Source organism: Lontra canadensis, unplaced genomic scaffold, assembly GCF_010015895.1.
Source record: "Lontra canadensis isolate GAN:19392208 unplaced genomic scaffold, GSC_riverotter_1.0 scaffold29, whole genome shotgun sequence".
Lineage (NCBI taxonomy): Eukaryota > Metazoa > Chordata > Mammalia > Carnivora > Mustelidae > Lontra > Lontra canadensis.
The window spans coordinates 3,648,992-3,717,898 of NW_022631023.1; the positions used below are offsets into that span (position 1 = coordinate 3,648,992).

Sequence of the window (68,907 nt, forward strand, 5' to 3'; positions counted from 1 at the left end):
CTTGGAGGGAAGCATCCGGCTAGTTAGGCTGAGGACTCTGGGGGCGCCTCCCGCTGGGGGCCCTCCGAGGAGGAGGAGGGCAGCAAGAAGGAAGTCTTGGCCCTCTGTCTTCTGCCCCAGAGCACATTTGTTCATGTCCTACCACATCGGGATTTACGTGGGCCATCCCTGGTGGAGATGACAGAGAAACCGAGGGCAGAGATCCCTGGTCCCAGCGAGGCACAGGGCTGCCAGAGCAGGGCTGAGAGAAGAAGTAGGTCACAGGGATAGGAGGTGGGGCCCAAGGCACCTGCCACAGGCGGGGACAGTACCTCGTCTCAGGTGTGGCCCCAACCTGGGACTCTAGAACCCGTTCGACCCCTCTGTGCGCCAGGCCATCACCAAACCCCTGAGCCGCATGTGGGGAAGCCCATTCTGGCATGTGCTGGCGGCGGGCCAGCCCGGGGTGCGGGCTTGAACAGAACTGGGTGGTGATCGGACGCAGTCAGGTCCCCGGAGGTAAAAAAGAGGAAGGAGAGCAAACACGGACTTCTTTCCTTTTAAAAGCTGGAGATATGAGTATATGAAATGGGAAACAAGTTAAGATTAAAAATTATCTGCAAGCAGTCTTATTTTGGACATCACTGTCATAGCACGGTCCCCTTATTCCTGGCCAGTGGCTGTGCGTCCCCCGCCACCCCGGGTAACAAGAGAGTAGTTAGCACAGTGTGGTCCCCTAGGACTCTAGGACTGTGTGTGTCAAGGGAGATGGGTCCCACGCACCCCTTTATCCATAAATGTGTCCTTACCTGAATTTTATTTTTCATGATAATCCGGACACTTTGGTTTACAGCTAAACCTCTTGCTGTAGTCCCTTCTTATAAGGGACCTTAGCAAAGTACACGAAATACAGACCAGAACGCTGGAAAACCCAAGGACGGATCCGAAACCAGTGGGAGCAAGCTGTTGAGATGGGCGCTTGTGCAACGTTTGTCTGAACACAGAGGCAGCTGGGAGCCGTGGGGGGTTGCCTAACCCCGTCACGTCTCGGGGTCATCCGAGAGCTGACCCGGCTGTGAGGGTGTCTGTGTGTGTGCGGGGGGAGTATTACACACGCATTTCATAACTTTTTTTTTTCCCCCAAAAAAACAGGAACATTCTTCAAATGAATCGTCTTTATATGGGACCTTATTAAAAGCTGAAGCTGCATCATGAACACAAAGTGGGGAACTCTTTCCAGCGTTTGTTAAAACAATCGATCAATTCCCTTATTTTAAAAAAAATTTGTGTTGGGGCTTCTGGGTGGCTCAGTTGGTCAGGCATCTGCCTTCGGCTCAGGTCATGATCTCAGGGTGGTGGGATTGAGCCTCGTGTCGGGCTCCTTGCTCAGTGGGGAGGCTGCTTCTCTTTCTCTTCCCAGCACATGTTCCCTCTCTCTCTCTCTCTATTGTTATCTCTGTCTCTCTCACAGATAAATAAATAAAATCTTAAAATAAAATACACCTGGGGTGCCTGGGTGGCTCAGTTGGTTAAGTGACTGCCTTTGGTTCAGGTCATGATCCTGGGGCCCCAGGATGGAGTCCGGTATCAGGCTCCCTGCTCAGCGGGGAGACGGCTTTTCCCTCTCCTCCCCGCTCCTGCTCTCTCTCGCTCTCAAATAAATAAAATCTTTAAAAAATATCTACCTAACATGATGTTGAGCACATTGAGCACATTGACCATTTTTTTAAAAAGACTTTATTTATTTATTTGACAGACAGAGATCACAAGGAGGCAGAGAGGCAGCAGAGAGAGAGGAGGAAGCAGGCTCCCTGCTGAGCAAAGAGCCCAATACAGGGCTCGATCCCAGGATCCTGGGATCACAACCCAAGCCGAAGGTGGAGGCTTTAACCCACTGAGCCACCCAGGCACCCTGAGCAAGCTGACCATTTTTTAAAGTGTCCAGTGGCATTTAGTACCTCCCAAGTGTCTGTGCAATCAGCACCATCTAATCCAGACGTTTTCTTCACCCCAGAAAGAAGCCCCTTCTCCCCCTGCCCCAGCCATTGGCTACCACCAGTCGCTTTCTGCCTCGGGGAATCTGCCAGTTCTGGATGTTTCCTGGAAGTAGAGTCTTAGGGTCTCCGGGCTAGGCTCAGAGCTGCAGGCTGGAGGAGAGGATGCCTCCCAGACTCCTGTGGGCCCCCCGTCGCCTGCCTGGATCCCACTTTCCTAGCTTCCCGGGACAAAGCTTGGTGAGTAGCGTGGACGGTCCAGCAAGTGGCCTTGAGCTCTGGAATGTTCCTCCAATGGCCTCCTGGACATCCTCCAAGGACCCTCATTTATTACATGCAGTAATGGCAGTCCAGCCCCTCACATCTCTCACTAGACTTCTCCTTACATCTTAGGAACCCACCAGCAGGAAGCATCTAGCACGCTTGGCTCCTCACATGGTGGGGGGTGGCTTTGCTGAAGAAATGGCCCCCTGGGTGACTCATCCCCCCCCATTGATGTCTGGACCTCCCAGAGGAGGACACCCTTATGGTGATATAGAGAGGGGGGAGGCACGTTCTGAGTCACATTGCCCCCAACCCTCAATGCCCCAGGGTCTGAGCACCCCACATGGTGGCTTCCAGCAGATGGGCGGTGGGGTGGGAGGATGGAGGCCCAGGGACTCAGCCCATGTGGAGCAGGACAGCCCCACCATCCGTTGGCCCCGCCCCACACGTCTCCCGCACTGACCACATCTCCAGCACCAACAGAACTTCAAGTCAACCACCTCTGTCCTGTTCCTTCAATTTTGCATGACTTCTTAGATCAAATTTATTTTTTATTTTTTTTATTTATTTTTTTTAATTTTTTTTAAAGATTTTATTTATTTATTTGACAGAGAGAGATCACAAGTAGACAGAGAGGCAGGCAGAGAGAGAGAGAGAGAGAGAGAGGAGGAAGCAGGCTCCCCGCTGAGCAGAGAGCCCGATGCGGGACTCGATCCCAGGACCCCGAGATCATGATCTGAGCCGAAGGCAGAGGCTTAACCCACTGAGCCACTCAGGCGCCCAGATCAAATTTATTTTAAGACAAAATAATTTTTTTCAAGACCATTTTCTCCCCAAATGCGGTGGATAAGCCCATCTGAGAGGTGGACTGCGGACAGGGAGCAAGGGCGACCAGAGTCTGCCCGCTGGGGGCCTCGGTGAGGCCTGACCTGGACCCCTCATTTCCCACTGCAGAGGAACCCTGATGTTTTGTAATGAGCAAGCATGGCTTTATCACTGGAGCAAATAATGCCAGCCGGCCCTTTCCAACAGCTCGGACTAACCAGCGAGTGATTCCCAAAGGTGCGGCGGAGGGAGACGCGGCCTTAAGGGACCGGAAGACCGTGGCTCAGCGGCTCCGCTGGTTGCTCGGCGGCTGCCTTTGCTTAAGGCGGCTGTTACAGCTCCCAGGGGCATCCTGAGTAGTCAGCGTGGGACACTCCTGGTGACCCTGGCTGAACTCGGGACTTCAGGCCTCTGCGGGTGCAGCCCTCTCCGCTTGCCACCACTGCACAGCGAAGGGCGGCGGAACCCAACGGTGGTGGTTGGGGGTGGGGAGCGGATTCCCTTTTCACGTTTTTGATTCCCTTTAAAGCTTCTTTGTTCTTTTTCACTTATTGGCTTGCCTAAACTCAGCTGTATCTGCTAACACTGTTTAAAAGCGAGATTTAACTGGGTAAATTTGAAGATCTAACTGGTTTTATTCATAGGTTTTTGCACTTGGATAGCACTTCCATCTAGCTTGGAGTTGTACACGTGAAGGGTTTTTAGAGGAAGAGCAGTGGGACAAGGAAGTTATTAGCAAAAGAAAGGATTGTTTCAGGCAGGGTCACCTTCCCTTAAGGGGAGGAGCAGGGATCTTATCCCCAGATTCCCTCCTCTTCCTTGGGCAGAGGGCCCCTGAGACAGGTTACCTCCTTTGTTCCCATCAGAACATTCTCGCTGGGTGGTTAGGACTGCATTTGTAGGGGAGGTTGGAACTGCAGTTAGGTTAGGGATGAAGTCCTGGCATGGGGATTTGGCTTATTGGCTGGGGGTTTTGTTTTCGCCTTTTTTTTTTTTTTTTAAGATTTTATTTATTTGAGAGCGAGAGAGAGAGACAGGCATGAGAGGAGAGGTCAGCGGGACAAGCAGACTCCTGCAAGGAGCCGGATGTGGGACCTGATCCTGGGACTCCAAGATCATGACCTGAGCGAAAGGCAGTTGCTGAACCCACTGAGCCACCCAAGCGCCCGGGGGCTTTCTTTTTGACAGGATTGTAGGTGGTCTCATCGGCCGACTTCCCCAGAGATTCTATAGCTTGGAATCTGTTCCACAAAGCAGTGAAGCCAAGGGGTGACAGCGACTGTCATTGCCCTGCAGGGGGGCTTCTGATACCCCCTTTTATATAAATGTTCACATGGACTTTCTGAGATCATGCAGAAGCAGATGTTCCTTTAAATGAAGACCAGCTTCCTTGAGATGCTCCTGAAACATGCATTTTCTAGTCCCTTTCGAAGGGGTCTGTTCAATGTGGGAGTCACATTTCCACCTGTTTGGTATTCATCCGCTGCCGTCTGGCTTTGAACGTCCCACACCTCGGTGACACAGACACCAAGCCTGCACTGCTCTGTCCTGCCCTAGAACAATGGGAAATCATTCCTGTCTTCTTTTTCCCATCCCTTTGGGGAAGCCTTGCACCACCGCTGTTTTTCAGCCAAGCCCAGCTGTCATTGGAAAGGCTGCTGGTGTGGCTCGTGTGCCGCTCCTAGACAGTTGCAAGGCTGTTCTTCCCCGATCTTACTGGACACAGAAGCATGAGTTAAAGCAATACCTGTATGGATCATCAGGAACACGTCCAGAAACGATCTTTATGTATTAAACAAACAGAAAAGGTAGGGCGGGAGCAGGACCCTTTCCTCCCCCTGAGGCCCGTCAGCCATTCCTTCCAACACTTGGGTATAGGCTGGGCTGTTTCCCTCCCGAGGGCTCTTGGCGTCATCTCTGTGGCCCTCTCAACCCAGGGGACATCAGACTGGGCTGGATGCGGAGGCAGAGCTGGGAAAGGGAGCCTGGAGCCACGATGGCAGCCCATCCCCCTCCCCACCTTGCTCCACTGGCTTCTTCCTCCCTCCCCTGCTCAGCCACGAGTGGGGGTGGCGGGGTTGGTGTGCAGAAGGAGCTGGAAGCTTCCGGGAAATAATACACCAAGAGAATGGGTGTGGTGACCCCAGGTGTTCACAGGTACAGGTACACCGCACACTGAGTAGTGGGTGGGGGGGTGATGACTCCATCGGAATCATTGAAAAAGTGAGACATCGCAGTAAATCTGTGTGAAGACTTGCTCTCAGACTCTGCAGGCTCATCGCGCAGACTAGCCAGCGGGGAGCGGGTAGCATCACTGGCGAACACCTGCGTTCCGGGGCTGTCTCCGCCCCCCCACCCAGGCCACGTTGTCCCTGTTGAGTTACTTATTAGTGGAATTACTGTAAGGGGCGGGACAGACAGAAGCTATTCCTGTTTTCCTCCCTTTAGCACTAGATCAGTGGTTCCCACACTTTTTAGTTTCCCAGGCCAGGAAAATTGTTCACTTTGTCTCCTTGGATTGCTCGGAGCGCCCCTGGAAGAGACAGGCGTCATCTGTAATAGGCATGTGAATGATTTCGCAGGGTGACAGGTGCTCCTGGGCTGTTTGGAAAACCCTTCAAGGGTGGTTTCCTTGAACTCTCCAAAGACGGGAGCTATCCCTCAAGATAGTTAGTGGTTCTATCCTGATGCCATGAGAGGCTTACACACACACACGCGCGCGCGCGTGCAAAGGGAAGTTCTAGGTTACATTTGAGGTGGGGAGGCTTCCTGAGTCCCCCATGAGGACAGGCGGGCCGGGCTGTGGCCCTCCCCTGGCTTGCGGGGCCTGGCGGACCAGCCATGAGCCCTTCGCTAGTGCCCTTCTTCTTCCGAAGTCAGCACCAGGAATAGGGACTTCAGTAGGACTGCAGGGTGAATCCAGCACATTCCAAGAAGCTAGGAGCAGCCCCCTTCGTGCGGCCCAGGAGGCTGAGCCCAGCTAGAAGGCTGCACGGTGGCTACTCTGAGTTGGGGCCTCTGGTGCGGGCAGGGCACAGCAACAAGGAGGGAGGGATCTGTCTCCGGTGCCTTCATCTCTCTCTTCCCAGCCTGCCCTCTTGCCAGGCCCCACGTCCACCGAGGAAGCACTAGGAACGGACGTCTATAGGGCAGATCTGACGCTCCGACAGCTCGATCCCACGTATCAGCGGACAAGTGCGGCGCCCGCACCCTCCTGAGTGAGGGAGAGTGTGCATCGTAGGCCGCTGCCTCTGTGGAAGGACATTTTCAAACACAGAAAAGAGAAAAGGGGAAGAGAAACACAAGGTCAAATATTTCATTCATCAGTTAGGTCCCAGCCTTGGGCATAAGCAAAATTGCCTTGTCACCTTGCTGTCGGGCCATCCCCGGGGAGGCTTAAGCGAGGCACCTGGCAGGGAGGGAGCCTGCCATCTGGGTCAGATTACTCCATCCGCCGGCCTGGGCACCGTGCTGCCTACCGGGCTGCCTCATCAGGCTGGCCCAGGGCAGGCTCTGCAGCGGGCGGCCACCCTCCCCCCACCCCATCTCTCCTCCTCCCCCTCTCGCATGACTCAGTGGGCCCATCCTGTTGACAGTTCACTCAGGGTGGGAGGTGGACAGCCCAGAAGGCCCTGCTCGTGGCCCCTGGGACCCTCCCTGGGGGGCATCTGCGGGATGGGGGCCTGATTTCCCCAGCCACTCCAGCAGGCCCCGGGACTGGACTCTGTGTCTTCGGCTGGGACAGAGCAGAAGGTCCACAGACGTCCCTCGGATGAACCCTAAATGAACTTCCTTCCCCTCTGGGTTTGAAAGAGGCCGTGTCTCCTGGACTTCAGAACACAAAAGGCAATGCATCTTCTTCGGACAGATCTTTGCCTGAGCGCTTGAGAAATGGGACCCCTTCCTCCCCAGCTTCTAACATTGTTCTCTTTAGAGTAGAATGTGTTTGCTTTATAAAAGGTGCTGGAAACAACACGGGTTTGGGGGCCGATTCCCTCTGGGCTCAAACCCAGGCTCTGCCACTTCCTCACTCGCGTGGCCTCGGACAAGTGACTCAGCCTCTCTGAAGTCAGCTTCCTCACTCTGAAAATGGGATGATGCCATCCTCTGCGTGTTGCCCTGAAAATGGAGCGAGGCCACCCAGCCAAGCGCCTCCTGCAGCATCCGTCTGCTGGCACACAGCCCGTCAGGTGCCCAGCCACACCCAGGCCATCCCAGGGACCCACCCCACAGGGATGCGTGCCGTGAGGCCCTTCATAGAGGGCTGGCTGTGAGCTGGGGGCATGGGGGCCTGGCTGCGGGCTCGGGGCCCGTCCTGCAGGCACAGGGGGCTGGCTGCAGACTGGCGCCCATCCTGTGCCAGTCACTCCTGCCAGGGGAGGCTGACGCGCGGTCTAGTCTGCAGACTCAGAAGCTGCTCTCCCAGCCTTTGCAAGCTGTGCTTTGGGAGTTCCTACAGATTTGCGGGACTGTTGCTTTCCTCCCCGCAAAGGCATCATGAACCACGTCTCAGCTTACGAATGGTCTGGTTGGAAGAATTTAAGGTCTCTAATGGGGCGGGGTGGGGGCGGTGGCTAGCTGGTGCAGGGCCTGGCTCTGGTCCCAGGTGACCTTCGGCAGGGTGCATGCGTGCCCCACAGCCACTCTGGGCACGACAGGAAACCAGCCCGAAGCTCTCCGAGTCTCCCGATTGTGGAAATGACTAGGGCCCTGTAAACGTAGCCAAGGAGACGGTCAGATGTCCTCACAGACCCCCACTGCCGAGGGCACGGAGCCAAATCTTAAAAGCATTTTGCAGAGAGGGAATTCTCGGAATGCCTTCCCTGGAGGGCCGCTGGGGGAAGCTGCACATTTGTAGTCCCAGGTCCTCCGACCAAGTCCAGGGTCGTCCGTCCCAGCCCTCCACGCCCAGGGCTGTCCGGGACCAGAGCCCAACGTGATAATTCGAACAATAATAATAACCACACATCATGAAAAAGGAGCTTCTCTACCAAGTCAGAGACAAACTACAAACTTTCGGAAACTCCTCCTCTCCTCTTCTACAAATTTAAGATAATTACTTGGAAATCAGTATTGAAGTATTTGTCCCGATTTTTGTTGTTGTTAACCCTTTTTAAAAATCCCTAAGAATTCCAGGCTTAACGATAATGATCAATGTCTAGTAGTAATGTGTTGGATAGGAAACATACATGACACTCGACATATGTATGAATTTTTAAAAACATGGCATCAGCGGTGCCTGGGTGGCTCAGTGAGTTAAAGCCTCTGCCTTCAGCCCAGGTCATGATCCCAGGATCCTGGGATTGAGCCCCGCATCCGCATCCGGCTCTCTGCTCAGCAGGGAGCCTGCTTCCTCCTCTCTCTGCCTGCCTCTCTGCCTCCTTGTGATCTCTGTCTGTCAAATAAATAAATAAAATCTTAAAAAAAAAAAAAAAGTGGCATCATCACAGCACGTCCTGGTTTGGTGGGGAAAGACGTCGAAATACTCCCAGCCTGGATGCAGAGATTGGGTGACTGGGCGGGATCGCCCAGCAAGCAGTGTTTGTCTGCATGAAAAGCATTTTGGGAATGATTTTTACATTAAAGAAAAAATGGAACCATGGAACCTTACTGCTGGGTCCTGTGCTCTCACACCCAGTTATTCTAGAACATTCTGAAGAAAAATTTGGGAACCCCGCTCTTACTGTTTCTTCCCTGCCACCGTGGGACTCACCTGGTCCAAGGTTCAGAGTGATGCCTTCTAGAGAATTCCAGGCAGTCGGCTGTCTCTGGTGGGTCTCTGGTGGGTTGATGTGAAGATGGTCTCGTACAGGGGGCAGGGTGAGAGCCCAGCTCGGGAACAAGGGCCAGGACCCATGCACTGAGACCTGAGCCCCCACTCCCCTCACCTGCTCACAGAAGCTGAATTCAAAGCAGCGTGTTTCCCTTTTAGGAGTGGTTAAAGCAGAGAGCAGCTGCCGTGAGTGTTGGAACTCACCGTGTCTTCGAAGGTTTGATGGTGAGGAGAGTCATTTCTGGGCAGCAGGGAGATGGGGTGGTGGAAGGAGCACCCTGGGAGCAAGGAGTGTCGCCAGCTGGGGCCGTGAATGACCGGGTCCTCCACGCAAGGTATGAACGGGCCTGGGCACAGGGGGCAGTGGCTGGGAGCAGAGTCAGAAGGAGCCTGGTCTTTTCCTAGATTGTAAATGTCGAAGTTTCTATCACGTATGTGTTGGCCAACAGCATTTTCCTACAAGCCCGTGCCATTCCTCATTACCCCTCAATTTGCTTCCACCCAGAAGGAATGCAGAATCTCTGTGTTTACATTCCCCTTGCAGAAACTTCCAGCAGCGTGACGAATTCCAAACCAGGGCTGGTTGCTAGTTTACAGTTTGCTACGAGCCTCCGAATGAGCCTGTGGGTGAGCGTGCCTGGGAGACACGGCGGTGGAGTGAGACAGGTTCCACCGGTCACACGGGGCGGGCTCTCTGGTAACCGCCAACACGTGTCACCTTGCCTGCCCGGGGAGCCACAGAGCCCCAGGTATCTAGTTATCCCTGTTATTCTGGCACGGGGGCCCGCAGCACTTGAATTATTCAGCTGCATGGATTTGGCGACAGATCAGAAAATAATGATTTGTTTCTTGCAAATGAGAAGAGATTTCTGCAAGAAGGAAAGCATGGCCCACCCCCCAACCCCCGCCATTGAACTAGTGTCAAGTGACCAGGTAGCTCACAGGATCGCTCTGCTTCCACTTTCTGATATGGGACTTGCCAAGTAAGGTCTCGTCCCCCACCCCTACCCCAGCTCACCTGGGCACTCTCTGCCAGCTTCCTGTTCTGTTTCCCACAAGGGCTCTCAGACTAGCTGCCTCCCAGTCCCTTCCTCTTTTTCAAAGAAAGTCAGGCCCCTTGGGTGTAAACTCCTTTGTCCTTCTGCTGCTCCCTGCCCGCAACTTCAAACTCGCCTTCCTCCCTCTCTCCTGGCCTCCCACCGCTAAGCAAGAAATATCGCCTTTTCCTCCCTGCCGTGCACCAGGCCTGGTTTAAACTGTTTTCTTGCACCCTTGGGATCACCTTCTAGCTGGTTTGTCCACCCCCTCCCCCTTCCTTCCAACCTGGTTTCCACCTGCTGCTGGAAGTGATATTTGTAAAATTCTTTTTTTTTTCACTCTGTGCTTAAGAGAGCTTGTTCCTTCTCCTTTTCCATGGCACAATCCACTATCCATCCTCTGGAGGCCTCAGTTGCAGCTTCTGCCCACCTCCCGACTACCTTCAACTCTCATACCCACTTGCCCTCTCTGCCTCAGGGCCTTTGCACACACACACACACACAAACGTGCACGCGTGTATATATTTTCATATACCCTTGTACTGACCTCCCCCCTTCTGGGAGGTGCCTCCCTCCTGTCTTTAGCATCTGTGGTTCTCTTTGCTCTACTCTTCCCAGGGCCTTTGCATAGTAAGTGTCCAAAATGGCACCATCCTGTGAACCAGATCTAGGTTCCTAATCCCTGATCTGCCAAAGCAGCCTGTCTCCTTAGCAAACTCCCCTCTGGACCAGTTTCCAAGGTTTTTCTTCCCCAGCATAGTGGCGGGGAGGGGCTGAGGTGGAACCGGGGAGGACCCTTCATGTGGCCACTCCAAGGCCAGCATCCCCACTGATGTTATCAAGGAGGCTGGTGCCCCCGGAATGCTGTGGGAGAGAAGGCTAAGCGCTGGGGTGCAGCCAAGCCAACTGAAGGTCAAATCCGTCTCCTAACAGCTGCAGAAAATACATGAGAATCACTATTTTGTGATTTAGGCCTTTCATCCGGCCTTGGAGAATCTTGGGCTAGTGTTTTGTGGGATTTCCTACTAATAGGAGTTGAGTCTGCAAGGTGAGGGGCGCAGAAGTCATGCCTCGCAGGCACACACACACACGTGCACAAAATTCTTAACAAATAACACATCCCTGCAGAGTTGGGGCGTTTTTCCTAAGACCCTCCTTGGGCAGGAGCACGCAGCCCCCGAGGCGAGGCTCCAGGACCTCCAGACTTCAGGGTGCAAGTTGTGGATTTCTAGGGACTTTCCAAGTACGTTAAAGCCAAACAGTGTCTCGTTGTTGGGCAGATGGTGACCCTAGAAATCATCCTTCCACGCGCACAGGCGCGCACTAAAGCCAAGCCAGCCGGCCGCACCGCAGGCCTGGGGTCCAGCTACCTGGAAAGCCCCGCTGGGGGAAGCCGGTCTCCACGCCTCCGTCCCCGCCACGGCCGGCGACAGTCGCCAGAGGGCCGAGCGGCGCGCGCACGTGGCGGGGCGGGGACCCGCAGGCGCGCGAGGCCGCGGGGCCTTTAAGGGGCCGGAGGGGCGGGGGGGCGGGCCTGGGGGGGGACGCGTCCGGGAGGGCCCGGGCGCTGGGGCGGTGTTGGCCCCGCAGGCCCCGCCCCCGCCCCAGGCCCCGCCCCCGCCCCGCCCCGCCCCGGCCCGAGCCTCCTCCGGCCACTGCTGGGCCGCTGGCGGGACGCCTGGGGCGGCGCGCGGAGGAGGAAGCGCGCCGGCCGCGGCCCGGGACCTGCCCAGACGCGCTAGTCGGGATCGGCGAGCGCAGCGTCCCCATTTTCCAGGCGTGCGGGGCCGGGGCGCAGTCCCGGGCCGCGGCCGTCGTGCGCCGGCCGGCATTTCCCCTCCAGCTCGCCCCGCGCGGCCGCCCGGCCTCCGGGCCCGCGCCGCCAGCCGCCGACCCAGATCCGCCGCGCCCCCCTCCACGCCCCCCGCGAGCCCGGCCGGCCGCGCGCTCATGCCCTGAGCTCGCCGCCCGCGGGCTCTGCGCCCCCGGCCGGGGGGCTGCCCTGGCAAGTTGGGGCGAGGCGCGCCGGGTATGCGCCATCACCATGTCCCGCCTGAGCTCGTGGCTCGGGGAGGTCCAGTGGCTGGTCTTGGTGTCGCTCTTCGTCGTGGCCCTGGGCACGGTGGGCCTGTACCTGGCACAGTGGGCGCTGGCCAGGGCGCGACCCCGGCCCCCGCGGCGGGCTGCCGAGCCTGGAGAGGGCCCGCGCCCCGAGTCCGACGCGCTGCTCGCCTGGATCCTGACGCTGAACAGCTGGAGGAGCCAGTGGCAGGCCGCCTGGGTGACCGCCCTGAATGATGAGGCCAAACGGAAAGTGGTGAGTGTCTGAGGGCGGGTCGTAGCTGCGAGGCTGATGGCTCGGTGCCGGCACTTAGGGCCGAGCTGGTCCCCGGAGCCTCGCCACCGCCCCGGACCGGTGGAAGTGAGCCTTCCCCGCGGCAGAGCGTTCTTGAAAGTTGGGAGAAGGACCCGGGGGGGGGGCCGAGGACCCTTGATGGGGAATCAAGACAAAGCTTAGATGGTACTCACCGCCCATCAGGTGTGCCAGGCTTCGGTCCCCATGGCAGGGACACGTGGGACCTGGAGGGACTTGTCAGGGGGCCACTGCCCTTCCTGGAGTCCCAGGTGGGTTCCCGCACCCAGCTGAACACTTTCTCCTCCCGCACCTGATCGATGAATAACCGTGACCCAAATATGATTCCATCTACAGAAATGAATTTTTTCCAGAATGTTTCCAAAAGGTTTGCACCCCTTGGCTTATAGAGGTAGTGGCTTTCGTCGAGGGCCAAGCACCTGCCAGATGTTGTCTTGGGGACTTGCGGTGCGTAGATCTTCTCTTTGGACCCTCACGACTCCTGGGGCAGAGGTGTCATCCACATTTCACAGGTGGGGGGACTGAGGCCTAGACAGGTTAGCTGACCTGCCCAAGGTCACATGGCCTGAGGGTAGCAGAGCCCGCTCTGAACTCTGCTGCCTCCTGCCTCCAGGCTGGGGGGCTCACTGCCTCGCTCTGCTGCCGCAGTCTCTTGAGGTGGTTTCTTCCACGGTTCGTCCCTTGGTGACTTGTTTTTACTTTTAAGACCTCTTCATTTCATGACAAGCTCCGGGTGTCTGCAATATCTGGGCATTCCGGAGAGGGATGAAGGCCTGGTGTGTTTGGGGAAGTCCCCACCCGCCACCGCTCATCACCTTTGCCTTCGCGTGCCTCCACATGCCCGCGAGGCTCCGTGGAGAAGCCTGTGACCATTCGCTTTAAAAGTATGTCTGGAGGGGCGCCTGGGGGGCTCAGTGGGTTAAGACTCTGCCTTCGGCTCAGGTCATGGTCTCACGGTCCTGGGATCGAGCCCCACATCGGGCTCTCTGCTCGGCAGGGAGCCTGCTTTCTCCTCTCTCTCTGCCTGCTTCTTTGCCTACTTGTGATCTTTGTCTGTCAAATAAATAAATAAATTAAAAAAAAAAAAAAAAAAAGCACGTCTGGACCCCTGGCCCTCAGAAATACTCCGTAGCCAGCCTGCTGCTGGTCTTTGCGCCGTGGTCTTGACTCACATGGCCATGGACTGAAAAAAACAAAGTCTTTGAGTGTCAGTGAGTATAAACTCATCAGCTCAAAAGACCGTGTTCTGAACTATTGAAAAAATTCACTATACCTTTTGGGTGAAAAAAGCCTTCAGGGGCAGTTGACTGCCGTCCATCTTGATGCCTAGAGTCTGTGCCCAGCTGTCCAGAGCGGGACATGTCCCATTCAGGGAAACCGCCCCATCTCTCCCCCAAGCCCCTCTTTGAAGCCCCAGCCTGGGGCTCGAACTCACAACCCGGAGATCAAGCGTCGCATGCTCTACCCAGTGAGCCAGCCAGGTGCCCCGGAACCACCCCATCTCTAGGGGGGAGACCTAAAGCCAGGAGACCTCACACATGTGAGCAAACACAGATTTGTTTCCCCAGGAAGCTCCCTAGCTGACCTGGTGTCACGGGCCTGGGCTCTGTGGCTGAGTTTCCTTTGGGCTGGTGGTGTGAACAGGTGGGAGCCTCGTCCCAGTTCTCCGCGGGGTTGGAGCAAGGACAGGCGGAGGGATCTGTAGAAGCGTTCGCGGCCAGCTGTAGGGTAGTCCTGCTCTCATCGTGTTGCTTCGCGCCCCCGACATTTCTTGATCGGCTTCAGAAAACAGGATTGCCTTAGACAGCGTGCTTCCCGATGACCCATCCGCCTGGCAGGCTGAGGAAGAAAGGAGGAACGCTGTGCCCTGGAATTTGTCTTTGCTCAGTCAGGTAAAGCGGAGAACACACAAAAAAATGCTTTTTGCCCAAATCATCTGCCTCTTTGTGTGGGAGCAGGAGGGACTCTGTGTTCGGGGAGACGGAGATTGGCTCGTGTGCTCTCTCCTCTCCTTGCTGCTGACCCTGCCCTGCAGTCTCGGACGTCAGTTGTCCCAGACTCCGGCCTGGAAGGGGTAATAAGGGCCGCGCGTCACGCTGAAAATGTGCGGAATCTTCTCTCATGGTTTTGAGAGGACGCAGGCTGGTTGTGATTGTGTTGCCGGGGGGAGACTGGTTGTGTGTGTGTGTGTGTCTGTGTGTGCGTGAGGCGTCCGTCTTCCCTCCCCGATGCCCAGAAGTGTTGCCTGATTTGTAATCAAATGACAGGTTTTGCAGACAGATAGGATCTGGGTAGGTGACTCGGCATAGTCTGTCCTGTCTCGGGCCACCTCTGTCGCCACACTGGGTGAGGTGGCATGAGTGGGTGTCCCGGCCCCGGCCGCCAGCCCTGCGGGAGTTTCTCTTTGTCGTCCTCCAGCTCCATTCCCAATGACTCCCACTAATCCCCGATTAGGGTTGACCCTCCGGGCCTGCTCGCCTCTGGAGAGCAAAAGCTTAGTGGCTCTCGCCCGCCTGCCCCTGCCCTGCCCTGGGAGACGGGACCTCCTCCCAAATGAAGCCCTGCTCTGGCCTTGAATTTTAAGACTGGAAGGACCCCGAAACTCCTGTACAAACATCTGTTGTCACATTCCCCCGCAGATGGCAAGTTCAACTTTGAGACCCAAATGCTGCGTTCATTGAGACACAGCGGGAAGGGGTGAGATGGCGCCGTTGTTGAACCTGCCGTCCTAGCAACGGGGCTGGTGTCTCCCGGCATCTGACGGCTGATCAATAACGGGCGCTCTCCTTTGACCCTGGCTGACCATTGACCCTGGCAGTGTAGGCTGCCTGGGTCAGACGGGCCGCTGGGGCTCCAGCCCTCACTGCAGAAGCCTTTGTAAACTAGACAGGGTGGTGATGTGGGGAGGGACGAGGGGAAACCGTTGTTGCTGTGCCGGCCGGTCAGGCTGATGTCAGGTGTGCTGGGAGCCCAGGCGAGCTGCCCGGAGAGCTTCGAGAAAATCTGCACGCTCCCCCACTGCCCGCTCGGACACGGTAGGTTGGCAGAGCGTAGGCACCATGCAGTGGTCTTCACATGCTCCCCGAGTAGCTTCTCACCCGTGAGAAGTCCCTTGGTGCACACCTGTCCCTCAGCCAGCCACCAGTCAAGCAGGGTCCCTCCCACCCTGTGACATCTCTGCTCTGGTGTCATGGACACTGAATTCCCGTTCACCTGGTGGCCGGTTCAGACATAGAGAACGGAGCGCTCCCAGGGCTGCCCCAGTCACCAGCCTGGACGTACCCCCTTCCTTCGATGATCGTTGGTTACCCCAGCCATGGTGCCCCCCCCCCAACACCCACCTGGAAGGCTCTGGAAGCCAGGGTGCTTGTGGACAGGCAGCCCCTCTCGGGGCTGATGCTGCTGGGCCACCTGTGGGGAGCACTAGCCACAGGGCGAGGGCTGTGTCCTGTGGCTGGGGCTTCGGACCGTCTAGAAAAGGCCCGCCCAGCTCTGCAGAGGACCTCAGTTAGGAGGGTCACCAGAGCTATTTGTTGCTTTAGTCATTTGCCCGAGGATTTTTTCAGAGGAATGTTCTCAATGCAAATGACCAAGACCGTGGGACCATTTGTGGTCTTTGTAAAAAAAAAGACGCCGTGTCAACTTAAAACGTATTATTAATAGCTCTGACTTTTATATGAGCTTTGACATTTTCAAAAGTAAACATAGCGACAAGACTTCACAGTTTTCCTGTCTCACCACGAGCTCTGAGTGACGCTCACAAAGATCTGAGCTCCTTGAGCAGCATCAGGGGCCACGACACAGGAGGTCTGTTGGTAAGAGCATGAAGGTGACATTGGGTCAGGGCTGTGGACCTGCCCCACCCCCTAGCGGGTAGCCTGTCTGCTGCCCAAACATTCAGGGCTCTCTCCATGTGGGGCCTGCGCCTAGATCATTCCTTTCGTCCTGAGCACTTAATTAACCTTCCTCATTCTTTGACTTCTGTAAACCTTCTGGTCTCAGTGCAGAGGTCCCCCCGCCATCCTCCCATCCAAGAGGATGCTGTCTCCCAGCCCCTGGCCACCTGTCCTGGTCCCCGCACCTTGTGTCCTCATCAGCTCCTGGGATCGGGGGCCAGCCCAGAACCCCGTCTGTCCAGGCGCAGCCTCCTTGGTGCCCAGCGCAAGGCTGGCTTGGAGCCGGCGGTGGCCAGGGGCTGAATGACAGGCCCTGGCAGGAACTTGTCACCAGACGGGGAGGAATGGTGACGATGTGGATCACCCCGTCTGGACATAGGCCTTCCCTGCTTGGGAGCCGGCCAAGCCTGGGCATGACGAGCTGTTTAAGGGGCTTTGTTTTTCCCTTCTAAAGAATCAACAGTCAAGGAGGCTCTCTGATGACTTTGCACATTGCCCATACGAAAACCCGGGACTCGGCTCCATGCCCTCACCCATTCTCCCGAAGAGACAGGAATCGAGGGGAAGGAAGAGTGGGTGTAGTGTTAACGTCGACGAAAATGCAGCCAAAGCTAACTTCCATTCCCATCGGCCAGGTCGTGGGCTGCTGAGGAGGGAGGGGACTTCTCACACGCAGCTCGCAGCTCAGTAGAGCAGCGTTTCGGCTGGGAGGCACCTCCGTGTGACCTTGGGCGAGCCCTGACCTCTCTGTGCTTCATCTGCAGAAAGACGGTGCCTTTGGGATCAGTCTGGAAAACCGAATCTGCTGGGAGGGGGTTGAGGTCTGCGTGGGGGTATTAGCAAGTAGCCAGTAAAGGTGGGCTGTTTTCTTGTGAAGTCTCCCTTAAAAAAAAAAAAAAAAGAAGAAAGAAAAGAAAAAGCAACTTAAAAAAAACCCAACTTTTAATTTTTTTATTGCTTTTAGATACATAGAAAAGTTGCAAAAATAATTCAGAGTTTCCATACATTCCTCACCCAGGCTTACAGAACCGCAGCCAAGACATTAACGTCGGCACAATGTTACCGTACTTCCTAGTGCCGTGATATTAACAACGTGACAGTATAAGAAATTAACAGTTGGCACAAAGCCTTGAGACTGAAGGCCTGACTTGAAGCTCACCTGGTCTGCCAGTGTCCTTGTATCCTTCCCGGATCCCAGCAGGTCCCGCAGGCCCGGAGCTGTGGCTTCTCCGGGTCGTGCGAAAGTCCGTCGTAGTTTCCTAGTCTTTCCTTGTGTTTCACAACCTTGACAGCTTGGAAGAGGACTGATTGTGATTTTGCCAAACGTCCCTCAATTTGGTGTTTACACGGGGTTGGACTGTGGTTATACAAACCACGGAAATGATGTGCCCCTATTAACGTCCCGTAGCATGGGCTTCGTGACGTCAGAGTAGTCACGGCAGGGGCCTTGGCCTTGATCCCCCGGTGAGGATGGTGTCTGCTGGGTTTTCTTCCAGATACCTGTGTCTCTTCTTCTGTCCTCCCCTTGGTGGTGAACGGCTCTCCTGGGGAGCTCCTTTGAGACTGTTACAAATCCGCTACTTGTCAATCTTCTGCTGATTGATTTTGGCCCCATCGTGTATCTGGTCTGCTGGACGATGGCTCTGTTTCCTTCTCTCCCACATGGATTCCTTGCAATTCTCCTTCGAGAAAGAGCTACCACTTCTCTTCCCTGTCCTTGATGACTTGCGTCCGTGTGGACTCTCGGGGATTTATTTTATTCTGTGGTCTGTAATCTGACACCACGGCCACTTGCGTGGTTGGTGGAATTGCTCTTGTGTTGGCCGGTAGGGCCTTTCACGGTAACCTCTTGTGTTCTGCCTTCAAGATACACAAACAGACATCGACTTAGCACTTCCCTTCTTCATGATCCCACAAGATGTTTGTTCTAGACTCATCTCGTATTTTTCATTCTCTGCTCTTCCTGCCCGGGTTCAGCCACTTCGTGGGGCAGCGCTGATGCCTTTTACTGGAGAAGTGCTTGGAAGCCAAGGTCTGGGCATCCGATGTGCCTATTACTGTCAGGGTCTCATGGCTTCTAGACCCTTCTGGTGGACAGACGTAGGAGGTGTGGCTGTGTCTGCCAGCAGCTCACAGGCTCATTTCTGTTGTTCTGTCCCTTTCTGTCTGTCTGGAGGCTGATGCCTCATGTTCTGGTTCAGCAGCAGAATTCCGTCCACTTTCCTCTCCTCATTTGTATCCTCCCTCTCCAAGAGGCAGGCGTCTGGTCCTTCCTGTCTCTGACATACTGACTTATTTGGTCAGTTCTCTGAGACACATACAGCAGTTTCTGCCTTGCTAAGCTGCTCCCCTGTGAGACACAGGCTGACGGACCAGGGTACGCATTTATGCAGTCAGGATGTCGTCTTCCGGAGCTCCTCCGGTTAGATCTGTGTTTTCCCACCCTTCGGGGAGTGATGGCATCATGGGTAATGCGCTTAGTTTCATTTGTTTGTTTGTATTTCTTCGGGGTTCCTCCCACATCCTGATTTTTTTAATCCATTTTTTTTAATCCAATGATTTGGGATGCCGCGTTTGTTATCCACGATGTTTCTCTGTGCGGATCTGGCCCACTGGGTCGTCTGTGTCCACGCACCTGTTCTGCACAGGGGTGATCGGGGTTCTGCGGTCTTGGATGGGGGAGGGCTCATCCTCCTCTCCTCGTGCTTTTCTTTTCTTGGTGCTTTCCCAGCGACTGTGTGCGTAAAGTCCTGCTCTGGGCTAAAGTGAGGTGGCATCCGCACTTGGACAGAGTGTGACAGGTGTAGCAGCACAAGCTTGTGTCCCATCTGAGCCCTGGGTTTCCTGCAACCCAAGGACTAGGCCCTTTGGAAAGGACCCAGGGAACCTCTGGGTCTTTATTTTAATTTAAAAATTCATTTCCTCTGGGTACCCACTCCTTGATGTTCAGTGTCCCAGCAGAATCTTTTCTGGGTTTTAGCTTAGAAGGTGTCAGAAGGAGGAGTGTCGAGAGTGTATCCACCCATCCTAGGGTGGGTGGGGGGGTGGGGGTTGGTGCCAGGTGCTTGAGGTGTGCCCCACCCACAGCGGCTCCTCCAGGCAGCCCAGGCAGCTGAGAGCACCCCTGCCCGCCCCTGCCCAGCACGGCCTCCCACCCTTCCCCTCCCCGAGCCCGAGGCACGCCCCCGCCCCTGGCCGGCCACTCACGCTGCTCCAGCCGAGGTCAGTGTCTGTGCAGCAGGCCGGACGGTGACCTCATCCCTCTTGAGAAGTAGATTTAATTCCTCCCTGATGATTTTTAGGGGGTGAGATAGATGTTAAAGCTGGGCGCGGTTGGACGCGTCTAAGTGACAATGTTCTGGGTCTTTTCGGTTCACTCTGGGCCATCAGGAATTCTTAAGAAAAAGCCTCAGGGTAACTCCACGGCTTGCCAAAAGAGCTTTGGTGCCATTTCGTACGATTTTATTCTCCTGCCCTTGGTCGTGGCTTGTAGTTGCCGAGTGGACCCAGAAGACCTTGGGTGGTGGGTGCCCGGCAGCCATGAAGGTCTGTGAAGCCGGGGCTCAAGAACCCGCTCCTGGGGCACAGCCAGCAGCTGGTGGATCTTTAGGAGAGGTGGCCAGCCCTTGGGGGGGGTGCACCATGTGGAGCAGGGAGAGGTGACCCTAAAACCAGAGAGAGAGCTGGCTTTTCACGGAAGAAGCAGAGGACAGAGCCCTTGACCTTGCTGGGCTTGGCCAGATAGCGCGGTGGACCCGCAGAGCCACACCCAGCACCCTGCCCCTTGTAAACGTGAGCTTTCAGAACCTTCTCTGCGGTCTTTACGGACAGATCTCCGGTTTAGTCGTGTGTTCCTTGCTTCTGACCTGCTCTGGTAACTGATCCCAGCCCCGGGCGCCTTATGTCGTGTGCGGGTTCTCAGGTGCGGGGATGTCGTGCTATGTGAGCGCGGCTGCTGCTGGAGGCAGAGTTAACCGAAAGGGGTCAGATTCCCAGTTCCCAGGTTTCTAGAACTTTCTCCCTGGTATATAATCATGCTGGCGTGCCCTCACCATGCCTTTCCTTCTGTTCTAGGGCCCGCTGCTCCTGTCCTTCGAGGAGGACCCGCTCCAGCAGCCTCTGGAGCTCACAGTGCAGGGCGTCTCCAGTCTGGCCAGGTCCACCCAGGAGAAGGTGAGCTGGGCACGGTCGCCCCCGGGCCCTTCCCCACCGAGGAAGTGAATTTAAAGCTGAGCTGGGGGGAGCGGGGAGGTTATTCTGTTTTGGGATTATTGAAAACGTGGACACCTTAAAAACCTAAAAAAAAAAAAACAAACAAAAAACGAAAAACAAAATTAAGGGTGGTCTATAGCTGATGGATGGGTAAATAAAACGCGGCAGGTCCACACGCTGGGACGGCATTTGGCCTTGAGAAGGAAGAGAGGCCGGCACATGCCACGTACACGGGCCTTGAAGACACAGCGCGGAGTGGGAGAGGCCAGTCACGGAAGGCACGTCTTTGAGTGGCTTCATTTACGTGGCCTGTCCAGGGTGGCTATGTTGATAGAGACAGGAAGGAGATTCAGGGTCGCCGGGCCCTGGGGTGGGGGGGCTGCCGAGGGACTGCCCGTGGCGGGGTTGACTTTGGGGGGTGATGATAAGATTCTCAGAGTCGTGGATGATGGTTGTACAAGTCAGAAATGTGTTAACAACCATTGACTTGGGGGCGCTTGGGCGGCCCAGTCCATTAAGGGTCCAACTCTTGATTTCAGCTCAGGTCATGCTCTCAGGGTCCTGGGATCGAGTCCCGCTTTGGGCTCCATGCTCAGCAGGGAGTCTGCTTGAGTTTCTCTCTCTCTCCCTCTGCTCGCTCGCTCTCTCTCTCCCACAAATAAACATATAAATCTTAAAGAAAAAAACACTGAATTATACAGTTTAAATGGGCAAATTAAACGATACGTGAATTGTGTCCCCAGAAATGCATATATTTGTGTGTGTGTGTATATGAGACACTGGATGGTTTTTAAAGCTTTTATCTGAGAGAGAGAGAGCAAGAGAGGGAATGAGCAGTGGGGAGGGGCAGAGGGAGAGGGAGAAGTAGGTTCCCCACTAAGCTGGGAGCCTGATGCGGGGCTTGATCCCAGGACCCTGAGATCATGACCTGAGCCGAAGGCAGAGGCTTTAAGCCACTGAGCCCCCCAGGTGCCCCGAAACCTAGGTCCGAACCATCCAGATGCCATGTCGAGCTCATTTTGGAGTCTGTGGTTATTTACAGGCTGGGATTACTTATTAGACTGGTCAAATACCGTGAATAATTTATAAGATTTTTTTAATGGAAAGTATCTGTAAAAACCCCTAAGAAACTTCCTCGAAAATACAAGGCTTGCCCTTGTATCTGTCTCCGTTTTGCTGTGGGGTCCCTTGCTGCTAAAGAGCCCTTTAGCAGATGGGGGTGGGGGCAGGGAGGGAGGCACACCTGCTGGAGAAAGAAAGCACTCTGGCCCCGATCCCCGCCCCGATCCCCCCTCCCCCACGGATTCTGCTCCCTGTCCCCACTAGCATAGCGTTAACCAGCTCTGGTTCCTTCACTTGAACTACAGTTCAGGGCCCTGGAGGGACCAGAGCTTCTGTCTTCATCCCCCACGGATGGACAGGGGAGCTGCCCTCTCTTTCCCAGCAGAGCAGCGAGGCTGCCGTGAACTCGCCTGCTTACTGTCCCCGCCTCCTCAGGCACGAGCAGGGGAGTGGATCAGGGGCAGCCGTGGGCTGCGAGGCTGCAGGTGTGCCCGCTGCAGAGTGCCCAGCTGTCCCAGAATGGGTCAGCAGGGCACTGCTCCCCGCCCACTGGGCCCCAGCAGCCTAGGAGGGCTCTCCTTCCCCACCTCCTTGCCAATACTGGAGCCTTGTGCTGTGTTACTCCTGTAACAAGTGTGGGGACGTCTCTAGAAGGTATTGGGTTACGAGAGACCCTAGGCTGGTATAGCTCAGGATGCCGAGACCAGCAGGGCGCATTAGGGCTGGACGCGGCTGGGCCAGCAGGTGGCCCGGGGCTTCTACAATACTGGGGGGCCAAGGGCAGTTGGCACCCCACCCCCCGGCCTGGGAAGTGCCTCTGGGTGCAGCGAGCCCCCTCTCTCTTTTCGACTGATCAGGACCGAGTCCCGCTGTGGTGGGCACTTGGTGTTTGGTGTTTCTGACTCTGCCCTGGTTTCCGAGGCCCAGAGGTGTAGACGGGGGAGCTGACAGGTAGACGTAGGAAGGGGCTGTTTTTCAAGGTCTTGATATTTCGCGCTAGAAGAGCAACTTTACGTAGGGGCTGGTGAAATTGTGTTTACCTGAAGACAATTACAGAAGCGGTGCTCGCTCATGCAAAAGTTGAGCATGAGGCCGCCGTCCGCCCTGGCCCCCTGCACGGAGCGTCCTTCCTCCGCTCCCCCCGGAAGGGCCCGCTGCCCGCGGCCCATGGCGGATGCTCGAGCTCCTCATGTCCCACAGACAAATGGCACAGTGCATGTGGGGCATGTTTCGTTTTACCAGTTTCTTCATTGTTCTTGGCTTTTATGTTTCCTTGGCCAATGGGAAATGGGGGCTTGTCATTGCCTTGTCCTGGCTGTGGGTAGTGGTGTCCCCGTCGGGTGTCAGGCCCCTGCCCCCCGGCCAGGGGTGTGGGAGAGCAGGTCCCAGGGGGGTGGTGGTGGTGACGACTGCCCCTGTCACTTACCAGCCCGTGGCCTCCACACACCCATAGCTCCTGAGAAGTTGGGTGTAGGATGCCCCCAAGTCCGTGGGTCCCGCCACCACCTTCTCTACTCACGGCTGGGCGTCTTGGCTGAGCACGGCACGTGAAAGCGCTATTTTGTAAAGGGATCACCCCCGGGTGAATCAGAGTTTCTCTTGCAGTGTGTCCCCAGGTGGGGGGTGCCGGGTGTTAACGTCTGTGGGCATCAGAGGAGGGGGGCACACGCCACGGGATCTCTCTACTGTTGCTCTAGGACCTCGTGTTCTGGAACCGCTGCGTCGGGCAGGACGCTTCCAGCAACCAGGTCCTCCTCCTCTTAGGCTCTAACCACTGCCCTGCCCGGGTTTCAGGCGCGTTGAACCCTCTCTCTGCTCTGTCCTGTTGTGCTCTGCAGAGTGCTGGAGGGGGAAAATCTGTAATTGCACTCGGGGCCACCAGCAAAGGTTGTGAAGAAATACAGATGCGTGGTTTCGAGGACGTCCCCCTCCCTTCCTCGGCGTGCTCCGTACCATCAGCCTCTATCTTTCTCATGTCCCTGACTCAGCCCTGACAAGGGACGTGTGACTGGCACTTGAGCTAATGACGAGCCCCACCGTGGGGCTGGAGTACACAGTCCCGTCATCTAGATGGGAATGGGGATCCTGGTCCCCCTTTGTGCTCACCCTCCTCACTCGAGTTCAGTGTCGAGTCTCCCCGCGGGCCTGCCCTGCTCTCCGGGTGCCCTGAACTTGACCTTCTCCTGCCACCCTTGAAGACCGCCGTGTGCCTAGTCATGGTCTTGGCAGACATCTGATCGCCCAGCGACCCCCACCCCCACGTCCTGCCTGGAGAGCAAGGTCTTCGTCGCTTGGAGCAGCATGAGGTGGCAGAGCCCATGATGGGGGCCGGACGCACGGCCTGCCCAGCCGTAGCTCGGTCGGAGCACAGTGGCCTTGGTGCGCACTAACAGCAGCGGGGCGGGCTTCTCCTTCCAGTGCTCCTTCCCAACTCGCTGGACGCCCACTGGGGGTTCGCGAACTCCTATCTGTCCTGACACCGACCCCCCAGAGGCAGTGCAGGCCCCGCAGGCTGAGGGCACAGCCCCACACGACTGCCCCCCCTTCAGATGCCAGCCCCAAGGCTGGGCCCCCTGGTCTTCAGATCCACCGGCCGTAACGTGAGGGGGTTCCCGCCCCTCCTCAGGTTTGATAATTTGCTGGGACAACTCAAGGAACTCAGGAAAACAGCTTATTTCCTATTACTGGTTTGTGATACAGGAAACAAGTCAAGAATAGGCGGGTGGGAGGGAGGCCTCCGGTGGGGTGTGGGGGAGGGGCCCGGAGCTACGGGCACCTCCTTGCATAGACCATCCCAGGAGCTCTGCAAACACCATTGCTTGCTTGTTTGTTTTTTTTAAAGATTTTATTTATTTCTTTGACAGAGAGATCACAAGCAGGCAGAGAGGCGGGGGGTTGGGGGAAACAGGCTCCCAGCTGAGCAGAGAGCCCGATGTGGGGCTCGATCCCAGGACCCTGAGACCATGACCTGAGCCGAAGGCAAGAGGCTTAACCCAGGGAGCCACCCCAGTGCCCCTGCTTGGGGGGTTTTATGGAGCTTTCATGACCCAGGTTGGGTAAATGACTGGCTTTGGTGGTTGAACTCAATCTCCAGCCCCTCTCCCCTCCCTGGAGGCCAGGGGTGAGCCTGAGAGTTCCAACAGCCACCCCCCCGACATCATGGCTGGAGTTGGGGGTAACCAGACCCCATCCTGAAGCATACACAGCCCCCAACCACCAGTCATCTCCTTAGCACACAGAAAACCCTCTTATCCTTTGGGTGATCCACTGGTGCCAGGAGCCGTGAACCCAAAACTGGGGACGAAGCCCCATTACTGACCCCAAGCAGGTGTTGTGGGTCATGGGTTTTCCTGCGGGGAGTCCGTGCTTGTCCCACAGGACATCCTCTCGGGCATAGACTGGACTCATCCCTGTCACCTGGCCTCCATGTTGGGCACAGCTGGCCCAGGCGGGAGGCAGGACCCGGGAATTCCCAGCGCGACACTGCGCACTGAAGCAGTCACCTTTACGCTCCTCTCCAGGGGCTCCTCTGCCTTCTCTTCCAGTCGCAACCTGCTCTGAATGGATTCCTTCCTCCCAGACTGTAATTACCCTCTTACACAAGAGCAACGAGTTTCTACCCACGTTCTCTTTCTGCACGTCCCGGGAGAGGCTCGCTGCGGAACGTCTGACCCAGAAAAGGCAGGCCTCTGTCTCTGTGTCGCAGTTGGCCTGAGAGCGAGCCCTTGCTCCATAGGGCGTCCCAGGAGCCCGATCACGGCATGGCCGTGGGTTCAGAAACTGCACACTTGGTTGCATGGAGACGAGAGGTGTGCAAGGAGCACGTGGGGACTCACCCCGTCTGAATCAGGGTTTTGGGGGTTGTGCTGGGACCCCCGCTGAGAAGGCCGTGCATTTCCTTTAGGGAGCACGGTGTGTCTCCTTGGACGCGGCGTTGCTTCGGAAAGCTTGCCGGTGGAAACGGGTCCTGCCTGGCGCACTGGAGATGGGGAATGATGTTGGGTTTCTCAGGGGTGAGGCCAGGTGTCCTGGGGAAAGCGGTCATTATCTCCATCTGTAGTGCCTCTGCTAAGTAAAGAGAGGCTTCTCGTGGTATAACGATCACTTGCAGGTCACAGTTTTAAACACACGTAATAACCCACCCTGCACGGAGGAGGGCCCGGCTCGGAAGCCGGGGAGACACTGGCTGGATCTGGGCATGTCTGGGCATTACCCTCTCCCTCGGAGCCGGAGGCTGGGTGTCTGCTCAGCGTGTGTCCCTCCCTGGCACGGTTGTGGGGAGAACGAGGGCCAGCCCGGGCCTTGGCGAGCAGCCGTGCGAGCAGCCACGGGCTCTGTCTCTTCTCGTCCGTGTTCACCATACGAGCATCACGCCCAGCGTACAGACGGAGAGACTGAGGCGAACAGAGGCTAAGTCACTCGGCCGAGAGCTACTCAGCGGCAGAGGCTTGGGTCAGGCCAGTCAGCCTCGGGACACACGCTGGAGCCTGGGACACCACCGCCAGTGCTGTGACCTCTCTTCCTCATGTCCGTGTCCTTCCATCCTCTGTGCTCCCCACCCCACCCGACCACGGAATAGACAGCGGAGAAGAGGGACGCGCATGGGAGGCCTGAACCCACCTTTGCTTCTGGAAAACCACAGCAGCGAACAGAACTTGGACGATGGCGTGATATTTCTCCCAGAATCTGGTTCTGCTGTCCGTCGGGGCAGTGCACAGCTTGAGTTCTGTGTGTGACTGACGAAGGCTGGGACATGCTTGTGTGCTGAAATAGACTCTGAAAGCGGCTGGGGTCTCCCGTATCCTCCCACCCCAGACCTCAGCCGGCCCCCTTCGTCTGCAAGGGTCGCCTGATTCCAGGTCGCCTGCGTTTGTCTCTCTAGTTGCAAATGGGATGCGCGGTTGACATTTTTTTTCTTTGCATGACTTGAAATTCCAGGTGTCCCATTAGCCTGGTATTTATTAAAATGCTAACAGGTTGTGAAATTGTTTTGTACCGGGGTCTTTCCAAAGGCAGTGGGCGGTTTCTCATTGGAGGCCCTGCCCTCTGAGACCCAGCGTGGATGCCGGCCCGGGGCGGGAGCGATGCCTGTCCGGGTTGCTGGACTGAATTCCGGGCTGAGTCAGCCGTGGGGTGCAGCCTGACATCGCCCGGAGAAGACGGGTAAAGGACCCATAGACAAACTGGAGTTTTGTGTGTCGGGCTACGAAGCAGTAGCATTCGGGGGTGGGTGTGACAGAGTGACGGGGACCCCATGCCAGGAGCACTAACAGGCAGCCTGGAGAGGACCCCGTTCCCTCCTGCCTTCAGTTTAAAGGAAATGTCCCGTTATGTGTCTTTCTTACATAGGGTTGATGGAAGAGAATGCCATGTTCACAGACAGACCTTTGAGCCCAAAATGCCGGCAGTAAACCACATTCCCCGGTAGCCATCCCCCTTGGGAGAGCAGCATTACTGGAAACGCTTCCTGTTCATTTCAAGTGTCCTGACAAGAGGGGGGTTGGGGAATGTTGCCATGGAGGGATGTCGGAGCCCGTGTGGTCCATGGCGTGTACTGTAAAGCAGAGCATTGACCCAGCATTCCTCGGTTGGGCCGCACCGCAGTCTTTTTTCTAGTATTTTTCGTCTTTTCTGGGGCCAACAGGATTAATTTCATAGATGTTCGGATTGCATCTAGCCGTAATGCATTTTACCTTTGAAACTGAGTCTTGGGGTGCCTGGGTGGCTCATTCGGTTAAGCTTTGACTCTTGATTTTGGCTCAGGTCGTGATCTCAGGGTCATGAGATGGAGCCCTGCATTAGGCTCTGTGGTCATTACAGAGTCTGCTCAAGATTCTCTCTCCCACTGCCCCTCCCCCTGCCCACACTCTCTAAACAAATACGCAAACAAATAAAATATTTTCCTTTTTTTATTAATATACAATGTATTCTTTGCTTCAGGGGTGCAGGTCTGTGAATCATCAGCCACCCTATCCTTCCCCCCACCCCCCAGCAGTCCCCAGTTTGTTTCCTGAGATTAAGGGTCTCTTATGCTTTGTCTCCCTCCTGATTCCATCTTGTTTCATTTTTTCCCTCCCTGCCCCCCACGACCCCCACTCTGCCTCTCAACTTCTTCATATCAGGGACATCATATGATAATTGTCTTTCTCCGATTGAGTTATTTCGCTCAGCATAATACCCTCTAGTTCCATCCACATCATCGCAAATGGCAAGATTTCATTTCTTTTGATGGCTGCATAGTATTCCATTGTGTATATACACCACATCTTCTTTATCCGTTCATCTGTGGATGGACATCCAGGCTCTCTCCACAGTCTGGCTATTATGGATGTTGCTGCTATAAACATTCGGGTGCACGTGCCCCTTCGGATCACTACGTTTGTATCTTTAGGGTAAATACCCAGTAGTGGAATTCTTGGGTCATAGGGTAGCTCTATTTTCAACTTTTTGAGGAACCTCCACGCTGTTTTCCAGAGTGGCTGCACCAGCTTGCCTTCCCACCAACAGTGCAGGAGGCTCCCCTTTCTCTGCATCCTCGCCAGCATCTGTCGTTTCCTGACTTTTAGCCATTCTGACCGGTGTGAGGTGGGATCTCACTGTGGTTTTGACAAACAAATAAAATCTTTGAAAACAAGTTGCATCTCTGTTCGGGAGTAGAAAGGATCGTCTGTATCAGCTTGGTGCTGTCTTCAAGAACATTTACAGAGGCCAGTCTAGACGGCAGTGTTGGGAGCACAGATGACACCTTCCCTGTTGTTTCCGAGTTCTTCCCTCGGGCTGTTACAAAGCATGATCACAGGGAGAGAGACTTGGTGACCTCAACCCTTTCGATGCGTTTTCATGGCTGTGTTCCTAGTTCTTTTGGGGACAGAAGTAATTAAACTATTTCCAGGTCTCCAGAGGGTTCCAAGAGAAGGAGCGGAGTCAGCTGTCCCAGGAGCTGATTGAACAGGAACATGGAAGGAGTGCGGCGAGATTGGAGGACAGTCCAGGCCTTTCTCCGGCAAGCGTTAGCCAAACTCAGCACTGCCTAGGATGGAGGCTCGTTCTTTGGCCCCAAGTGTAAACAAAGGGCTACAGTTTCAAGATAAGACCTACTTGGGAGGGTGTGTGACGGCCCGAGCTTCCATCCTGAAGCGGGAGCGAGCACAGGAACGTGAACCACGGCCTGCTCTGTTCTATCTGCGCCGCTTACGATGACGGTGACGTGTGCTCGTCTTCGCATCCCCGTGACCCCTCCGTCCCGGCCTTTGGTCTTGATCCGCAGGAGTGGACCGGGTCTCCACCGTGGGGCCCCTCCATCCACGAAGCCCGTCCTCGGTAGATGCTCTTCTCTGTGGAGAGGAGGGCGGTGTCTCTGGGATGCACAGTTCAGCTTTCCATGGGCGCAATTTTGAAATGGTTTATGGGACTGAAGAGTTGTCTGTTTGCTTTGGAAAAAGTCTCTCCAGCGTGAAGCAGGTGGGCTCGTGGCTGGCTCTTTTCACGGGCGCTCCTTATGCTCCCAGATGTTGTCTTCCTGGCGTCCTGCTCTGGGCCCAGAGGTTCACATCTGTCTTGGAGAAGAGCTCAGTCCCACGGCAGATACTAGATCCCATTTCTACCTGACTTCGAAAATCTGGTACCAGTATCGGAGTCCCTCCGTGGGAAGCCAGAGCACTGAGGGTTGAAAAGCCCCATTTAAACAGCTCTGTGTGATGGGCATGCTCTGGGGAGCTACTGTGAAAACCTCAGGAGGGACCCTGAGAAACACTGGTGTCTGTGGGATGGGGTGGGGGGACTCTGGGTCACGAGCAGGGTCTGTCCCTTTGGAGGCCCGACCGGCTGGAAGGGTCTGCTGTGCATCGCCTCGGGGCCCCCACCTTCTGCGGCCCCAAGTGGGGTCCCCTGTGTGGTGGTATAAGCTTGTCCCTCGTTCGCCGGGGCCGAGAGAATTTAATCCCCCTTGTGGATAACACCTTAATGCAGCTAAAAGAAGATTACTTATTTTTAAAGCCTTTCCATTTTGTTCTTGTCCATTTGACAAATGAAGCATTAGTATTCCCAGGGTGGCAGGGCCAGCGGCCGGCCAGGACGAGGCTCGGTGCGGTCACTGTCCCTTAACGGGCTCCGAGCCACAGTGCTAGCCACGTTTCGCTGGGCTGAGCTGCAACGCTGGGGCAACCCCAGACAGCTGTTGTGGCCAACTCTACCCACTGAGTGCTGCGGGGAGACCGGGGAACGGTCCGTCTGTGCGGCCGGTTCTACAGAGGGGTCGGGAGCCCGGGGGGTGGGAAGACCGTCCAGCGGCTCTCGGTGACAGGACGTTGGGACCCATAAATGCTCTGTCTTTAGTGCTCCACTTCGTGCTTGATGGGACCTGAATAGGGGCTGCGGCCATCGGAGTCTTGCATCCTAGAAGTTTTAAAGCCTTTAAGTCTAAAGCCGCTTGTTTATTTATTTGTGCTTAATCATGGGCTCAGGCTGCTACGTATCTGGGGATGGGGTCGGGGGAAGCTTTGTGTGGAACCGGACACAACAGAAACCACCTCCTTCTTGCTCGAGAGCACGGATGGAGCCCTGGGATTTTATACATATTGTGAAAATTCGAATCAGCTTGTAGAGACAGAAGGTTCCAGAGACCTAACGGGAACCCAGCAGTCACCCTCTGGTGTTTTTCCCAGAGCTGTGCGAGGCCCGGGCCGTCGAGATGGGGACAGCAGACGCGCTCCGTGTCATGTCACTTGTGTTTGTAACTCATCTGGCACGAAAATACGTTCCTCCTAAGAGGACTATTTATAGAGCATTTATTTTTAAAAGAATAGACGACATTTCTTATACAAACATTTTTTTGTTCCAACCTTTTGTGAACTCGGGAGAGGCGGTAACATGATGAAGATATGTAAACTTGCGCACGTAGCTCGAGCTTCTGCACGACCTTGCCAGGCCAGCGGACACGAGTGCGGGGCGGTTTCTGCCAGGGCCGAGAGCAGGCGTTGCTCTCCCTTCTCAGTCTGTGCCATCGAGAGCCTTCGACGGGGTGGGGGGATGCTGGGGATGGATGCTGGGGATGGATGCAGGGGGGGATGCAGGGAGGGCCCAGCATCCGGCTCCAGTCTCCTTGGGAGGGGCAGAGGGGCCGGGCGGGGGGAGGCTCTGGACAGGGCCGTTGCGGGTGGGAAGGAAGGAGTTCGCTGGAGATGAGAAAGAAGAAGGGGGCAGATGTCCTAGCCTGAACTTGGGGAAACAGCAGGCCGGATAAAGGAACTATTTGGATAATCTTTCCACTTGGTATTTTATTTTAGATTCTGATAAATCCACCAGAGAATTAAAGAATTTTCTTTTCCCTCCCAAGTGACAGCCGGCATCGTTCCCTTGGGAAAGTGGGGGGTCCCTCCTGCCTTCCGCTCCTCCCTCCTGATGACTTGGCCCCGGCCTGGCACGCTGGCCACCTACCCGGCGCCCCCCACCGCGCCCCTCCCAGCCAGTGAGCACCTGGCACCTGGCTCCCTGTCGTCTCTGGGGGCCGCTCGCCTTCTGCGAGGGCAGGGGTGACCCCGCATTCTAGAAGGTCCTCTCCTGTAGAGGGGTCCGGGGGCAGAAACTTGATATTTCTGTTTGGTAACTGCTTTCTCTGAAATGCTTTGTGATTTTTATCGGGAATGTGGCCTGGTTTATTCCTGGTGTAATTACTTCTCTTTGTCTTATAGGTCCTTAAGCGGACTCACCTTATAATGCTATTTTTGTTAAGGCTGTATTATTTCCTCAGTGTTTAATATTTTATATGGTCTTTGAATTATCCCCACATCGTTAGAAACCACAATAAGTTGAAAATTATCTAGATAGAACAATTGATGGTGTTCCAAGTATATTTTTAAGTTTTTTGCTTACAACATCTATCACTTGTTTTCTTTCTAAGCCTCCTTTTTAGAGAGAGGAGACGGCTAATGGCTTTTACAGCATATGGACGTGGAAATGTCTGGGGAATTTTAAGTCCGCTGGTGGGGAGAAACGGAACATAGTATCCAGGAGAAACTTTTTATGTGGAAAGACTATAACGACTAGATTCGGGCAAAACAGAGTTTAGCTCTTGAGAAATGCATTGGGAAGAAAAGATCTGGAATGTGGATTCCAGTTTTCAGACGATTCCATAACAGAAAAGGTGCGGATGTGGGTACTTAGCAGGTTTGGAACTCTGACATCCCGTCCTTGCTAACTTTTCAGGTCCCTATTATTTTATTCCTTGAAATTGAGGGGTGTTTGGTGCAAATTCTCCTTTCTGTCTTGTCTCGTGCCTCCTCCAGGTCGTGTCTTGTCACGTGGCGGGCGAGGCCATTCAGTTCCTGGTCCGTGCGGGATCCCCGTCCCCCGAAGACACGGGGCACCAGCTGTACTGTGCACGGCTCTCCCCGTTTCATCTGCAGGTGAGTCCGGGGAGATCGAGCAGGTCCTGGGGAGACCGTAAACCTCATAAACCCATAGGGTAAGGCTGGTGTGATCGCGGGGCCTCATTTACCTCGTAGGTTTTGGACGGTAAGCTTCTATCTCGAATGGGTAGAAATAAAGCGTGGGTTATGGATGCGCACGGACCGTACACATGCATGCACACACGTGTACGCATACCCCACATACGTGTTACACACAGGTGTGTGTGGGTGGCGGTCATGAATTCCGTCTACCACTGTCGGGAGAGAGGCTGCGTTTCGAGGTGTTTAACCAGAGCAGGCGTGTTGCCGACAGGCGGAGTGAAGGTGAGAGACATCCGAGATGAGGACAGTGGTTCTGTCCCAGGACCCGGTGCCAGAGCCCAGCCGTCCTTGGCAGCTGGGGCTCCAGCCTAGGGGCTGGCGTGGGAGTTCCTCCCTTTTTTAGTTTTTGGAAAAGGCCAGCTTTAAAAGACCTCTTACTCGTCGGTGTAAGTTTGAAAGATGAGTAGGGCCCTCGTTTTTCTCATCACCCATGGATTATCCTCATTGTGGCTCGGTACGGGCACGGCTCATTTCACTCGACTTCGTAGATGCTGCACTTTCCACCCCGGAAGGCTCGTGGGAGCCAGCCTGGGGGTTGCCTGTCGGCGTGTTCTCCGGCAGCCTTCGCTTGCTGTGTGTCTCTGTCGCGTGTGGGTGATTCTGTCGTATGTCATACTTTTCCCTTATAACGTTTGTCCCGGTGATCTGGGCTCGAACGCTCACACGGGGGTCACCATTTTCAGCAATAATCTATGCTTTTTTTAGATGTGATGCTTTTGCACACTTAATAGACTACAAGATAGTGTAAATATAGCTTTAAAAAAACACATATTTATTTTAGAGCGAGTGCGTGCGAGAGCGTGAAAGCGGGAGCAGGAGCAGAAGGAGGGGGAGAGGCAGACTCCCCGCTGAGCGTGGAGCCTGACGCGGGGCTCAATCCTGCGACCCTGAGACCACGACCTGAGCCGATATCAGGAGTCGGACGCTCAGTGCACTGAGCTGCGCTGGCGCCCCCCAAACGTGACCTTTCTGCGCCCTGGGAAGCCAGAACGCTCCCTTGGGTGGCTTTGTGGCGCTACTTCCTTCATTGTGGTTTTCTGGAAGCCGATTCGCTGCCTCCCCGAGGGGCGCTGGTCTGTGTGCTCCGTCGTATTAGTGACGATCTCCGCAGTCATTACACAGAGACACGTCTAATCATCGTAATAGGCTAGGGGGGTTCCTGGTCGCTGAACCACCCAGCTGCCGTGTCCCTCCCATGAAGCAGGTCCACGAGGTTCCGTTCAGCTGTGGATTTCTGGGTGGGTCTGTTTTAGGGGTCACCGCAGCTTTGGCCCCGTGTCTCCCCTTCCTCTGTGCCCGAGCTTGGCTGCTCGTTTGGGGGATGAGCCAAGTCGCACGGCCCCCTCAGCCACAGGGGAAGAGGACGTCCCGTGTGCTTTTCTTACACAGGCGTGGTTACGAAGAGCCGGGGCCAGCAAGGTTTTCTGGCCACCTACGTGGCTTTTCTCCGCGAGCCAACCCTGCCGAACCCCCTCCCTGACCCTCCCCTCCTGAGACTTGAGGAGGGCGTCACTCCGCGCACCCGTGAGATGCGCGTACCCTCCCGCTCCCCTGAACATTCTGGACGGCGTAATTGCCAAATAGTTGCAGAGTCCAGGACACGTGTCGCCGACACGCGATGGCTGTTTCAGGACAGAGTGAGTCGGCAAGACCCGTAAGCCTCCACAGAGGACACGGAGTTTCCCAGATGCTGTTTTTGTGCCCTTTCGGGCAGCTCAGAGACAAGTAACGTGATCGCATCTTTGATCTCTCAACACAGCTGAAAACCGCTCTTCGGATTCCCTCTCACAGGCAGGCAGCTGCTGGAGGGGAGCCGTTATCCAAGCCCCAGGCAGGAGACACTCCTGTCGCTCTGTTGTCCTTCGGATAAAAGGGGCAGAAGGGCCCCCGCCCTGCCCGGCGTTTGTCTCGCTTGTCTCGCTGCCCCAGGACCTGCCCGGGCTGGTGTACCTTCCTGGGAATCAGCCAGGATTCTAGGACCAAGAAAGGCCTCCCTGGTCTTACCAGGTGCTAGCCTGAGCTAACAGCCCCGAGGAGGGGCTAGTACCTTGGAAAGCCGCTCTCTCCTCCTTTGCTGAGGGTGGGGAGGAGGCCCGAGGGGAAGAGCTGGGGTCCGTGCTTAGGAAAGAGTCTCGCGTTGAAGAACGAAGGGAAGGGTATTTGTTTGCTGTGGCTGCTGAGACAGAGCATGCGAACTTAGCTTAAAACCTAGACGTGGGGGCGCCCCGGGGACACAGTCGGTTGAGTGTCCGACTCTCGGTTCCGGCTCAGCTCGTGATCTCAGGCTCATGAGGTCGAGCCCTGTGTTGGGCTCCACGCTCAGCACGGACTCTGCTTGGGATTCTCTCTCTCTCTCTCTGCCCCCACCCCCCCGGGCATGCTCGCTCACTCTCTTTTCTAAAAAAAAAAAAAAAATGAATAAATGTTTTTTTAAAGAAAACCCAGCATAAATGGAGCCACTCTGGAGGCCCGATGTCCAGCACAGGCTCACATCGGCGGGCCGCCTTGCTGTCTGGAAGCTCTGGGAGGATCTGCTTCCTTGCTCTTTGGGCTATCAGTGTGATTCTGTTCCTTGGGACCGCAGGACTGAGGGCCTGTGTTCTTGCCAGCCGGCCGCCGGGGGCTGTTGGCAGCTTCTAGCCACCACCTCATTCCGGAGCTCCTGGCATCCTCCCTCCATCTTCGCGCCCCTCGCACTGGCCTGCTGTCCTGTCTTCCTCTTCTCTCAGGCCTCGCTGGGATGACCCAGCGTTATCTCCTCGTTCACTGGTCCTTTCTGCGAAGTCCCCTTTGCTGTACCTGGTCCTGTTATCACCAGTTCCGAGAATCTGGGTGTGGTGGGGGGCATGACGCTGCCTCCCTACGTGGGTCCCATCCAACAGGTTGTTGCAAGAGCCGAGAGTCCACTTGGAGGCCGTGCGTCGGCCCAGGCAAGAGAGGACGAGGACACCCGTGCTGGGGCACAACCCTTGGGGCCTGTGGGAGCGAGGGGTTGGGCTACGCATCTCCCTTCCCACCTGATCCTCCCTCTCCGCCTGCCTTGGTGTCAGCCCCAGGAGAGAATGCAAAGCGCAGAGAATTACTCATGTAATTACAGAATCACGTAATGCAGAATTTTCATGACATCTGGCCTTCAGCGGCCAACACTGAGAACCCTCCGAGTGGTAGGTTGAGGCCGTGGAAGGTTTTGGCGGGGCGGGGGTGGGGTGAAGGGGAGCCCCAGGGAGTTTAGAGCTTTCCTTACCATTGTGAAAGGCAAGGGGGGGCCAAGCAGACGTCTCGGAAAATAAACGAGCATATACGCGTGCACACACGTGCGCAGACACGCGCGGACGCATGAGGTTTTGCTGGCCGCTTAGCTCTCCAGTAACCCTGTGTTTTGGCAGCTGGAGCTCCACATGAAAGAGAAGAGGGAGGACATCCAGATCCAGTGGTCCTACGTCAGCACTCCAGAGACGGCCGTTACGGTGCAGCCCAGAGCAGTGGTGGAGGTCAGTCTGGGCGTTTTTATGACCACCCCCCCGCCCCCTCTGTTGGTGTACGTGAGAACGCGTGTGCGTGGTGACCCCCTGATCTGGGGAACAGAGGCTCAGCCCGGCACCCCTCTGATGCCGGCGGGCTTCTCCCCTCCTCCCGGATCGTGGGGCTGCACTGACGGGGGGGTGGGGGAGACGGCTTTGCTGGATCTAACGCCAGCCCTCAACCCTGCCACACCTGCCATTGCCTGGGGACTTTAGAAGATTCTGGGCCTGCCCCCTGCCACCCCCAACAAACCCCAGAATTATTTCTAGCACTGTTGTGCAGCGCAGGCTGAGAACCAGTGACGTCTGTTGCCACAGCGCTCCTCAGGCTGTCATGCCTGACATCAGACCCTTTCTGCTTCCCCGAGGCACTCCTGGGATAGCTCAGGTGGTGGCTGTGGGGTGGCTCCTGGGGGCAGGCGTGTCTCTCCCCCCACCTAAAATTCAGTGCATGTAGAATCGGAAGGCGATCTCTCTGCTTCCCATGGTCTTAAGTGTTGGAAGAAATGAATTTGGAAGCAGGGAGTGGGCATACGAGGTCACCCTGGGGTCACTTTCAGGGGCTGGAAAGATCATGCGAGATCACATACGCCAGAGGCCCCTGTGACTGCTGGTTCCCTTGTAGGGTGGGGTTGTGACGACGGTTGTCCGCCGTCTTGGCTCTGTTTCAGACTCTCGTTCAACCACAGAGAGATCCCCAACGGCTAAGTATGGGACTGTAAGCCTCTGTCCATCCATACTGTCACCATCCGTGCTGTGACATGAAGGCACGCAGTTTGTTCTTGGACTGGAACTCCCCTAACCGGCACACATCACAACTGTCGCTTTGCCCGGCCACTGGGTCCCACCGGGGGCTCGGACTGTCCTGTCCTGTCTTCCCTTCCCTTCCCTCCCACATCTGCATCTCGCAGTCCCCACGGCCAGTGGGGACCTGACCATGGCCAGGCCGGCCGAGTGCATGGAACCTTCTGTCGCCGACTGTCCCAGCACTGCCTTTGTGCACCTGCCTTTGGGTCGGGCCGTGCCCTGCCAAGGCAGGCAGACCCCCATGTGTAGGACTCCTTGAGTTCATTCTTCCTCCGTGTGCTTGGGGGACCCCGGAGCGCCCCGGTGCCTGCCCGCACTCATGCTCAGGTTTTGTCCCCCGTCTTTGTAAATTTACATGTATATTGTTTGAAAATGTAAACTATTCACATGGTTCAGACGTCAAAATTGCGGGAAACCTTCGACTCAGACGTGCAGTCTCTACCCTGTCCCTCCCGCCCCATCCGCCCCTGCACACGGTAACTTGGTAACTTGGTCATTCATTAGTTCATGTTTCTCTGTTCCCGGGTTTTTTGCAAAAACGAGCTTATTACCCCCCCGCCCCCCATTCTCACCCAAACCGTGGCGTGTTGTGCTGCTGTTTGCAGCTTGCCCCCCAGCGTCCCGTGGCCTTCTCCAACTGTCACACGCTCCTCCCGTGAATGAGAAGTGAGGCTCTAAGTGTGGCACTAAGCCAGCTACCCCCCTCCCCGGGAGCTGGTCTGGCCAGTAGGCACAGGACCTGAGCCTCCGGCCCCCTGAGGATGTGACGGCGTGGGGGGGGGGGCAGGGGTGTGGCCCAAGCCAGCCGCTCATTGGGGGAGGAGCCGGGACATCAGAGCACCCACCGCTCATGTCACCCTGGGTTTCCTCCTCCTGAAGGGACAGGAAATCCTGGGGGTTAAAAGAAGAGTTGAGTGTGTAAATAAAACGAGTTATTTTTCAGCCATTTAAAAAGAATGAGGCTCTGACACTTTCTGCAACACAAAGGAACCCCAGGAAGGTCCCTCCAAGGGAGAGAAGCCCAACATGGCCTGTTTGCGTTGGGAGCTCAAGGCTTGGAGGTCTCCCTGGCCGGCAGATCATACAGGGGCAGTCAGGGACTGTTGGTGGGGAGGGGCGGGGCAGGGAGGGGCAGTCAGGGAAAGGGGAGGGGGAGAGGGGCAGGGAGTGATTGTTGGTGGGTGAGAGATAGCATAAGGGATGACATCTCGATGCTGGCAGCATAATACGGAGCCTGCTGAATCACACTGAAATGCATATTTTATTTTATTTCATTTTTTAAATATACTTTTTTAAAGATTTTATTTATTTGACAGAGGGAGAGAGATCACAAGTGGGCAGAGAGGCAGGCAGGGGAGGGGGGGAAACAGGCTCCCCGCTGAGCAGAGAGCCCGATGCAGGGCCCGATCCCAGGACCCTGGGACCATGACCTGAGCTGAAGGCAGAGGCTTTAACCCACTGAGCCACCCAGGCGCCCTTTTAAGATGGTTTTTATGTGTATTTAGTTGAATGTCACCTCAGTTAAAAAAAAAAGGACAGGGAGGTCAAGTACTGAAGAGAAAGACGACAACGTGGTGGTCTTCAGTGCAGACCCTGGAGCCCTAACGCCTGGGTTTGACTCTCGGCTCTGCCACTCGTGAGCTGTGTGACCCTCCACGAGTTAATTTACATCTCTGTGCGCTAGTTTCCTCATCGGTAAAATGGGGATAACGATAGTAGAGGTGGTTTCGAAGATTAAATTAGTTAATATGTGTAAGTGCGTAGACTTGAGCCTGACATATCCTAGGAGTGATGGAGGGATTAGCTGTTTTGATCGTTATTAGAGTTTCTGGCAGAGAGTAGCTGCTCTCTGGGCTGAGTGGGATTAGGTTTGCTGTAACAGGGCCTGGCCAGCCAGCCCTCCGCAGGCCAACCTCCAAGATCCCTCCAGCCACGCAAGGTGGGAGGTTTTCCGTAGGTCTGTGGTCCCGGTGGGAGTCCCTGCGAGCAGCTGTCCTGTCCCCTGAGCAGGCTGGGGATGTGGGAGCCTCCCACGAGGGCATCTACACTGGACTGTGGACCGTCCCCCCCCGCCGCCCCCGTGACCACACCAGTCGATGTATCTGTTTAGTTCTCAACGGATACTTAGGTGGTTTCCAGTGTGGGCTTCATGAATGGTGGTGCTGGGAATGTTCTGGAGCCCAGGAATGTTTGCCTTTCTGTCAGAGATTAATTATCATAGATTTACGGAGTTGACACCAGGTGGTATAAACTGCCCAGCTTTGTGCCTCCACAAGCTTATCTTTCTTGTTGGGCCCTTTCATTTACTTGAATACTTTTTAATTTCAAAAAAAAAAAAATTACCCGATGTCATGTGAGAAAGAAGAAACATCTGTCTGAAAGTTTCGACACGGAAGCAGCGACATGATTGTATATTTCACGAGCTGGATTGTTGTCATTTTGAAAATAAGGAGCAGGAGTTACTTCTTTTTTTTTTTTTTTAAAGATTTTATTTATTTATTTGACAGACAGAGATCACAAGCAGGCAGAGAGGCAGGCAGAGAGAGAGGGAAGCAGGCTCCCTGCTGAGCAGAGAGCCCAGTTCGGGGCGCGATCCCAGGACCCTGAGATCATGACCTGAGCTGAAGGCAGAGGCTTAACCCTCTGAGCCACCCAGGCGCCCCTACTTCTGAAGTCAGTAAGGAGGACCCCGTCTCCCAGAGGAGAACGAGCAGGTCACCTGCGGGGATCTGACCTCCCAGAGCCCCACACTCCCCTCCTCCACCCCGCGTGCTTGGTCCCTGGGATGCAGCGAGGACGGCCAGCGTCTGCCCCCCCGTGTTGCACGGCGCACGGTCAGGAGGCAATCTGAGGACGTCCCCCTCTTTTGGCAGGATCAGGGGACAGAGACCAAGGCCGTGTCTGAAACTCTCAAGGACATCTTGAAGCACCTGGTTGGGGCTGCGTCTCCGTCGGTGGTTCTGAGCACCAAGCCCGTGGACTCGAGGGACGTTCAGGTGAGCCGCGGAGGGTGGTGCCTCACGGCCCGTTAGGGCTTCTGGTCCCCCTCCTGCAGGGGAGTCTGCATGACCAAGCCTCCTGCCCCCCGCCGCCGTGGTAGAGAGGGAATGCCTGACTGTTTGCTGGGCGACCACGGCCTGTGGTTAGTGATGTGCTGCGAGTTCAGGGCAGGGGTTCCAGAACCCCGTGGGATAGGAGGAACAGGTGTCTGGGCTGCTCTGCACGCTCCAACCTTAATTAGCCCTGACTCCATGCCTTTCTGGAGCTGAAACTTGACTTTCCACTGTCCACTCGGGGCCTGTGGCCTTAGAGCTCGACTTCCCAGGACCGAGGCATCTGGGAAACCTAGTTAGCTATGAAAACAGAGAGAGCTGCTGTTCCGGCCTACAGGCTAGCAGGCATGAGAGCCACGGAGAGCTGGTGTCTCCACTCGAGTCTAAAGGCAGGGAAAAAACCAACACCGCAGCGTGAAGCCGGTCAGGCTTGAAGAACCCCCTTTTCAGGAGAGGTCAGCCTCTTTTCTAGCAGACCTTCAACTGATTGGGTGAGGCCCACCCACATTAGGGAGGGCCGTTGCTTTCACGGGGTCTTTTGATTTAAATGTTGACTTCATGTGAAAACAGCCTCGCGGAAACACCCAGGACAGCATTTGAACAGATACTGTGCATCCCCGTGGCCCTGTCACGTTGACACATACAATTAACCACCACACGTAGACAACCGAAATATTTCCTCCCCACCCCTGACATGTGAATGCTCTGGCCCCAGTGCTCATGGGCTTGGATCCTAAGGACTCCTGTGGTGACTTCTTGCAGCTCACAGTTGGCAAGGTCCTGGTTCACAGTAGTGGTTTTTAAATGGTGACCTTGAGATGTTGGGAAGCTTGCTCCCCAGAGAAACGTCCAAGTCAGATCAGTGCCCAGGAGCCCTTCCTGGAAGGCTCTGTGTGCATCTCTGAGAAGCCTTTCCAGGACTCCCAGGCCTTGGTACTTAAGAGACCCCCCACACCCTGCTTTTTTAAAGATTTATTTTTATTTTTATTTATTTGAGAGAGAGAAGGAGGGGGGAAAAGGAGAGAATCTGAAGCAGACCTGCCCTGAGCACGCAGCCCGACGGGGGCTCCATGCCGCAAGTGCAAGGTCAGGCCCTAAGCCAAAACCGAGAGTCACACACTTGACTGACCGGGCCACCCCGGGCGCTCTGGGACCCCTCGTAACGAGCACTCTCAGCCACGAGGGAAGGCAGGAAGCCAGTTTGGGAAACAGTTTACGGTGAGGCCCTCTGGGTTAAAGGAGACTTTTCTCTGTTGGAAATGCCTTGATGCCCATCTGAGAGCATGATTATGGACGCCTCTGTCACTGCTGTAGTCCATCACCCGGATGACACTTAGACACCCCCACCTGGGGTGCGGACCTCCCGGGTGGCCCTCGCCGTGCGTGTGTGTGTGTGTGTGTGTGAGAGAGAGAGAGAGAGAGAGAGGCTGGCGTCCCGCTCGGAGCCGGTGGGCAGTGGGCACCTGCAGCCTGGAGCGGGCGTCCCCCTCTCTCGCCAGCACCTGGCCTGGGGCAGTGGACCCAAGGTGAGCTTTGCTTCCGGGCTGCACTCACAGCCAGGTTCCGGGGAGCCCTCTCTGGCTGAGCGCCCCGCCGCTTCCCGCGGGTTACTTGGGTAGAAAAGGCTCCGAGGCAGGGGCAGAGGCTATGGTGGGTTGGGACCCTCCCTTCCCCTGAGAACGGAAAACTGTTGCGCAGCCCACCGCAGGGTCAGCCCCCAGCCCTGGCGGATTTTCCCCGAAGACGCTGCCCCGTGACAGGGGTCCGGTGACAGGGGTCCGGTGGCGCCTCCTCTTCTCCCCGGTCACTCGTCTTGATCTTCTCTCTGCAGAATCTACAGCGCATTTCATCCTCTCCTCAGGAGTCCTGCCCGCCCAAGCCTCCCAGGGCTCACGAGCTCAGGTTGCTGGTGAAGAACATCCGGGCTTCGCTGCTAAGTGCTCCTGGGGCTTCAGGCAGGTGGCCGGGCTGCTCCGGGGGGCACGGGGGGCGGGGGCTGCCCGCCGCAGAAGTGACCGTCCCTCCATACAGCAGCGTGCGGGGTGACGGTGGGTTCTCCGCGGACTCTGGGTCCCCATGGCGCCCTCCGACTGGGTCTGCTGTGTGATCCCAGCCGGCGAGCCCAGAGCCTCTGAGAACCAGACGAGTACCGTGAGATGGTCACACGCCAGTCCCGAGCTTGCGTGCAGGGAGAGCGAGGGAAGAAAGGAATTCAGTCATGACCTTGCCCTTTTCTTTCATCTGGAAGGCACTCCCTTGCCTTTTTTAAACTATTGAACGCGTAAACCCACGCTGGGCACCCCTGACTGATACGTGATGAGCACCTTCTCCTTTCCCAGAAGCCCGGGTTCCTTGTGGGCGCTTTAGCAAGCGTCAGGAGGGCTTCGGGCCCACTGGGGACCCTCTGGCAGTAGGAGAGGCTGTTATCTGAGTCAGGACAAGTTGCAGACCCCAGATCGTTCTCTTTGGGCGATCCTGAGTGGCTGGCGAGACCCCAGGTGCACAGCCTCCTGGGATGGGTCCCATCTTCCCACTGTGATTTGATTTTGCTGAGAACAGGAAGGAATTCTTTATTGTCTGAGAATGCTAAGCGTTACTTAATGTTCACGGAGTCTTCCTGTCCCCAAAGCACAGACTGTCCACGTTTAACAAGTGGAGAGACTTGGCAGGGCTAGCTGTGGGGGATGGCCTCAGGGGTCCCTGTTCCTCGCAGGCAGGTCTGCATCTGGGTCTCTGTGTCTCCCGTTGGAGGTGATCTCGAAGATCAGTTAAGACCGTGGGTGTGGAATGCTTAACGCTGTGTGACGTCTGGTCCCGTGGTCACTGGTGACACAGCATATTGACAGCTCCTTGCCATGGGACAGGCATGGTCTTGCAGCAGAAAGAATTGTTGACTAGGGAAATGTCCCATTACTCAGATCCAAGCTCTCCAGACAGGGCTCTGACTAAGCTGAGTCAGGGATAAAATCACATCCCTCGTAAGTAGGGATACGGGTTCTCTGGGGGGTATCCCCCAATTTAGGGATCATCCCAGAGGCCTTTCCTTGCACAAGCTGGTCGTCTTGTCCAGAAATGGGGGGCCACTTCTGCTGTCATAATGTCCCTGGGGAGTGTCCCCCATCACGGGTGAGGAGCAGGGGCTCCTGGGGTCTGCCCTCCAGGCCAAGAGATACCAAGTTGGGGATCGAAAATCTTAAACCCCCAGAGAAGTGCTTTGAGAGTTGGTTCATGATGGAAGAAAGAGCAGTCCCGGAGAGGTGGGCGAGCCAAGACGTCAGGCGTTTAATTTGGCCTGTTATATGCAAAGTGTGCACGCGTCTCTCAATTTAAAAAATAGAAACACCCCTTTGTTTGATTGCAGGCAACGTGAACCCACAGTGTGTAGTTCGGCTGAACGAGCCCGTTCAGAAGTTCAGCGCCCTCGCGACAAACCACGCCGACCTCAGCTGGGAAGAAGAATTCATCTTGTGCGTACAGCCTGGTTAACGGGCTTGCGCCGGCCGAGCGCCCCGCTCACGGCTGCCAGGTCCCAAGATCAGTGTGTAACAGTGCTCAAACCCTAAACACAGACAGGCATTCGCTCTCGAAAAGGTGTATTAAACATCCGAGGTAGCTTTAGGTTGATCTGGGTTCCTTTCTGAAGGCAGCTCCGGGGCTGGGTTTCCTCCTGGCCAGTGTCCTGCTGTGGCCAGAGAGCACGCTGGTCAGGCTCCCTTGACTTTGGAGATACCCACCTTCTGGAGCGCAACGGAGGACCCTTGGGTTTGATACCGGAACCTGGCTGGGAACGAAGGGAAAAGGACGGCCCATTTATAAGAAATGGTGTGGGAATTCTAAGGAATGTATTAAGGAGCCGGGTTCAGCCCAGAAATGTCCAGACGGCTTTGGGAGAGCAAGTCACTGAATCCATTGCGATGTTAGATCAAAGGAGAAAACGTACTTATCTCCGTACATGCTGAGAGGACCGTTGACTTTCCCTGCGCATTTCTGACTTAAAACCTTAACTAGTACATGATTTATGGCCTCTTCTATAATAAGCTAATAGAAATCACCGTAAATGACAAAGACCAGAAGGGGTCCCAAGTGAAAGCCAAGAGGAAGATGCCCGCTGTTTTGTTCTGGAAGCACGAGTAGTGCACTTAGCGGCGGAAGGGGGAGGTGTCTGAGTAGGAAAAGGCTGAGGCAAAACGGATTATTACTTGGAGGTGATAGGACTGCCTGCCTAGACAACCCAAGAAAATCAGTTAAAACTACAGAAATAATCATAGGAAACTCATGTAAATAATATTTCAGTAAAGCAGCCGACTCTAAAACTAGAAATCACTTGCTTTCTGAGGCTTGAACAATGAACAGCCCGAGAGAGGACAGGCAGCAGGTGTCCCGTGTGTAATGTAAAGAGCTTTTATGAATTAGTAATGAAAATACGAGCGCTGTCCCGGAAAACCGGGAAGAACGTCTGAGCTAGAAAACAGAAAAGCCAAAACTGTAGGTAGCCCGAGACTTCTGAAGACATGTTCGAATCAGCAATAGTTTAAGAAACACAGATGTAAACACAAGAGACCGTTTTCTCACCGTACAAGTTGGTAAGGAATAGGTGGGTGACAATGGCCAGTAGAAGTATACATTGGAATGACCGTTCTGAAAGTCCTCAGTATGTCTCAAAAAAAAAAAGAAAAAAAAATCTCTTAAATGCATGTAGCTTTTGTCTGGCGTTTACAGTCTTTCTAAGGAAATAATCACACGGTGCGCACAAAGCTAGGTCGAAGGGTGTTTATCTCAGCTAGTTTGTAATTATGAAATGTTAGACACAACCAGGCCATTATTAAGGGTTGGTTATTAAGGATCGGATTAAAGAAAACCTCCTAAGGCCGGATAGGAGGAGGCTGGATAGCTGTTAAAAGGGGGCGTTGCTCTGTACCGTCTGACCCCGAAAGAGGTCTGATATCTTAAGAGAGAAAAACAGGTTACAAGAGGAGCGAGATACATCGCGGTCTGTGTTTTGTTTTTCGATAATTATATAGCTACGCTTTTGCATACAGGAACTACGAGCCACATGTGGCTTTTTAAGTCTGAATTAATTAAAATGCAGCAAAATTCAGTTCAGGCCCCCCGGGGGCACGGCACTCAGACGCCCTCCGTGGCAAGCAGCCGCCGTGTCGCACAGCGCGTAGATAACCCCGCCGTCAGCCAGAGGCAGCAGAGAATTCTCAGATAACAGCAACCGCTGGGGGCTGGCGAGGTGGAAGATAATCTTCATACCGTTGGAGATGTGTGTTTCTTTCTAGAGTCAGAAACAAAATACCGTTTCAAGAACTGATAAAGGATTGACAGCACTTTTTGTCCTTTCCGCAGTGAGTTGAGCGCCAAGTCGAAGGAGTTGCACCTGCAGGTGTCGGGGGGTGAGCGAGCCTCGGCCTCGGAAGGTGGGTGTCGCGGGTAGAGGGAGGCCCTGCTCTCTGGGAGGGGTCACTGACCGGAGTGGGGCTGGAGACGCCGGGAGGGGCGGACCCCCTGACACCTCGGGTCTTCCGAGGCCGCGTTTGCTTCCAGGTCCACTTCAGTCATTAGCAAGGGCGTACGTTCTGGGAGAATGTACTCAACTTGTTTTTGCCTTTTTTTGTTTTAAACAAATACCTAAACTCTTTTATTCAGCAGTTCTTGGCTTAGAGAAGCCCCTCTCAGCCTTCTTAGCCTTAATAGATCTGCTCTGTAGTGTTCCTAATTGTGGTAAATGCATGTAACACAGAAATTCCCACATTGACCATTTTTTAGTGTAAAATTCACAGGCGTTAAGTACATTCCCACTGGCGTGCGACCTTCAGCACCATCCACTTCCCGAATTTTTTCCTCTTGCTGGGCTGAGACCCTGTCTTCCCCATTCCCTCCTCCCCCAGCCCCTTCGACCCCCCCCCCGCCCCCGGCCCCGGCATTGTGCTTTCTGTCTCAATGGATTCCGGCTCGCTTTTCCTTATAAAATAAGCCACAGCAGCTTACACTGGACACATGCTTTAGAGACAAGAAAGCAGCAGTTAAAGGTAAAATCGTGAACGGGAACACGGACCTATATGTTTGCATGTGTGTAACTCAGGAGTTTGGGAATATATTAGGCTTTTAAAAATGCCCATAAACATACCAAAATTAGGAGAGGGGGACCCTTCCGTGGCTTATCCTGCTAAAAGACCAAGCCATTGGGTTGTCTCCCAAAGTTACAAAGACACAGGAAAAGGCATTTCAAATTTCTGTTTATTAGCAAGAATTTTCTTTTATAAGATTTTAAGTTTTCAAAGATTTATCTTAGAGGAGGAGGAAGGGGCAGAGGGAGAGGGAGAGAGAACTCTCCAGCAGAACCCTGCAGAGTGCAGAGGCTGACCCCAGGACCCCGAGACCATGACCTGAGCCGAAATCAAGAGTCGGCTATTTAACGGACGGAGCAACCCGGGCGCCTCCCCCCACCCCCCCCATTAGTAAGAATTCTGAGCTAATTTCCTTGGTTCTGTTGTCTTGGGATAAGATCTGAGAGGTGCCTCTGACATTCCAAGAGAGGGCGTGGCCAGAACAGGGCGTGGTTTGACCCGGGGTGGGCGGGGTGGGCGGGCGGACGTTTGCCGGGAGAAGCGGACCGTCCATTCCCGAGGCACCGAGGCTTTTGGCTCCTTTGGAGATCCGCCGCTGTACAGCCGGATGGGATCTCTGAAATTTCACATTAAAAACAAAAACCAAAAACAGGACAAAGGACTACCGCAGAACCTTTACCAGACTCCCGGAGTTCTGACATTTGCCCCGTTCGCTTTATTATCTGCACTCGCACTTGGTGGTTGCTTTTGATTATGCCTGCAGACGCCCGGACACAGGACACACGCTGGAGGGTGAATTTGAATGTTTGAGGGTATCGGGCCCTGCACCCTCCTTGCTTCGGGGCATTTCCTAAGAATAAGGACATTCTCTCATACGTCTGCACCGGTTTCCCCGACCTGCCGCCCGTGTTCCCCTTCATCGGCTGGGCCAGCACCCCGTGGAGCAGTTACCCCCACTCCCCCGGATCAGACACTGCCTTCTGTCTGCTGTCTCTTAGCCTCCTGGGGTCTGGAGCATGTCCAACGCCTCTCTTCGCCTCTGGTGTTGTAGAACGTTCTGAAATGTTCTGGACCTGGAGGATGCTGGTGCGGACCTGGTGCGCACCAGGACTCTGTTCTGGTTGCGGTGGTGGCTCCCGCTGACCCCTGCTCCCGTGGAACCCTGTGGAAACATACCCTTACTTGTCTCCTATCTTTTTAGCCGTATTGGCGACGACAACCATTCCTTTGGATTTATTCAAGAAGCAGCCGTCTGGGCCCCAGAGCTTCACGTTGACCGGCGGCTCCTGCAGCAGCTCAGTGCTGGGTTCGGTCACCGCGGAGGTACGACGTCATTCCCCGCCGGGGCCGAGCTCCACCTTGACCGGCTTGAGATTAGGAATATCTTTACCTGTCGGTCGTCTTAACGTGTTCTTCAGCGGGAAATGGGACGCTCGCTCACCGAAGAGGAGCTCCTCTTCCGTCCTGTGCATTTCTAGACTCGAATGGGACACTGCGCCCACGATCGTGTTGAGTGGTCTGCCGCATGGCGAGCTTTCCACGGTGCCGGGTCACGCGGGCCTAACCCCGGAAAGGGCCCTTCGATTTCGCTGGGTTCTCCAGCCTCGGTGCCCGTCGCCAGGCGCTGCGTGACGGGTTCTTGTCACCCTCTGTCGTTTCTGGGAAAACCCAGACTGATGGCTGGATGGCTGTGGTACTAAGCGGGGCTGACCGACGAAGCCAGGGGTTACGGCACGGGAGGGCGGCGTGCATGCCCAGGGGTCGCGTGGGCACAGCACCAAACGCGTAACCGGCTTTCTCTGCAGTTTTCTTACCTAGAACCCGGTGAAGTGAAACCCAAGACCCCGCCACCTACTCCTGCCACAAAGGTCGAAAAAGACCGCACGGTGATGCCCTGTGGGACCGTGGTCACCACCGTCACCGCCGTGAAAACCAAGCCTCGCTTTGACACGGGGAGAGCGTCCCCCCTGAGCTGCGGTGAGTGCGGCCCGGGAGCACCTCAAGGTGGCGGGAAGCGCCGGCTGCCGGGGCAGGTGTGGCTCCGACGACGGTCTCGTGTGCAGGGAGGAGGGTGACTGACGAGACTCCCAGCTTCCCGCTTCTCACCGGTCACCTTTCTCTGTTGTCAAACGCGCGGCTGCCCAGGCAAGTTCAGCTCGAGCGCACGCTGGAGCGCCGAACCTGGCCGTGCGGGGAAGTGATCTAGTTCAGTGAACTTCCCGCTCACTCCCGCGGGGACGGCCGGCCCACTGTCTTGAAACCTTCGATGGAGGCCATCGGTGCAAGTTCGTAGGAGGAGAATCCGTTTTCTAGAAGGGCCCGGGGTGCAGTCACTTTCGACCCAGCCGAGTTCTGCACCTGTCTCCCTAGTCTCTACCGCAGAGACAACCTCCGCGTACGGGCTTACTGTTTTATTTTCATTTATACTGTGTTTCCGCTTCCAGATAGATAACGTATCATCTTCCCAGGGCCGGTTTCCTGGCCCCGCTGTTCTTGACTACAAAACAGAGAGTGAAATTCTGGCTTTTGATGAAAGTTTCTGAAATTTTATTTAAACCCAGGTTCCCAGCATCCTTTTGGGTACTTGCCCCCTCATACACCCCTGCACCCCACCCCAAAATGAGAGACGGTTAAAAACATCTGAACGGCTGGGGTTCCATGAAAGCGTGATTTCACCTTCCGCGAACTGTAGGGTCAGGTGGCTTTTGGGGCCATTGTGATCCGGATTTTCTCCTGGCAGAGTCTCCCCTGAAGACGCCTGTCAAGGTGAAGGTCATTGAGAAGGACATCTCTGTTCAAGCCATCTCCTGCCATGGGGCTCCTGTCAGTAAGACCTTCTCTTCTTCGGACACAGGTAACGGGCCGCAGGCTCACCGCATCCTTCTCCCTCCTTCCAGGCTCTTCTCCTGTCTTTCTCATGTGCCCCCAGGTCAGCATTTCCTTTTTGGAGTTTGGGAGGCGCTGTTTTGAGCACTAAGAGCAGAACAGGGAGGAGGTGGGGGGAACGGAAGCCAGGCAGAGACCAGGGGTGGTGTTAAGTTCTAGCAGATGCTTTCACAAAATAAACATAAAATCCCAGTTTATGCCTCATGTTATAAAATTTGAGCATGATTTTCCCCTCGCTCAGTATACCAGTGCTATGACTAACACCCAAGAGGCAGGACCCAGGGGTGTAACTGTAAAGGCGGCTTTTCTTCTCCCGTTGCCCCAGAGAAGCTGCTCGTTAGGCTTGGTCTCCCCCAGAACTCTGCTCGCAAATGCCCATTGTTACGGTCACGCCCAGTGTCTCTGGGGAGAGGGGTTCCTGCCTCCTTAGGTCAGAGCCCGATCTAAACTTGGGGATTACGTTTGCCCCCTTTGCTCGGGGGCGACTTGCTGTCGGAGGGAGGGCAGGGGGGCTCCTTCTCTCCGGCTCACCTCTCCCCATCCTCTCAGTCCTGTTTCTGGTCTCACAAAGGGTTAGGAGGAGAGGACGGGGGGCAGGGAACTCTCATCTGATGGGCGCGCCGTCTTAGGACGGCTTCGGATCCCTGCAGCTGGTGAAGCTGACACTGCCTGTCCCATGGGGGTGGTCACGGTTCTCTGGAAACCGCAGGCTCCCCCCAGCTGCAGTCCCTAGACGCAGGCCTTGTCCCTCCGCTGGCTGGCCACCCCCAATGCCCCTTCTGCCCCTGGTGGAGCGTCCCACTGCCTCAGACCACAGGGACCCCTTCCCCCGTTCAGGATCGCTTTTTAAAAGGGCTGACGTTCCCACCGTGGGTTTCTCTCCCACTCCGTGGGCAGTGGAGTCAGCCCCCAGATCAGCTCCCTGGGCCGCCTGTGGCCACTGAACCCTTCTCACGCACTCCCAGCACCTGGACAGGGCTTTGAAGGACATCTCCGAGCCACCGGGCCTGGCATGAAGTGTTGGGAACGACAGTGCCGCGCTCCCCTGGGGGGTCCTCGCCAGCCCCCTCCTCGCGAGCCTCTCCCTTCGCGCTGCGTGGTGGTCAGGCAGTGTGTGGCCGCGTCGGCCCTGAAATGGAGCACTTGTTGTCCGTCGTCTGAGCTGAGACGGGAGATGCCCCGTTAGCGTCCAGCCCTCCGATGGCCTTGTGTTTGCCTCTGCCCGAGCAGGAGCTGCCCCAGGGAAGGGACAGACGGGCACGAGCCGGGCATCGGGGACCTTGGCAGTACTGCTCCCCCCCACCTGAGCTACCTGACATCCCCCCACGTCTCAGGGGCGCACGCCTCACAGGGTGAGGGGATGGGGACACGTAACACTGTGCTGTGAGCCTTCCACAAGCCCCTGCTAGGTGTCCGGCCTCCCACAGGTGTTGGCCAGGTGTAGGGTACGGACCCCGGGAATGAGCTCACAGCAGCCCACTGTGCTGAGCCGCAGTCGGGAGGGGAAGGAGTGACTGCGTTGCCTCCCGAAGTTCAGAATCTTCTGAAAGGTGGGAGGTTTTTTGTGGGTGGGTCTTCCTGCTTTCGTTGGTCTCTATCAACTCTAGGGAGGTCTGGCTGGCAGATATCTGAGGGCAGAGATCTGAGTAAGTACACAGCAGCGAGTGCATGGAACCATCCAGAAGGAGCTGTAGGCCGAGGGGGGTCTGTGAGCCAGACCCGGCCCTGTTTGTAAACTCCTCGGAGCCCGGCCTTGTGCGATGGTGTCCACACAGGCTCAGCCTGCACAGGACCGAGGCCACCGTAAGTGCCACGGCCCAGGCTGGCCCACAGAGCTGCGCCCATTTGCTCTCTGGCCCTTTCCAGAGGAGACCTGGGGGCCTTGCCTGGGGACCGTTTCCATCAGCCCTGCAGGTCCGCAGGCTGGAGCGTAGCGTGCTCAGGGCTGCCTTCCCTCCCGCAGAGCTGCTGGTGCTGAACGGCTCGGACCCCGTGGCTGAAGTGGCCATCCGCCAGCTCAGCGAGTCCTCGAAGCTGAAGGTCAAGTCCCCGCGGAAGAAGAGCACCATCATCATATCAGGGATCTCCAAGGTGCGGCTCGTGCCCGCGCCTGCGCCCCTCCGTGGCCGAGCTCCCTCCGTGCAGAAGGCGGCCCGAGCTCCCGGTGTCGTCCAGGCAGCTCCCTGCCGAGGGCCAGCGCCGGGGGTCACCCGTGTTTAGGCCGCTGTCCCTGTCGTGGGGAAGCTGGCGGGTTCTGGCCCCGGGGGCTCTGGTTGGTGAGCGGCCAGTGAATCGTGTGCAAAACTATTGAGACAGAGAGACTGGCCTGCCTGAGGCCCCATCTGGGGACAGAGCTGTGACCCTCTCGCAGGCCGACATGTCCCTAAAACACTGAAGGTGTTGGCCGTGAGTGTGCTTTTGCAGTCAGAGACAGATGGTGTAAGTGTCCCCTGGCCGCCGCTCGTGCGCTTCCCCGTGCCGGCGGTGCAGAGTCCGTGCTGGGCCCCACACAGGCCGGGCCGCCAGAGGGGGCAGCCCTGCAGGGCCGGGGGCCACGCGAGGGTCCCGTGCGCGTGTTCGACATCTCCAAATGAGCAAGGAGACTGCGGGCAAGGAAGGGGCCGCTGGGAGATGTGGTCGTTGTCGGGGAGGGGGAGCAGGAAGGCTCTGAACCCAGAGGGCAGGGCAGTGCCTGGAGGGTAGGAGAGCGTGGCCGTCTACAGCTCATGCCCAGGTGGGTCATGGGAGGGGCCGGCATGAGCTCCCGGTGCTGTCATTATACGCAGGGCCTCCACGGCCAGCGCCCAAGTCCCCGCTGCCCAGGCCCCCCGCCCCGGGCTCCCGGCCTTCCTGGGCGCACTTCCAGCGGCGGCCGGCAGGGGGCGGCGGCATCAGGAGTCCAGAACTCCGTCCTCTCCGGTTCCCGGAGGCTGTATCTCCGACTCACTAGGAACCTGCGGCTCTTTATTGGGATGTGTCCAACCCACGGCAGTGACGAGGCTTCATGGAGGCTCAGACGGCCCCGTCCTCAGTCAGCGGGCTCTCTGCCAGCCACGTGTGGCTGCCCGTGGTCAGGAAGCGGGCGGCCCCGGGGAGCCCACGCCCCTTGCAGTCACCTTCCCGGGCTCCAGCCCACCGGCCCCGAGGGTTAGGGTAGCACCTGCACCTGTCTTCGGCACCAGGAGGTCACACACGGACTTCTCAGGTCGCCGTGTGCCTGCCGATTGGGTTCTCCGTGCAGGGAACAAACTCCCGTGGGAAGAAGTGTTGACAGACCAACCGAAGGGACAGCCCACTTCCTGTGCCTCCCGGTGTGCTGCAGGCCACTTGGGCGGAAGTGTCTCCCTCCTGTGGGCCCCCCCGCCGGGGAAGGCTGTCTGCTTCCTCCACACCCCTCACCTGTGACCTCAGGTGCCCCTCGCAGACCCTCTGCGGCGAGGGGAAACCCTCAGTGGCTGCGTTTCAGTCCCTGTGAAACCCGCCGTGCCTCCTGGGGGAGCTGTGGGCTGGTGTCTTCTCACACTCTGGAATCACCCTCAGGACCTTTGCACGGAGCTTTTCATCTCTTCCAAGCCCGCGGCTCCTTTCATCTGTCCTTGCCACCACCCCTCATGCTAACTTCTTTCTTTTGTCCTGGGACAGACCTCACTCTCTCAGGACAATGCCGCTGCCCTAATGCTGGACTACTCGGCCTCCATGGACAGCGCCCACCAGGAGGACACCCCGACCCTCGTGGGGGCGGCCGCTGCCTCTGCCCCACTGCAGGAAGAGGCCTCCGCCCCACTGCAGGAAGAGGCCTCTGCCCCAGCCCCGCCGGCCCCGGAGCCCCAGGAAGGCGAGCTAGACTCCTGGGACTTGGACAAGGAGTCCCAGGCCTCGGCGTGGGGCAGCCAGGCCCCGCTGGACCTCGACGGGGACGAGCTGTCAGAGAGCTCCCTGAGTGTCTCAGAGCCGGGCACTGCCAAGAAGCATAAAGGTACCCACACCTGCGCCCCCTGCCCCCCGGCCCACCCGCTGGCTTTCCTCTCCTTCCCCTCTCCAAGCTAACCCTCAGTTCCCATCCCCGGCTTCCGCTCCCTCTGCTGCCAGGCCACCCTGCCCTTGGCACCCCGCCCCAGGAAGCAGGGGTGCCCCTGCCCGGAGCCAGTGGGCAGGCGGCATATTCAGAATCCTTCCGTCTCTGCCCCGAGGGCAGCAGTTTCTGGTCATGCCTAAAGGGGCCCTTTCCTCTGTTGGCACTCTGCCCCGCCCCCCCAAAATAGAACCCTCCAGAACGTTTAGAGGGGGTCACCCAGCGACTCGGCACGAAGCCAGCAGACCCCGGGCTTCTGTGGCTGTGGAGACTGGCCCCTCTGCTCACCGTGCCTCAGGCTCGTCCCTCCAACTAAAACCCGGCCCGACCTCAGTGCTCGGACCTGCTGGGGTCTGAGGGGAGAGACGTTCCCTGGGAAAGGAAGCAGTTAACTTGCCGTGTGTGTGTGTGTAGTGACCAGTCGTCCTGTCCTGAGGATGACCCGTTGTTCTCCGTTAGCACCACATCGAAGCTTTGCATTTGTAGACTTTGTCCGTGTGTGTGCTTGACTTGGGCTCTCGCATGACAGTCCCCCTCGAGGCCCTTTCTGAGGCGAGACAGTCCAGGGGCTCGAGGGCCGTTCTGGGTGGGAGGGTGAGGGAGGGTCAAGCCTCCTGGGCCTCGGCTCCTCTGCATGAGGCTGTGTCACCTCCCAGGCGGGAACAAGGCGATCCCAGTGCAGAGACGGGACGGGAGACAGACGCAGGCGCCTGGTCCCAGCTGGGCGTCGTGGGTGCCGCTTAGCACGAAGTCCTCGCCCCTCCCCTCCCGGCCCCCGAGAATGCAGACAGGAGGCCGTCTCGTCACTCCCGAGGTCGGGAAGCCTGGTTAGCAGCTCTGCGGCTGCCTCGCTCTGCTCCTCTCCTCTTGCCGCCACTGACCAGTGGTTCTCAAACTGGGTGACCGTGCGCCCCCTGCCCGTCCCCCCCAGGGGACACAGCTGTGTCCGGAGGCCGTTTCACCGGCCACAGCTGGGGGCTGGGGTGCTGCTACGCAGCCTGCAGGATGGCCTGGCACATGGTGGCCCATGTCCCTGGGGCTGAGGTTGAGGACTCTGCGGGGTGGGGGGAGGGTCTGCTCCACGGGGGTCCACGTGAGCCACACCCTTGCTGAAGCAGAGAGGGCACAGATGGGGACCCGCTGGAAGTTAGAAGGAAGAGGATAGCATCTCTAGGCCATGCAACAGAGATCAGACCGTGGGCCTCTGTCCACCTGCTGGCCCGAGTCAGAGTGACCGGTGCGTGGACCTCTGGTGGCTCCCTTGTCCCGGTTCAGAAGGGGCAGCCCAGGTGATGGGAAGGGCGGCCCGGCTGCGGGTCCACAGGGCAGCACACACACCCCCGCCCCCCGCCAGCCTGGACTGGGGGCCAGCTCCATGCCCCAGGGAGCTCCTCTAACCCCAAGGAAGCAGTGTGCGCTGGGCAGAGCGGAAGACGAGGTGCAGGGTGGGGCGCCCCTTCCTCCCCCTTCCTTCTCCCGACGGCCAACAGTCCAACAACCCTCCAGCCTGCCCTCTTGCCTTCACTGAGAGGCCGCGCCTCGCTGACCCCGAGTCCATCCAGAGAGCCCCGTTCCCTCCTCCCTGGCTTCTTCCTTCTGCTCCTCCGCTTTTCCTCCCAGAGAGTTCTTTGCCGTGGGTTTCCATCCTGGCTGTGCCATGGCCATGCTTCTCCTTTCCCGTCCCTGGCCAGGGAGAGGGCACCCCTGCAAAGGGGCATTCTGGGGGGAACTGGGTGCTGACAGGTGTGCTTGATGCTCCCCTGGAGCCTGGGCCCCGGGGCCACGCTGCATGTGGCGGTGACTGGTGTCGCTCACCCGCCGGCGCTGTGGATTCGCAAAGGGACGTATGGGGCAGCGTTTCCAAATTTGCTTCTGTTCCAGCGTTTTCGGAGACCCAGACCCTGCATCTCTAGGAGATGTCCGAACCGCGGGCGATTACGGGTGACGGGTGCCCACTCGTTCTTGTGCCCGGGGGTTTTCTCTTTCCTGCCTGGGGCCCAGCGGCTGTGGGGAGCCTTCTCTCCTTTTTAAACTGAAGCTCATCTCCTGGCCGGAGAACCGCGCGTGCCACCCTGTCCCAGCGGGAGTTCCCGCAGGTCCCCCAAACGGCCCGCGTGTTGAGAAGCCTGCGATTTCGCTGGTTGGACACACGCGTTCTTCTGAGGCCGCAGCCAACACAGGAAGTCCAGTCCCCAGATCTGGGCTTATTTTTAGCGTCACCAAGTGTCCGTGTGGTCGCACGGCAAAGGGAAGGCCTGGAACGGGACTGTGGGCTTGGAGGTGGTTAGGACGGGAGAGTCCGTGTCGTGTGGACTTTACCGTAAGGAAGAGCAAAACGATGGATGAAACTTTGACAAATATTAAGGAGTGAAAAAACAAAACCAGACAAACCTCCCCCCCCCCAGCCCCCAAGCCCGGCCAGATATCCTGCCCTGTACCGTCATGTGTGCACAGGCACGGCGCCCCGGGACTCACTGCCTGTCCCCCTTGTTTGGTTCCTGCATACTTTTCTTTTAACCTCTGACCTCTTCCTTCCCGTCATCTTGTGCTCATTCCCTTTAACTTAAGAGGATCGCTATGCCAACCAGAATTAATTGCCTACACAGTAAGTTATTTTTGTCTTATTGTTATTTATTTATTTATTTTTAAATCTGACTACAGCCTTGCCATGAGAAAAGCCTATTTTGCAAGAGCAGGAGGCAGATCCCCCTTCCCTGCTTTCCTGTGCCTTTGTGGCGTGACCTGCCCGGGCTGCTAGTTTCCCCGTGTTCCTCCTCGGACATGCCCTGGTCCCATTAGTGAAGCTCCTTCGCCTCGGGGGTCAGGGCGCTGTCCTTGGCTCAGGGGACAGCCAGCCTCATGCCCGGTCGAGTGCCCACACACCGTTCCCTTTGCTGGGCCCTGGTTCTAACAAGCGGTCCCTTTTCTACACGGATGGTCTATGGTTTGGCTTGACTTCCGGAGCTGTTCTGCGGGCAGCAAACTACAACGTGCCCAGGGACCTTGGTCACTGTCCTCCACCTCTCCGACGGATTCTCTGGTGACCTGTTCATGTCTGTTAGAGTCGGTGGAGGCAAATGAGAATAAATTTGCAGATATTTGCTATACTAAAGCTCCCATTTAGAGGAATTATTTTTGATTCTTTTCCTATTTGTTTATTCTTTAGCCCATTTGTGATTTTTTTTTTAAACCTTGCTAGAACCGGGGAAGATTTTTTTCTCCTCTGTCCCCCATTTAAGACGTTGGGGCTGTTTGTTTCAAATTCCACGTACCTCCTCTCCACATTTTACCTGAAGGAACCTCAAAGGCTCAGGTCTGGGCGGGCGAGGTCTGATTCTCGCTCATGCCCGCTGGAGCGGCCAAGACGGTCTGGAACTCGCTCTGTAAAACCCGGAGCGCTCCAGCCCCTCCTGCTCAGGCCCTGTGACCGTCCTCATCCGCAAAGGTGACAGACTCTGGGGGCCCAGAGGCAAGGGTGACGTTCCAAACTTTTAGTTACCGTCTTAGCCAGAGTTCTCTAGACAGAACCACAGGTGCTACATTTCGGGGAAGCGGCTCACGCCATCCTGCGGTCTGTCTGGAATCTGCGGGGTGGGGCGGCCGGCTGGACAGACTGCTGTCTTCTCCCCAAGGGAGCCCTGGGCGTTGGCTCTCAAGGCGCTGAGCCAATGGTATGAAGGCCAAGCACGCCATCCAGGGTGACGTGCTCTAGTCCGGGAGAGCCAGAGGCACGGTTAACCTCTCCTCTCCCGAGTGCCTTCCCGGGACAGATGAGTGTTGGACTCAGTTACCGGGCACGCTGGACGGGAAGACGCCAGGGACAGAGCAGCACGGTCCCGGGGAGCTGAGGAAGCTCCGTTCCCTGTCCCTTCCCAGCTGACGGGGGTGTGTGCTGGCATGTCTGAACTTGACCCCCACACCTCCACGGAGTGGCGGGGTCCGTGTCCCCTCCGTGGCCTTGTTCTTCTGGCTCTACTTCCCCCAAAGGTCACTGTGATTCGTCCCCCAGATCTGAACGTTCTTAACATTTTTATCTGGAAAGGAGAAAGGCATGACTTCCACTCATGCTAGTCATTCTTCACGTTTGAGGAATTAAGCTGTGGGTCTGGGAGGGACTTGGCGTCCTGTCTTACACGTGCTACCAGAACGTCAAGACTGACAGCGTTCCAGAAAGCCCGTCCCCGTCCGTGCTGGAGTACAGGGCCGCGCTCTGGGATGCTCTGAGGACCGAGACTCATCCCACTCCCAGGGGGCTCCCCGGTGACTGCCCATGCAGGTGTCCTTGACCAGACACCTGCTCAACCCGTCCCCCGGGTGGGACCCGTCCCCTGCCAGCTCAGACAGTAGGTCTCACACATAGAGGGGAGCCAGGCACGAGCACACAGGCTTTCTGCCCTGGGGCCCTTGCTAGCGGGGCCCGGCACATCACTGCCAGGAATAAGATCTCCCTCAGACACCTCTGGGAGACAGGAGCAGGGTTCCAGCCTACAGATCTGCAAACCTCAGCCCCTCCTTTCACATGACCCCTCCATCCGAAGCGGCGGTGGTGTCCCCGTAGAAGCCGTGACAAGTCATGTCAAGTTACGGGACATCACCTGGTTCTTGTATGAACACAGAACAGTCAGATTTACCAAAACTGCAGACCTGCTCGGAGAGCCTGCGTGGGGACGGAAGCGCAGCAGGCAGCACGTTACAGGCCCGGCCCGTGGGACGCGTGGGAGCAGACCTTAGCTTGTGGGACAGACTGCAGCGGGCACAAGTGTTTCCAGTCAGTACGGCACACGGGTCTGCCCACTGTCCGGACTTTATTCGCAGCCTAGAAGTCCCTGATAATTCATCTTAATATGGCAAGAATTTGAGTTTTAGTCATTTCAGTCTTGAAGTTTTTTTTATTATTAGAGCAAGTCAGCATGCCTGCAAGTCCGCGGGGACGGGCAGAAGGAGAGAGAATCCCAAGCAGGCTCCCCCCACTTAGCACAGAGCCCGATGCCGGGCTCAATCCCATGACCTCAAGATCATGACCTGAGCCAAAACCAGGAGTCGGATGCTTAACCAACTGAGCCATCCAGCGCCCCAAGTGCAATTTCATTTAAAAGAGTGAAAGTGATGGCTTAGAAACATGTAGATTCCCTTTCTAGAAAGCTGTGAACACAGCCACTCCTGGCCCTCTCTGTGCTCTGGTTTTCCTCTGAATCTGGGGCAGACCGTGCTTCCCGGCAGCCAGGTGCTGGTCTGTCCCGCTGCACACAGCCTTGTGCTCAGAAACGGACAGTGTCCCGGCTCCGGAGGTCAGAAGTCCAGAGGCCTCCTGATGGCGACGACGGAGACTCTGCTCCATGTTCTCCCCAGGTTTCTGGTGTCCACTGGCGTCCTTGCCCTCCCCTGGCTTGTGGAAGCGTGACCCCCATCCCTGCCTCCGTGGGTGCCCTCCCCGTGGGCGCGCCTGTGTCCACAGTTCTCTGAGTAAGGACACATCCTGTTGGCGGAGCGCCCGCCCGGATTTACCGTTTGTGAATCCCCTCTGTTGTCTCTGGGGTCTCGGGACCCCAACCGACGAATTCCGGAGGGACATGATCCAACCCAGAACAGCACCCGCACTCACACCTGGCCCCTGGCTGCAGACCCCTGCCCAACTTTTAGTGCACGGACCCCTGGAGTGGGGTCTGGAGACGTGGTCCTCTGGGACCGCCCCATCCCTGCTGGACCTCCCTCTCCTCTGTTTCGTGGGGACCCCTTATTTATATGCCCTTCAGGGACCCCAAGCTGAGCCTAAAGCAGGTTCCTGCAGTTCAGAATCACGTTCTGGGCCTCAGCGACCCCAGGTAACTCAGTCAGGCTGGAGCCCCTCCCAGTGCCTGGGTCATCCAACAGGCTGGGGAACAACCCAGTGGGCACCAGGGCTCCTGCCCCACTGGCGGGGCTGCAGCGACAAATCCAGCTGGTACCAGTGACTGGTGGCGTGACAGGCCCCAGCTGGGGATTTTTCAGGACACAGGCCACTTCTTAAGGGGACGGGACCAGCTCTAGGAACAGACACTCGTGGTCCCCAGATGTAGCGCAGCAGTCCTGTGGCGAGGGGAGAGCCACGGACACGTCTGTAGTCCCCTTCGTGCTGCCTCCCCCGCCCGCTGTCCTGGAAACCCCTGCGCACAGCCCCTCCCCATTAGATCCTTGTACACACGTCCTCAGGATTCTGTGTAAGAGGCTGTTTGCTTATATCCAAAGAGAAGGTGGGGGGAGGAGACCTTTTCAGTACCTTTGACCAGGTGACATTGGGCCTCTGCCTCCGGGCTCCGGAGCTCTGGGGTGTGCCCCAAGCGGAAGGATGCCCGTCCTCGGTGCCAGTTCCCGCGAGCGGCCTCTTGAGGTCCCGGGCACACTGCTCTGATGTGCTGACTGTTCCAAGTCCACACACGGGGCTGGGCCTGATTCCACCGCTGCCCACTCACATTCCATGCGGAAGAGCCGGCAGGTGTCCCTCGGGGTCCCCCCAAACAAACATTCAAGTATCTGTTGGCTCGAGCGCGAGAGTAACGAGTTGCCCAAGAGCCGTGGAGCCCCTCGCCCGGATGGCCAGACAGCCCTGTCCAGAGCCGCCGGCACCGACACGCGGGTGTGATGACCCCTGCTGGGTTTTCATAGCAGGGCTGTCTTTCCTGGGGGTGGGGGCCGGGGAGCCCCAGGGGGACAGCCCGCCGCCATCAGTCTTGACTAGGAGGCCAGGGAGAGAGAGGCCTCCCCGGGTTGCACCTGACCAGCTCACGGCTTCTGGGCTCAGAGTCTGTCCATCCTGAAAACTCTGGGGTTTGGTCCAGGCCAGATTCCAGCAGCTTCTCCCGGTGGCGACAGCGACCACACAGCAAAGTCAGAAACCGCTCTTACTAGAGCCGCTCAAATGTCCTTGTTTGTTTCCACTTGGACGAGTGGTCCCTGCGTTCCCGCCACGGCCCACCTGACCGGCCCCTGTGCTTCTCCCTGCAGGAGGGATTTTAAGGAAAGGCGCAAAGCTGTTCTTCCGCCGGCGACAGCAACAGAAAGACCCCGGCATGAGCCAGTCGCACAATGACCTCGTGTTCCTGCAGCAGCCGGAGGGGGCCCGGAGGAAGGGGGCGACACTCTCCAGGATCCTGAACAAGAAGCTGCTCTCCAGACACAGAAGCAAGAGTGCCATGAACGGGGCTCCGGCGGACCCCGCGGCCGGCCCCCTGCCTCACCAGGATGCAGGGAGACGCGGGCCCCCCTAACCACCCGCCAGGATGGAGCAAGAGGGCCTGCACACTGTCAGATGGCCGCCTGGTCTGGCTGGGGTAAAGGGGAACGGAACCCCGAGTTCCTGGCCAGGAGGCTTCCCCCAGAGACACCTGACAAAGTTCCATTTGCCACCAGATGCCCAGGGAGACCCAAAGCTCTGCTCCCACCCAAGAGCAGAAGTTAAACGCGAGAAGATTTCTGTTAGGAACTAAAGAACGTCCTGTGATGGACGGAGATGGGGCAGGTGTGGGGGACTCGGTCTTAACCCCACTGCTGCGCTCGGACACATAGTACCTTGGGTCCGCGCCCGGACCACGTCCCAAAGAGGAGGTGTCCCCCTGTGCTGTCCCTGGGAATGGAATGGATGAGTCACCTGTCCTCGCGGGTGGCTCAGCATCACGGTGCAGCCGGCCCTGAGTACGGAGAGGTGGGACAGAGGCAGCATTTGGTGGGGTCCGCAGGGAAATCACGGTGGTAATGAGAACACTATGACAAAGGAGGAGGACAGTTGCCTTTGGTATTAGCCATAGAACTTGAAACCATATGCAAACACTAAATTCTGCGCACCTTACGCCGAGTGCTCCTGGTGTTTACTCTGAGCCCGTTTGCACGCGGGGAGCTAGCAATCCCTGTGTGGTTTTACGTGTCCCTCTCTAGTGTCGAAAGTGCTGGGGGGAGGGGGCTCTCCAGGGAAGCTGGGAGCAGTCAGTGACAGCCAGCGCCACGGCAACCGCACACGCACACACACACGCGCGCGCGCACACACACACACGGTTTCTCTTTCCTCCACGGCCAGTTTCCCAAACGCCGCCAACGGCGGAAGCAGAGCACTTCTAGGACAAGAGAGGAAGCTGTCGTATGTCTCAGGAGTCTTCAGGGTAGAAGTTTCATAACAAACGGGCCAAATGTCGCGTCCCAGTCCTCTCGGGAGCTCTCCAGGATTCTGCCATGAACGGTGCGCCGCCCGTCTTGGTCCTTGTTTTGGTTCCCTGTGGGGGAGAGAAAAGATAAAGGCAGCCCACCATGTGCATATCTCTGTGTACCCCTCAAGCCACGGTCCTCGTCTGTCCGCCCGTCTGTGTGTCTGCGCCGCTGGCCCATCCGTCCAAAGGGGCCACTTCCAGGGGACGAGCTTGTCAGGGCCGTGGTCGTTCCTGAGAAACATCTGATGGTTTAACAAGATTCGCTTTCTTCCTGTGAGATTTCAAAGGCTGTCGCGAAGGCTGACCTCTGTCCCGGATAGGAAACTGGGGGGGGGGGCTCCTCCCCACACGCGCTTTTGTTGATCCTTAAACCCATCTTTCAGGGGTAACAGAGCCACTGCCAATCAAAACCTTCCCGAAAACCCAGATTACGGAACTTTTCTTCCTTTTCCTTGAGAGCGAGATTATAAAACCACATGAAATCTATTACTTGGAAATGCACACTCAGAAAGCTCCACTGTCCCAGGAGTTACCAGGTGACTGTAAAATGAGTTTTTATAGGGGACATTCTGGTTTTTGTCGGCATGAAATGGCACGGGGAACTCCAACATGTCGTCATACCAAGTCAGTCCTCGCAGGCTGGTAGTCACTACTTGTCTTCTTGGAACACAGCCGGTCACTCTGTTTGGTCTCACTGGAAGGATTGCCGAGGACGCCCTGGGGATAGTCAAGAATTCTCGGAGGACGTTACGTGTCAGACTTTCAGGCACAGGTCAGAAGGTCTTAGCACAGTTTTTTGTTTGACTTTGAAGTTCAAATCAGCTCAATTTAGTCAACGTGACGGTATTGGAGTTTTACGCTGGCACTTTCTTGCGCTCAAAAAAAAAACCCGTCTCAGGCATTCCCATTCCTGACTGACCCCAGGAGCATTTGTTCAGTTTCATCCTTTTGCCAAAGACTCTTGTTTTCTCAACTTCCTGGTGACTTGAGGCCTCTTCTGGGTCCCGGGTGAGCGACAGGTGGGCTGCGTCTGTTCTGCATTCGACGCAGGACCGTAGCGTGAGAGGTGGAGAGCGGTAAGGAGATGCGTGTTTCTGTGTGTGTGTCGGGCACCCGTCAGGGGCCCCGTACCTCTAAGCAAGATCAGGAGCTCCTCCTTGAGACGTGCACACGTTTTCTCCGTCTGAGGGCCTTTCCTGAACTCGCAGGACACTCGAGAGAGCACGGAAGGGCGCAGGAACAGAGCCCCGTGAGAAAGTGGGCCGTGTTGATACTGTGAATGCTGCTTTCCTGGCCGTTTAGCCTGGCCTGTGCTTTTGCGGTGTCGGTATTCACGTGGAAGGAAATGGGAAGGTTCCGCGTCAATTAAGGTTATACACCAAATGCTAACCGTACCGACCCGTAAGTCCCCTCATTCCCTTGCCCTTCTTTATGCTTTACTGGCGCGGGAGCTCCTGATTCCGTGTTTCGCTCACGATATTTTTGCAGACTCGTGTTTCGGAGCGATTTTGCACGTGCAAATGGGAACGTGTCTGTGTCTGGAAGCAGGTGCTCACGTTGGTCGTGAGCTGGGGCACTGCCCTACGCTCAGGGACGTCCCCGTGTTTGCAGAGGAACGCGTGGGAACCTGCAGTGTGTGTCTGTGTGTGTGCGCGTGTGTGTGTTCACAGAGCAGCAGTAACAAAAGCGCCGATTTCACTGTCCCGACGGAAACCGCTGTGAAGACGACGGTGTAGACAGAGCACTTTGTGTAAATCCACTCCCAAGTTTAAAAGCAGCCCTTGATGCCTCCTGAGAGCTCCCGGGCCGGTCGCCGGCCACCAGCCACAAGTGAGGTGCCTGTCACGGCGTCTGATTGGTTCTTCCGGCTGCCTCTACGGAAGACGGTTGTGAGTTTTCTTCTTGAGCAGAAAGGGACTCGTTCACGTCCGTGGCTGCCAACAGCCACCAGGGTTTTCCTGGCAAGAGCCTCACAGTCCTGACACCTCAGGGCACAAGCTGGGGACCCCCGGAGGACAGAACGTGGATGTCCGCTAGGTGGAAACCAGTCTTGCGCTGGTGTAGACCCCAACCCTGGGCCCTCCCACCCCGGCCCCACGCCTGCTCGGGCCCTATTACCAAAGCACGTGGCACGGACACGCAGGTGCTGCTACGTTCTGCAAAGCAAACTCAGGTCCCCTCCCGGTCCCACTCCTTGCGTTCCTGTCCCACGTGACAGGAGGCATCCGGCGTACGTCAACCCGCCTAGTTCGCCCAGCTTCCAAGTGCTCAGAAACATACCATATACAAGTCACCCTTGTAGGCACCCCCTCCCCCAAGGTCACATCAAAGCTGCATTTTTTAAAAAGAAAACGAAAGGTCTTCCAGGTGTGTGGCAAGGTCTGGCTTGATGCTCAGTGTGGTGACGAACCCGCTGGACACTGACCGTATTCCTCGGTAGCTCTGTCAACACAGGTCCCTGTCCCGCACCAAACTGTGGGAGACGTTCCTGGGATGTAAACAGTCTTTGAAAGAAATAAACGTGCACTTGGGACACAAAACACCGCCTTGTGTTTGCTGAGCCCTGGGCTGTCCCTCAGGTCCCGCGTCTGTCCCGGGGTCCCGGATCCCGGTCCGTCCGCTGCGTGGTGCTGGTGGTCGGCCGGTGTGCGAGGCCACCATGGTCAGCGGCGTGGAAGAGGAGGCGTGGCCACTGCCACTTGCTCTGTTCTAGGCAGACGCCCTTCCTCACGCTCTTCTGCCGTACTGGCTTTGTTTTGGGCCTGGGGCTACACCCATTTACTAGAAAGTCAACGTTTCCAGGGGCCCCCGGGGTCATGGTGCATGGGGGGGTGCTATCAGGGTCAGCCTGGCCTGGGTCCTCCCACGGTGCAAGCTGGCAGGAGATGCCTCTGCGTGACCCCCGGTGATCTGAGGGGCACTGTCCTCTAGGAGGCCATCTTTTTAATATGTCCCTCAGCTCCCGGTCAACATCCGCCCCCAGGGTGGCCCGTGGAGGGTGGCGTGGAGCGGGCTCCCACGTGGGCTCAACTGAGCCAATCCCTGGTGTCTCGCTGGTGCAGGACTTGTGCTGGTTCCTGGCGGGGTAGGGGGAAGGGCAGGGCACAGCCAGACAGAGGGACAGGTCCCGCACAAAACCGCAGGCATCTCGGCTCCTTCCTGGGGGTCAGTGACTCTGTTTCCCTCCCTCCTTCCTTGCTCTGCCAGGCACTGCAGCATTCGGAGGAGTGAGGCGTGCACGGTGCCCCTTGGTGGGGTGGCCCCACCGGGTAGGGAGTAGGAGCCGACGATTCAGGCCTTCGCCTGTGAGGGGAGCCATGTACCCATGCACGGCTCCAGCCATCCCGGGCTTGGGTCCGCAGTCTCAGCTCTGGGTGTGGCAAGCCGTGGCAGCCCGGTGTCTCCTTTGCGGTGGAGGCGTCCGGCAGTCTGAGACCACACCGCCGCGTCCTGCGTGACCTGGGGTCCGTTCTGGGCCGACGCTGTATCAGGAGGCCTGACAGGCCTGCTAGAAGGCCAGCCCTGCCCTAAGGGACCAGCTTTCCCCACTGGATCTCCTGCCGGTCACCTCGAGGCACACGCTGGACTCCTACCAGACCCGTCTACACTAGCCACGTTTTTTTTATTTTAGAGAAAGGAGAGAGAGGAGAGAAAGCGCATGAGTGGGAGGAGGGGCAGAGGAGAGAGAGAATCTTCAGCAGGTTCCATGTCTAGTGTGGAACCCAACGCAGGGCCTGAGCTTGTGACCTGAGCCAACATTGAGAGTTGGGACCCTCGGCCGACTGAGCCACCCAGGTGCCCCGCCCCCGACAGCCCACGTTAACCCATGCCAGCCACCCCCAGTCTGTGAATGTGCCCCCCTTGTCCCCAGTACGACCCACCAAACACAAGCCCCACCTTCTCCGTGAAGCAGCTTCTGCCACTGAGGACAGCCCCGAGCACCAGGCGCTTCCTTCGGTCCCTGTCACTTCTCCCTGTATTGCTTCCCCTCACACCGGTTCCCAGGCGGGCAGTGGACCCGTTGGGCTGAGGGCAGTGTAGACCTAGTGAGTAATGAGAGGTATCACCTGGCCCCCACCTACGAGCCCATTTTACCCCGGCTCACAGGAACCCAGGCGCAGGGGACAGAGCCCGCCACGCACGGGGAGCCGAGGGCAAAACCGTGCCACTGTTCACCTTGGCCGCCTCCACAAATACAGGGGCTGCAAGTAGATATCGATACCTCGTTCGCAGAAAAGGCAGGTTGGTCCCGCAGAGGTCTGGCCACCAGGATGGAGGACCGGCACAGGGCCCTCTTCCCACGGCGCCCGAGAGACACCCACGGTCACACTCTGCCCACCACTGTCCCCGGCTCCGCACGGCCACTTCCACCGTGCAAACCGCCACCTGGCGTCCTGCGTGTGGCAAGCATTCGGAACTACTGATGATCCTGATCTAAAGCCGGGTGCTCAGGAGCCCTGGGCTACTTGGTATTTTACACAAAACCTAGATAAAGATTCACCATCACAGCGATGGTAACTGATAGGAGTCGAGCACGCACTACTGGCCAGAACTCTGTCCGGAGTTTTACATCTACTGACTCCTACACTCTTTGAAACAACCCCTCAAGTTATGACCCGTGTCCACGCCACAGACTAGGAAACTGAGGCCCAGAGAGGTTAAGTGACTTGTCCAAGATCGCGCAGTGGTTAAGAGGTGGGAACACTATAAAGCAAGAAGCACCGCTCTGCACAGAGTGAGGAAAATCACTTGCTGATTAGATCCCTCACTTTATCTGGGCAAGAAAAACCAGCCCGATCGCAAGCTGGAGGGAGTGTAGAGAAGTGGCTTAGGATATTTATTTTTTATAACGTCTGGTACGAAAGGAGTCAATTAACAAAAAACCAGGGCTGATGAGACAGGGGACTTGGAACGTACATGTCCGAGGCAGCCCAAGTCAGGACCGAGAACACGGTGTCATGAAGCCTCAACCCCACAGCTCGTCTCCGCTTGGGGAGAACCGTGCCCGTAGGCAAATCCACTCAGAGATGGAAGCTCTTCTCACGTTTAATTTCCTCAGCTTACTTTTAAGAATTTCAGAGTCGCCTGGGGGGCTCTGTCGGTAACCATCTGCATCGACTCAGGTCATGATCCCGGGGTCCTGGGATCGAGTACCGCTTCGGGCTCCCTGCTCCGCGGGGAGCCTCTCCCACTCCCCCTGCTTGTGCTCACTCGCTCTCTCTGACAAATAAGTAAAATCTTAAAAAATAAATGAAATAAATAAAAATGTCAAAGCTACAGAATAACCCATGTAGAGATTCACCGATTTGGGTATAACTGTGCTACCTACCCATGACCTCTTGATCCACTGCTGTGTGGAGACGTCGTGTTTTACCCGAAATGCTTCAGAACGCGTTTTCTGAGAAGGACGGCATCATCACGCCCAGTGGTCATCATGCTTGGGGAGCTGGGCACTGAGGCTGCCAGGTATCGGGCTCTGTTCAGGTCTCCCCAGCTGCCCAGGAACATCGTTTACAGGTGGCTTTTCTTTTGTTTTCCTGCTTGGGGTTCAGGCAAGTTTCCTACATTGTTTTTGTTCGTTAATCATAAATTTGACGCTTTCAGAAACACAACTTTGAAAAAAATTTGGTATTTCCGATAGATCTGAGAAAGACAATTACGTGATTTTATTCATACACGGACTTTCAGAAACAAGACCCATGCACACAGGGGAAGGGAAGGGAAAATAAAACAAGAGGAAATCAGAGAGGGAGGCAAATCAGAAGCGACCCTAACTCCAGGAAATGAACTGAGGGTCTCTGGAGAGGAGCAGGGTGGTGGGGTGGAGTAAGTGGGGGATGGGCATTCAGGAGGGCACAGGATGTGATGACCACTGGGCATTGTATGCTACTGATGAATCACTGACCTCTACCTCTGAAACTAATAAAAAAAAAATAATAAAATTCTGGATAGAAATCTGCCTTGAAAGGAACTGCTTCCAGCCTTTGTAGAAGACATAGACTGAACACACCGAAAATTCTCCTGAAGATTTAATGAGCATCGCGGATATGAATCCCAGCCCCGTGCTACGTACTAACATGAGAAACGGCTTCAGGGGGTTCGGGTTTTCCACTTTTACAGGTTTTCACTCTTGCTGTAACCTGTCTGTTTTTTCTGCCAACAACCTGCTCTTGCTCATGCTTGCCAGTACCTCTTGTGCGGAGGCCCAGAGAAGCTGCCCCCTGGGCACTGAGAACTGGGAGTGGTCACTCAAGGGGTGGGAGGTAGGCAAGGGGTGTCTATTAGCTGTAGCGGTCAGTCTGGGGCTCCTGGGGATTGAGCAGAGACCCGAATGCTGAAAAGATGGCGGTGGAGAACCCCGGGAGAACATTCCAAGGTAGAGGGGATCTGCGCAAAAGACCTCGAGGATGGCTGAGGGACAAAAGGCTGGGGGAAGGCGGGGATCCCATAGCTGGGGGGCAGGGGTATGAGCAGGGTAAGGGCGAGATGATCAAGAGAGGTGTGGGAGGCTGGGATGCAGACCTAAGGAGGGCAGACCCACGAGCCCCAGCAACCCGCGACACAGCGCATACCCCGCCCCACTCCCCACACCTGCTCAACCTTCCACCCTACAGCGGGGCCCCTCCGATGGGTCCTCACTTAATACCAGTCCACACAAACTCGCCCGGCTGTTGAATAATCCAGCTCGCGGGGCTGCCGGGCCCGAGGCTCTCTGCATTTGGAATTTCCTTATTAACAAATGGCCCAGATGGGGGCCATACCGAATCAGTCTCCCACCAGGAAAAGATGAGACACCTTATATTCTACAGTCTCTTCAAAATTATGCTATTAAGCTTAAAAAAAAAAAAATCGTTGCTAATGTAACAGATGAAGACGACTGCACTCAATGTTGCCTTTTCTCTCTTGACGTACAGAGCACAGCCTTGCTGATGCCTAAGAAGCACCGTATGTCCCTTACCAGGAAGGGCCCGGTTTCCGACACGGCTGTCCTTCCTGCTGATTCCGTGGAGCCCTTTCTCATGCCAGCTGCAAACCGTTTCCCACAGCTCATCCCCTCCTGGACTCCAGCGCCGGAGCTCTCCGCCGAGCACAACGAAGAGGACAGCTCTCCGGCCCTGCGCCCGACACCTAAAGGCCCCTCTAGTCCCTTCTATTCGCAACATTCTGCGGCCGCCGCAGGTACATTCCAGGCAGGGCGTCCAGAGGCCTCGCAGGCCGGGAGAACCGGGGGCACAGGCGGGGGCAGAAACAGCCCCAGGGAGCAGTGTGGCCTTCAAAGCTGCCCGACCAGGGCGGTGCTGGTCCCGAACTTTCCACGAAGCCGCACCGCACCGGTCAGGGTGTGGATTTCGGGAGCCCGCGGTGCCCAACTGTCTGCGCTGAGCTTGTGGGGCCAGAGGGCGGCTCCCCTGCACGTGCCGGCGGACCTGGAGGACGGCGCACCCACCCGCGGCTTCCCGGTTACCTGTGATCCAGCAGCAGACCTCGGACGCCCGCGAGGAGAAGTCCGACCTCTCCCACCCCGCAAGGAAATCGAGGCTCCAGCGGCCGCCACAAGAGACTTGGAGGGGCCCAGGGGCTACTGGCGCCTGTCGCTTCGAGGGTCAGGACCCGGCACTCGTCCAGGAAGGGACAGCAGAACCGGCTTGCCGCCCTCCCGTCTACACCGCCCGCTTTCCCACTACTCGATCCACACCACTCACTCTCCCACTCTCGGTCCACACCGCCCGCTCCCTGCCGCTCTGTCCACGGCGCCCTCGCCCTCGGTACCCCCAACAGCCACGCCTGACCGCTCTCAAGTCCATGCCGCCCGCTCCCGGGTCCGCGGCACCCGCTCTCCCACTCCCGGTCCACACCGCCCGCGACCTGCCTGCTGCGGGTCCACACCGCCCGCGCCTCGCCGCTCCCGGTCCACGCCTCCCGTTCCCGAGTCCGCGCCACCCGCTCTCGCACTCCCCCGTCCGCGCGGCTTCTCTCACTCTCGGTCTACACCGCCTGCGACCCGCGGGCCGCCGTGGGTCTACGCCGCCCGCTCCCGGGTGCGCACCCCGCGCCGTCCCACTCCCCCGCCGGCGCGGTTCGCTTTTCCACTACCCGTCCACACCGCCGGCGACCCGCTTGCTGCCGTCGGTCCACGCCGTCCGCATCCGCCGCTCCCAGACCCCGCCGCCCGCTCTCAGTCGGCCCCCGGTCCGCGCCGCCGGCGCCTATGCCCCGCGGACTACAACTCCCACAATGCCCCGCCACCGCCCCCCGGCTTCCGGTGCTGCGCAGTTTCCGGAGCGGATCGCAACCCGGAGTCCGGATCCGAGCCCGCTCTGCACATTCCACAGGCAGGTAAAGCCCGGGGCCCCGCGCCCGCCGCCGCCCCCGCGCGCCGCCCCGGCCCGCCCCGG

At 56.8% G+C, this 68,907-nt stretch overlaps 2 protein-coding genes across 3 annotated transcripts in view; both read left to right on the plus strand.

Annotated features, from left to right (window-relative positions):
* Window positions 1–11,575: 11,575 nt before the first annotated feature.
* On the plus strand, window positions 11,576–59,864 carry C2CD2 (C2 calcium dependent domain containing 2). Its single transcript, XM_032865291.1, has 14 exons — window positions 11,576–12,189; window positions 20,217–20,315; window positions 31,700–31,819; window positions 35,311–35,415; window positions 39,126–39,248; window positions 41,137–41,260; window positions 42,667–42,772; window positions 44,658–44,728; window positions 46,581–46,702; window positions 47,185–47,356; window positions 48,120–48,233; window positions 50,229–50,356; window positions 51,908–52,241; window positions 59,319–59,864. The coding sequence occupies exons 1-14, from the start codon at window positions 11,917–11,919 to the stop codon at window positions 59,579–59,581; spliced, it is 2,154 nt and encodes a 717-aa protein (XP_032721182.1). The 5' UTR covers window positions 11,576–11,916; the 3' UTR covers window positions 59,582–59,864.
* Window positions 59,865–68,803: 8,939 nt separating this feature from the next.
* Window positions 68,804–68,907, plus strand: part of PRDM15 (PR/SET domain 15) — a 59,168-nt gene continuing 59,064 nt past the window's right edge. For both annotated transcript variants that reach the window (XM_032865292.1, XM_032865293.1), the window contains exon 1: window positions 68,804–68,848. The gene's annotated coding sequence lies outside the window, so the exon portion shown is untranslated. The remainder of the gene's footprint in view (window positions 68,849–68,907) is intronic.

What these genes read in the sequence shown, in the direction of transcription:
- C2CD2 (XM_032865291.1), top strand. Translation starts at nt 11,917, where the DNA reads ATGTCCCGCCTGAGCTCGTGGCTCGGGGAGGTCCAGTGGCTGGTCTTG. An exon ending in CCAGGTCCACCCAGGAGAAG is followed by an intron (nt 20,316 to 31,699) that starts GTGAGCTGGGCA and finishes TGCCTCCTCCAG; the next exon opens with GTCGTGTCTTGTCACGTGGC. An exon ending in AGCGTCCCCCCTGAGCTGCG is followed by an intron (nt 47,357 to 48,119) that starts GTGAGTGCGGCC and finishes TTCTCCTGGCAG; the next exon opens with AGTCTCCCCTGAAGACGCCT.